The sequence below is a fragment of the Cornus florida genome, unplaced genomic scaffold (genome assembly GCF_030987335.1).
Source record: "Cornus florida cultivar Cherokee Brave unplaced genomic scaffold, ASM3098733v1 CherokeeBrave_3.0.0_Hap2_Chr02, whole genome shotgun sequence".
NCBI lineage: Eukaryota > Viridiplantae > Streptophyta > Magnoliopsida > Cornales > Cornaceae > Cornus > Cornus florida.
The window spans coordinates 66990944-67063032 of record NW_026775572.1 but is presented as its reverse complement, the minus strand read 5'-3'; the positions used below and the strand labels follow the sequence as shown (position 1 = coordinate 67063032).

The window sequence follows — 72089 nt, the reverse complement described above, 5'->3', positions numbered from 1 at the left end:
ATAAAATTTCAAGTCAAATGAACAATAAAATAAAACACACTTAAACAATATTAATTTAAACACACAATTAATCAATCAATTAATTTAAACAAATACAATAAACACAACTAGTCCAATAAGTACATAAGTCACTTAGATAATCAAAATTAAATTCCCATTTTATCCTTTTGAAAACTAGGGGTATTACACTTATTTGGCCTTAAGAGCAGCTTCTCTTCTGTGTTGAGTAGGGGCACCAATTCTCATCTCATAGGCTATGAGTGAGGCTTAAAGATTGATAGATCTTTATCTTCAAGAATGATGACCTTGGCATTAAATCTAAAAGTTAAATACCTCAGTATCTTCTTGTATTTTGATATCTTCACCAAGAGCCTTTACGTTGTTAATTATCTCATTTATTTTGAATAAGTAATCTACTATAGCTTCCCTTTCCTCCATCCTACAACTTTCATTTTGAACTTTCAGAAGTTGTATCTTGTTCTCTTTGAGTATATTGTTCCCTTCATGAGTAGCCTTAAGAGAATCCCATATTTCTTTAGTTGTCTTACAACTTTTAATCCTTATGAACTCTTGTTGTTTAAGAGCACAATAGATGACATGTTTTGCCCTTCAATCATTAGCTAAAGTAGTTATGTCATCTGCAGAAGGATTGATAGGATTGAGAACAACAATGCCAAACATCATAGGATTGAGGCATTAGAAAGGCTTCCATCCTAGTCTTCCAAGAATCATAGTTGAAGCCATCAAACTTTGGAGCCTTGTTGGTGACTCGACCTTTTTTCCATTGTAAGGATCAACTGCAGGCTTGTTAAAACCTTATAATACAGACCAAAGCTCTGATACCAATTGTTTGACCAAAAGAGGGGATGAATTGGTCAATTAAAAAACCTTCTTCAGCCCAACAAGATCAATGTTGATAAGCTGTAACTACCCAAATCCGATGGATCTGAATTGCTAACCGGATCCTTACCTGAACCTGAGGTTATGCGAGGATACTATGGTCATTTCCCATTAAATTAATACTTTGAGACCCAATAAGGGCAAAATAGTCATTTAAACATAATTATAATGGTATAATGGTATAAGATCCAAAAGGATAAAATGGTCATTTGCTAAAGTCATCCAGTGATTAGGATGAAGTCCGGGGGTAATATGGTTATTCTCGTGGTTAAAATATAATTAATGTATTTATTAGGCTATATAGTGAATAGTAATAACATTAAATGTGTAATTAAGGGTAAAAGAGGGAAATAAAACACAACCTTAAAAAAAGCAGGAATCGATCGATGTGTGAACACTACACATCGACTAGTTTAGGACAATTGGACGACGTGTGGACAATTCACGTCGACTGGTTTGGGTCATCCACAGTGAAATTGGGATACACGTCGACGTGAGGGAAGCTACACATCGACTGGTTGTCCCTAGACATGTAAGATTTCATTCTTTGAATTGTTCAACCAAATTGTACACAACCTCCCACAATACAATTACTAAACACACCATAATTACACTACTAAAATGCCACTAAAATACCATTGTATATATATATATATATATATATATATATACACACACACACACACACTTACGTTAAAATACCCCAAATAAATCCCTTCCTCATGTACACTCAAATAAAACCACATTAATATAATTTTAAGCTTAACGATTCACATATGTTGTGAAATACATAATATATCCACGTGTAAGCATTTAATAAAATTTAATTTAATTACATTCCCAAAATACACGAGATATGCCCAAAAGAATATAATTACAAATTTAGATCCTTACGGTTATAAATATAATGCTTTACAATTGAATTTACATAAACTACGCCTTAGTTACAAAATTAATGAAAAATGCTCCCGTCAACCTTAACTATGCATGTGAAGGTCCGTCATCTACTGCATCTCCATCATAACCTGGAAAATGATAAAGGAAGGGGTAAGTACGGAGGCTCAATAGGAGATCCTGAAGGCACCAACTTTGGACTCCCTTGAGCCACACATCACACATACGGGATAAATAGGAAACCGAGATCATCCTTGGGGTTTTTTTTATAACATTTAATCCAAAAATCAATAAACAAAATAGCATTTTGGCATGTCAATACAAATATGCATAAAATGTAATGCAATGCAATGCCCTACATTCTCTCAACGTTGGTCTCTACCGACCCTAACTTGGCCTACACCGGCTCTAGACTTAGTCTCTACTGACCCTAAACTCACATTTGAAAACCACTAACCGACTTTCCTTAGGTAAGATTGATAACTATCACTGGTTCCAAATCCGGCAACCATTTGGGGCGTAGTATCAACTTTTTCACGTCCAAACCCGGCACGCGCTCCCTCCAGGTCGAATTAGCTCCGTACTCGCAAAATCCAGTTCATTTTTATAAAAGTCATTTCAAAATCCTTTTCTCATTCTCATTTCCCGCCATATTATGCATATGCCTTATTTTAATAATTTACGGTCAATTTCGTCAAACCAACAACAATGGCCATACATAATACTTTCTACAATGAACATGGCATTCTTCTAGGAAATGAACACAAACACGATATCTCATTTCAATTAACCACAAGCATGCTTATTATAAAATCTCACAACATCATAGATCATGCTAGCATATGTAATTTAGACAATTTTGCACCAAGGCATGTTAAACACATATTTAGCATATAAATAAACACATTTTAATCCCAATCACTAGCATGCCTTTAATCATATCAATACATCATCATCTTCAATTACAATAAAATCATATAATCACATAACTTGACTTTAACATAGAATAAATAAGAAATCAAAAGAAAATTGCTCAACAAAAGGCAAAGCTTTAAAGCATTAGAAATCTCCACCTCAAGAAGTAAGACAAACAAACCCTTATGCTAAGCCCCAATTTTTAAAATCTCCCTTGCAATATTGGTCTCAAATGAAAGCTCTCCTCAAGCTCATCAACTTCATGTGAATAGACCACAATACCCTTGCCAACTCAGCTGTTTTGTCTTCTAGTATAATAGAAATTGCAGCTCATAATGTACAGGTTGTAATAACATTCTTATCCAAGACTTAATAATTAATAAATTCAATGTAGTGTATACACTCTCACTCTAACACCATAGCAACGTGTCACACACCTGAGCTTTAAGTAGAAAGACCAAAATGCCCTTATAACAGCCACTTGTCATTCTCAGCATCAAACAGTTGTTAAGACTGTATAAATCACAATGCAAGCTAAATCACAGTTGTTCAATGCTAATAAGTGCTCAAATGTGACGCATTTTAACACCTAAGTTAGGGTATTTTAGTCCATTCATCTATCTTACTTTTATGATTTAGTACTTATTTGTGTTTTTGCCTATTTTAGGTCAATAAAGTTCAAACAGACTAATAAGAGCCATTTAGCTCAATTTTGGAGCTAAGGAGCAAATCTGGAAAGAAGTCAAGAAAATTGCATCAGTGGATCTTCGATCGATCGAAGGAAGTCCCGATCAATCGAAGAGGGCTACAATCGATCGAAATCAAAGCGTTGCCAGCTCAGTAATTTGGATAAGGCCAAGAAGATATTTTCATGACATGTCAGCTTCGATCGATTGAAGCAAGTGTTCGATCAATTGAAATTCCCTTTGATCGATCAAACGAAGTGACTACCGATAGTGTGCTATCTAATTCCCAAGCACGCCCAGACTCTACCTACTTTGGTAGCTGCAAATTTCCACCAATCAGAGGCATTATTTCTGACTTGTTGCCTACTCAAAGAGGCTTGTAATAGATTAATTGATACAATTTTGAAGGAGTTCCTCTGGAATTGATTTTTTTTACCAATTATAGAAATAGTTTCTCTCTCTAGAACGAGGGTTTGGGAAGAAAGCAAGAAGGAATAAGATGTAATAATCCTAATTTTAAAAGGATAGTCTCGATATTATATTAAATGTTTTAATTGCATTTTTATTTATTTACTTGATTATTTGGCTATTTGATTACGTGTTTAATTGAATTGGTTAATTAAATGTTTTATTTGCTTAAATGTTTTATTTAACATGACTGATTAATTGAAAGTATGTGCTGATTGTTATTTGAATTAGTTGATTCAATAGATGTGTTTGTTTATTTGTATTTAATTGTAGATTAAATAATTAAATGTTTATTTTGTTTTATTTTATTTTATAGATATGGTTAGTAGTAATGGGCCAACCAATTGGGTCCCATAGACTATTCGGATAGAGGTTTAATGGGTATGGATAATTATCCATGGATAGTTTTATATGTGTATATATATATATTTATATTTATATAATAAGGATATACATAGATTATATACGTAACATATTTTTTAATTACCTTTTTAATATTTTAATATTATAAGGAAAGTAATTTATATATTAATATTATGGAAACATTAGTATTAATAAATAATCTGATATATATATTTTTATATTTTTATAATAAGGATATATATAAATTATATACATAACATTTTTTTAGTTACCCATGGATAGTTATATATATATATATATAAGAAAAGTAATTAATTAATTGATATTATTGTAACTTAGTATTAATAATCTGATGTATATATTTTATATATTTGTGTAATAAGGATATACATAGATTATGCATGTAATATATTTTTAGTTACATTTTTAATATTTTAATTTTATTATTTTCTTTTATTAAGTTGACTTGGATTAGGTTATTTTATTTAGCCTATAAATATAGGTTAGTAAAATGGGGTTAGAAATTAAATCACATAGTATATTTTTGAGGAAAAAAGGCAGAGAGTTTTGAGAGAGAAAGAATGAAGAAAAAGAAGGAAAAGAGGAAGAAGGAGGTTAGGATTTTTATCAAAATTCTTAAGGCAAGTTCTTTTCTTCTCTTCTCATTTGATTCAGATTATATACATGCTAGATTAGTTCCAGGATTATTTAATTAAATTAATTGAACCTAATTGCATGGTTAAAACTTAAATTTCAGTGTATGTATATACGTAATGGGTTTGTGTATATGCTTGGTAATTTGGACAAATTGATGCATGATGTATGTTTTACAATATTTAAATAATGTTTATGAACTGAGATGGAATTATTGGGACGTTCTGAGAGGTTGAACTGTTATTAAATCTGTTTTAATGATTTTAAATTGTTAAATTAGATTTATGGAGGATTTTAAAAATATGATTTAAGTGCACATGTTAAGTATGAAATTTAATTAATTTAAAAGGTTAAATTAATTAAACATGGTTGGATTAAATTATTTTAATCAATTATTTGGTTTTAAATAAATTTGATTAGATTGGGGAGTAGTACAATTATTTGAGATGCATGTTAATTTTTAGAATTGTTATATTTTGCTCAATTAATTACAAAGGAATATCTGTATGATTTAATGTTATGTATGGATTTATTTGATGTGATATAATAACTGTAGCATCATTTATGGATTGTATGCATTATATGCACCAGTATGGGATGGTAGCATATTAGGGACGGATTAACTAAAAACGTTAAGTCCTATTTATTCATGTATAACGGAATGGATTAACTAAAATGTTAAATCCTACATATTGTCATGTCAGGTCAACTGAATCAGTTGGATGACGTACCGGATATTTATTTTATAAGTTTGAGTCTCATGATCATGGTTAGGGTGCGTATATTGCCAGGGATGTATAACTAGATATAGTGTAGTTGTGTACCCTGGTAGGTACAGATACTCATGCCCATAATATGTGCATTTTGCATATTACCTAATATTCAAGTTGAGACAACCCTATAGTCTAGTGAGGTTCCTTTAATGTGTATCTATATATATACGGACTATGTAGTTATTGTTGGATTGACTAGGATGTATATGAGTTTCGAGTCTTTATTTGGGATGTAGTAGATTAGAACTTGTTAGTGGGTCTGACTCACCATTATTTTTCAGGTGTTCGTCAGTTCCAAGCTTAGGGATTGTTCCTGCTGAGCAGAGATGATCTATTCACTCCTCCGTCTTAACATATAATTTCCTTCTTTATGTCTTAGTTTTGGATTTTTAGTTTTTTAGTTGGATTCTGGATTAGGGGCCCACATGATGGATTCCCAAGTTGTAATTTTAATTAATTGCTGGTATTAAAGGATTTAGTTATTGGAGGTTTATTATGGGATTAATTATTAAATGATTTATTAATTAGTATTCTTTCAGCTTTATTTTTTATTCTTATTTCATTTTGTATTCCATATTTGTTAAATACTTTAATTATTTGATATTTCATCGGATTTGGGCTTGAGCCTGATCAATCCGTGCCTCAGAGTCGAGGGGTATCACAGAAGATGATGCCAATCTCCAAGTTAACCCTTGAGGGTTCCATGGCCACTACAATGAGTGGCTAAATCCTTATCTTAGGACTAGAGATAGCCCCTAAGTTTGCTTCCTAGACCTAGTCTTTTGTATATTTTTGGGGATTTTAGTTGTAACTGATATTTTGACTATGAAAAAATACAGATCTTGTTATTTTTATATGATTTGTATAGATTAATACTTTCAATTGATCATTTAATTCTATCCATATATCTATGTATGCTAGAATGAATGTTCATGTGTTTTTCTATAGATTTAATGAAATTAATGCAAGTCTATGTGTGTTAATGTTATAAATCTAGTGATGGTCAAGACATGGTACTTAATTGATTACTCTTGTGGTTTATTTAATGGTTCATACTTATTTCTTAATAGATTGTGCCACCTCCTTAGTTTAATTAGCTTAATTTTCATATCATTAGCTTAGTTGTAGTGTAATTGTTTTAATTTCTTAGATAGGTGGACAATCTATTCTTGTTGTTTGATGTTCCATACTTATGAATGCAAGAAGTACATTTCTCTAGATTTTTGTATGTGTACTAATTGTGGTTTAATTGAATGGTTATTAGTTTAATTTGATAGGTTGTTCAATTCACTAGATTGATTAGACAATCTATGTTTATTTGTCATCCGTGCTTAGTTTTCAATTGGTGTCACACACACGCACATTTTAGAACATGATTTTCTCCATTAATTTACAATTGCCAGTGTTTGATGAAGTGAAGCTTAGTGGTGAACTCTAAGCCCTAAGTCCTTTCTTTCATATTACTTTCTCTAATTTCTAGATTGTTACTTAATTGCATTGTTTTAATTGAACCATTAATTTAATTAATCGAACCAACTCCTCTTTTGATTATTCGACCTACTAATCCAACATTAATTCCAAAGTATCGTTCATTTCCCTTAGGACGATCCCTACTCACTCTTGCTATATTAATAGTTAGTAGTAGTAGTAACATTTTACAAATTTAAACTTGGCCACATTTCACATCACCATGATAAATCTATCTCATGTATTTCATTTTTATTCACCTTGTTCTGGTAATAAAAAAGTTAGAATTGCAGATGGAAAATATAATACCCCTAATTTTAAAAGGATAATCTCGATATTATTTTATATGTTTTAATTGCATTTTTATTTATTTGCTTGATTATTTGGCTATTTGATTACGTATTTAATTGAATTGGTTAATTAAATATTTTATTTGCTTAAATATTTTATTTGACTTAACTGATTAATTGAAAGTATGTGCTTGAATATTATTTGAACTAGTTGATTTAATTGATGCGTTTTTATTTTATTTTTTTTATTTTATGGATATGGTTAGTAGTAATGGACCAACCAATTGGGTCACATGGACTACTTGGATAGGAGGTTTAATGGGTAAGGATAGTTACCTATGGATAATTATATATATATATATATAAAGTAATTTATTAATTAATATTATGGTAACATTAGTATTAATAAATAATCTGATGTATATATTTTATATATTTATATAATAAGGATATACATAGCTTATATATGTAACATATTTTTAGTTACCTTTTTAATATTTTAATTTTATTATTTTCTTTATTAAGTTGACTTGGATTGGGAAAATGATTAGGGTTATTTTAGTTATCTATAAACACAAAACTATAGGGTTGTAAAAAGGGCTGAAAAATATATCAGGTAATATTTTAGAGAGAGAGAGTGGGAGAGAAAGAATGAGGAAGAGGAATGAAGAAGGAGGAGAAGAACCATTAGAGAAGAAGATCAAGGAAGTAGGAGTTTAACTTTCGATCCAAAAGTTTAAGGCAAGTTCTTGTTTTACACTTCTCCTTTTGATCTGTAAACTATATATTTCTAGTATAATTTTAGGGTTGTTTAAAGAACAATTAAAACTGAAATTTATAATTTAATTGATCTAGAATATAGGTTTTATAAATTATGTTCATGGTTGTTCTTGTTGTGTGAATTGATAAATTCATGAGTTAAATTTGATTTCTTTGTGGATTTTTACATGTTATAATGATGTAATTTCATGCTTGGGTGTTAATGGAACTTAGTAACATGCCTTAGAACCTTTAACAGTGAAGAACGGATTTACAATAGAATTTATGGGTTGAATCGCGTAATAGTGCTCAGTCCGTTATTATAGTGCTCGAGCCTTGGAAGCCAAGCTCGAGTCATGGGTGTAAAGCTCGAGCTATTGATGAAAAGCTCAAGCCATGGATAGAAAGTTCGAGCCATTAGGATAAAAGTTTGTGCCTTACCTGGGAAATTTTCGTAAACAGCGTTTTAATTAACCTTAATTGATTTTGATGGGTTCCGAACATTAAATAGGGACTAGGTATGAGTTTAAATAAATTCTAAATAGACTCAATTATAACAATGCATGCTATTTGAATTCTTTAAAGAATGAATGGATTTAATCTTTTTAATTTGTTCTAACAATTGAGATTAAATGTTTAGCATGAATTGTATTTGGAAAATACTTATTTGACTGTATAATAAAATATCAGCATATTTAATATTCAGTTTGTGTGGAATATATGATGTAGGAAGCTTAAATAAATTATAAGTCATTCATATTTGGTGATAGCATGATATTCTGTTATTATATTTATTTCTAGATTATTTAATGTGCTTCTTTAATTGTTACATAAACTACTAAATTGTATGGATGTAATGCAGCAGTATGGGATGGTGGCATTCTTGGGACGGATTAACTTTTCAGTTAAGTCCTACCTATTTTTGTATAAGGGAATGGATTAACTAAAATATTAAGTCCTACTTATATTCATATCAGGTCAACTGAACAAGTTGGATGACACATTATAGTTTACATTATATTGGATAGGATGGATGTTATATATATATATATATATATATATATATATATATATATATATATGCCATGATATGAGCTTGAGTCTCAGGATCAGTGGTTAGGGTGCGTATATTGCCAAGAATGTGTAACTAGATATAGTGTAGTTGTGTGCCCTAGTAGGTCTAGGTACTCATGCCCTCTATATATGCGTTTTGCATGTTGCCTACTATTCAGGTTGAGGCAACCCTTTAGTCTAGTGAAGTTCCTTTAGTATGTATATGTATTTATGGACTATGTAGTTATTGCATGGGTTAGCTATAGATGTGTAGTTTCTCCGGTCTCTATTTGGGTTATCGTAGAAAGAACTTGTTCGTGAGCCTGACCCACTATTATTTTTCAGGTATTCATCAGTTTCAGACATAGAGCTTGTTCGTGCTGAGTAAAGACAGTCCACATCATTCTTCCGATTCTATGTAGGATTATTCTTTATATTTTACTTTCGGATTATATTTCATTTCAGTTATTTTCAGTTGGGATATTATTAGGGGTCCACTAGATGGATTCCTGAATTGTAATGATATCAGAGGTTTTGGATATTTCATTTGGAGGATTAATTATTTATTAATTTAAGGATTTATCATTTAGTTTATTTCCACGTATTTATTTATTCTTAATTCATTTTGTATTCTGTATTCGCTTAAATACTTTAATTATTTGATATCCCTCATATCTATGCTCGAACTTGATCACCTGTGGCTCCAGAATCGAGGAGTATCACAGAAATTTTCATCTATTATAGGAAAAAGGCTCTATCTAAATTTCTGACAAAATTACCCTAAAATCTGTCCTTCATGTCCCTAATCTTGCTTGTAATCTCTTATCTGTGAGTCAACTCTCTAAAGATTCTAATCGTCATTTTACCTTTTTTTACTTTCCCTGTGATTTTCAGGACTTCAGCATGGGGATGATGATTGGTAGTGTTAGAATGGTGAACTGTCTTTACTATTTTGATGACAACTTCCTCTATAATAAACAAGCTCAAGGTTTTGGTACTAGTATTAGTTCTCTCCCTGTCCGTGAACAAATAATGATTTGGCATCTTAGACTAGGACATCCTAGTTTTTCTTATTTGAAGTATCTATTTCCTGTTCTATTTAAAAATGTGGATTGTTCATCTTTTCAATGTGAAAGTTGTCATTTATCAAAGAGCCATCGTACTACGTACAGTTTAAAACAATATTGTGCCTCAAAACCATTTTACTTAATTCATAGTAACGTTTAGGGTCTTTCAAAAATTACCACATCTTCTGAAAAATGGTTTGTAACTTTCATAGATAATCACACTTGGCTATATTGGGTATATTTAATGAATGATAAATCTAAAGTTGAAAATTTGTTCCAAAATTTTTATAATATGATTGAAAACCAATTTCAAACAAAAATAAGAATACTTCATTCTGATAATGGAAATGAGTATTTCAATCAATTTTTGGAAAATTTTTTAAAGGAAAAAGGGATTCAACATCAATCTACTTGTAGTGATACTCCTCAACAAAATGGTATTGCCGAGAGAAAAAATAGACATTTACTTGAAGTCGCTCGTGCCATTATGTTCTCAATGCATGTACCAAAATATCTATGGGGAGATGTTATTTTGACAGCATCTTATTTAATAAATAGAATGAATACTTGTATTTTAAAATATATTACACCTTTAGAGTGTTTCAAAAACTTCTTCCCTGAATGTCGAATTTTCTCTAATTTACCCTTGAAAATTTTTGGTTGCACTGTGTTTGTTCACATACCTAGTAAGCTTCGATCCAGACTTGATCCTAAGGCAAAAAAATGTGTGTTTATCGGTTATGTGCCAAATAAAAGGGGATACAAGTGTTATAATCCTAAAACAAAAAACATTTTTGTGAGTGTGGATGTATCTTTTATGGAAAGTCAACTTTACTTTAGACAAAACTGTCTTCAGGGGGAGATAGTGAATAATGAAGCTTAGTTTTGAGAAATAGTTGTTCCTCTGCCTAATACCTTAGTTATTCCTTTGCCTAATACCTTCTTTCCAGTATCTGTTCTTGATCCTTCCACCTCTAATAATCAAGACTCAGTGCTCCGTGTTTACACTAGAATGAGTACTCATCAAAAAAATAAAGACTTGCCTATAACTTTAGCACAAGACCAACCACTGTCTCCGAGCGATGGTCCATCTACTACTACAGGTAACTCTAATCCTTCTTTGTCAAATTCCACTTTTATTGTTTTTGATCTTAATGTACCTATAGCACTTAAAAAGGGAGTCCAAACCTGTACAGAACATCTTATTGATAAATATGTGTCTTACCATAGGCTTTCTAAGTCTTATAAAGCTTTTACCTCAAAAATCTCCGGCCTGTTTATCCCGAGAACCATTCAAGAAGCTTTAGATTATCCGGATTGGAAATTGGCAGTTTTGGAAGAGATGAATGCTTTGAAAAAGAATAGGACTTGGGAGATAGTTAACTTACCCAGGGAGAAGAAAATGGTAGGATGCAAATGGGTGTTTGTAATACCCCTAATTTTAATTGCATTTAACTATTTAGTTGATTTCTTGGCTAATTGTTTACTTGTTTAATTGATTTAATTATTTGTTTAAATGTATTAATTTAATTATTTGTTTAAATTGAATTATATGTGATGATGTGTATTTATTTAGGAATTTAATTGTTTTATTTTTATTTTTATTTTATTTATTTTATTTTTATATTTTTAAGGAATTGAATATGAATAGTAGTAATTGACCAATCAAATGGACTGACATGAACTACTTGGATAAAGGGTTTAATGGGTACGGATAATTGCCCATGTATATGTATATTTAATAAATAAATATATATATATATATATATATATATATATATATATATAAGGAAAATCCTTTAATAATAATCTGATATATATTTATATATTATATATAAAAAAAAGTACACATAAATTATACGTAACATATATTTAAGTTACCTTTTTAGTATTTAAATTTTATTTTATTTTATTTTAGTTTATCTTGGAATGGGAAAAGGATTAGGGTTATTTTAGTTGCATATAAATATATATAACTATAGAGTTGTGAAAGAGGTTAGAAAATATATCACGTACTATATTTTAGAGAGAGAAAGAAAGAAGAGGAAGAAAGAGAAAAAGGAAAAAGGAAATTAGGTTTTTTATCAAATCCCTAAAGGCAAGTATTAATTCTTCTCTTCTCCTTTGATTCATACTCTATGCATGCTAGATTAATTCTATGATTCTTTAAATAAATTAATTGAATCTAGTACATGAATTTATTTGAAAATTTCAGTTCATATTTTAGTATTGGATTTTAAATTTTTTTCCTTTTATGCCGAACTGTGCATTGTTTGATGGCCATGATTTGTAAGTTAATTTATTTTGTTTTTACTTGAATTAATATTAGCGTGAGTCACTATTGTGTATAAATGTAAAATAAAAAAAAAAATTATGTATGCATAAAGCATGCACACGAAACGAGGAGTTGAGTGTACTGAATTAGAGCATAAATTGATTCATGTGTATGAAGTCAAAATTGGACCTTAAAAGCAGTTTGGTGCATAAAGTATGAATTAAATTTGTTTGTTTATTTTTAGTTAGACAAAGGGCCATGAAGATTCATTGTAGAGATTTCGTAAAAATTGTGTCTAGAAGTGTTTCTTTCATGAATTGGGCACGCTGATTGAGGAACAAAGTAAAAAGTTAAAAAAACTTTACTAATGCATCAGTTTGATTATTTGTGAGTGAAATTTAGTTTTCTTTCAAAGGCATACACAGTTGGGTAGGAATGAATCTTGTGTATATGGAAAAATAATAATAATAATAATAAATCTGAATTAAATATTTATTTAATTTAAATAAATTCATTAAGAATTGAAATGCATGATTTAAGATTACATGCTAAGTGTGGAATTTAATTGATTTTAAAAGGATAAATTAATTAAATATTGTTGGATTAAATTATTTTAATCATTTATTTAGATTTAAATTAATTTAATCAGAACATGGAGATGTACAATTCTGTTGGTATGCATGTTAATTTCTTATGATGTAAATTAAATGTATATTATTTAGAATTGACATTTTTACTCAAGTAAATGCAAAGAATGTGTTTATGATTTATATCATATTTATTTGGATTATTAGATGTAAATATTATTTACATTATCCTTGGATTGGAAACTATTATTTGGATATGTTATGGATTAATGCACCATTATGGGATGGGGGCATATTAGGGACGGATTAAGTTACGAGTTAAGTCCTACCTATTTTTAATAAGGGAACGGATTAACCACAATGTTAAGTCCTACTTAGTCGTGTCAGGTCAACGGAATAGTTGGATGACATTTTATTAAAATAATAATTGGATAGTTTATTTTTTATAGTTGGATTAGGACGAATTTTTACATATATAATTATGCGCCACGATATGAGCTTGAGTCTTAGGATCAGTGGTTATGGTACGTATATTGCCAGGGATGTGTAGCTAGATATAATGTAGTTGTGTACCCTGGTAGGTCTAGGTACTCATGCCCACTATATGTGCGTTTTTGCATGTGCCTACTATTCAGGTTGAGACAACTCTATAGTCTAGTGAGGTTCCTTTAGTGTGCATATATCTATATATGGACTATTTAGTTATTGTTGAATTAATTAGGATGTGTATGTGTATCGGGTCTCTGTTTGGGATGTAATAGATTAGAACTTGTATGTGGGCCTGACCCACCATTATTTTTCAGGTGTTCGTCAGTTCCAGTCTTAGAGATTGTTCGTGCCGATAAGAGACAGTCATTCACTCTTCCGACTCTACGTAGGACTCTTCTATATGGTTTAGTTATTAGTTTTTTTTTTCAGTTCAGTTATGTCAGTTGGGATATTATTAGGGGTCCACATTATGGATTCCCGAGTTGTATTTTAATTAACTACTGGTATCAGAGGATTGAAGGATTCTATTATGGAATTTTTAATTAGTATTTATTTGAGAATATTTAAAATAGGGATTTATTATTTAGCTTGCTTCAGCTTATTATTTATTTATTTCTTTATTATTTTTTTTGTATTCAAATGCTTATTTAAATATTAATTGTTTGATATCCCTTGTATTCTGTGCTCGGACTTGATCACCTGTGACCCTAGAATCGAGGGGTATCACAGTGTTTACAATTAAATGTAGAGCTGATGGAAGTATAGAAAGGTACAAGGTACGTTTAGTGGCAAAAGGATTTACACAGACACGTGGCATTGATTACCAGGAGACTTTTGCTCCAGTCACAAAGATTATTTCAATCCGTGTCTTCCTATGCTTAACAGTTAGTCTTGACTGGCCATTACAACAGCTAGATGTAAAAAACGCATTCTTAAATGGGGATTTGGAAGAGGAAGTCTTTATGAGCCTACCACCGGGGTTTGAAAAATGTCTTGGTGAAGGGAAAGTGTGTAGACTAAAAAAATCCCTGTATGGCCTCAAACAATCTCCCAGAGCATGGTTTGAGCGATTTGGGAAAGCTGTAAAGGGCCACGGATATACACAAAGTCAGGCAAATCATATTATGTTCTATAAGCACTCAAAAGAAGGAAAGATTGCTATTTTGATTGTTTATATTGATGATATAATATTAACAGGTGATGATCATGTTGAGCTCAAAAGACTTAAGAGAGTTCTTGCTGATAACTTTAAGATCAAGGACTTAGGAGCCTTAAAGTATTTTCTTAGAATGGAGTTGGCCAGGTCTAAAAAGGGTATCGTCGTGTCTCAACGAAAATATATGCTGGATCTTCTCGGAGAGACAGGTCTACTCGGTTACAAGGCAGTAGAGACACTAATCGAACCTAATTTGAAGCTTTAATATGCTAAACCCGAAGATGTGAATAACAGGGAACAATTTCAAAGGTTGGTTGGTAGAATGATTTATCTGTCGCATACTCACCAAGATATAGCTTTTGCCGCGAGCATGGTAAGTCAATTTATACACTCACCAAGTCTAGAACACTTTGAGGCTATATACAGAATCCTAAGGTTCTTAAAGGGATCACCAGGGAAGGGCCTGCTGTTTGAAAAGCACGGTCACCTACAAATTGAAATATATACAGATGCAGACTCGGCTAGAAGTATAACCGATAGAAGGTCAACCTCTGGCTATTGTACTTTTGTTGGAGGAAACTTTGTTACTTGGCGTAATAAAAAACAAAATGTGGTGGCAAGAAGTGATGCTGAAGCCAAATTTAGATTAGTTGCCCACGGAATTTATAAGGTGTTGTGGGTTAAGAGAATCTTAGACGAACTGAAAATCTCAAGTCCCTCTTCGATAAAGGCATATATGATAACAAAGCAACAATCTCAATAACACATAATCCTGTTCTTCATGACAGAACCAAGCATGTTGAGGTAGATAAGCACTTTATCAGGGAAAAAATAAAGAACGGGCAGATTCGTATGATCTATATACCAACTGATGAACATATTGCAGATGTTCTTACGAAGGGGTCTGTCCAAGAAACAATTTGAGAAATTGACGAGGAAAGACATCTTCAAACCAGCTTAAAGGGGAGTGTTGGAAAGGAGAATATTCGGCTGAGATTTATTACTGATCTCTTGGGATTGCCTAGCTGTATTTTATGTTTAAATATAGGTCTAGTCAACTCTGTAAATAAGAAAAATTAGTTGTATAGTTATTATGTTCCTTTTTTAATGCCTTGTATAGCCTATAAGTAGTGTACGTATATATCATTCTCAGTATCAATGAAATACCATTTCACTAAAACAATTCTCTCATAATTCCTTGTTGTCTAGACTTTCATTGTATATTATGTTTGCTCCAATATCCTACGAGATTGAATTAAAAAGCCATGCTTTTACAAGATTATTGCATCGCCCCCACTGTTAGAGTTCTGTGGTGGAAGTCTCCGGTAGCTATTTGATGGTGCCATTGCCAAAGCCTTCTTTGTTCTTGATGTTGAGAGCCATGAGCATGGCACGGCTCCATGTGCTGTAATTTTCTTCATTCAGCGGTTGTGTGACGAGTACAAGCCTAGGTTGATCGGAATGATGAAGCTAAAGAGGATCATTTGGATTATCAAACTTGCTGGCCTCAAGCTTGGCAGAGTTTTGAGTTTCGCCCATTCCTGCCATGTGTATCGGCTAGAAAAAGGTAGGCAATTTCTTGTGTGTGAGGAGAAAAAAATTCAGGAGCGTGGTTGCTCTGTTACCATGAAAAATGAATGAATTTCACTGTATTTGTTCATTAATAATATGCGAATATATATACAATACAATAACTAATTTAGATCCTAAATTATAGCATATACACTATAAATGCCTATTTACGAACCAAGAAGCAATCCCAGATTTTGTGCACTTGTTGACTTTACATTCCTTAACACGGTGGTGGTGTCCAAGAATTTAATTTATTGAAATGAATTTTCATTCCATCGAAATAGTCATTCTTACTCTAAAATGTCATACCAAATAAATGAATTATTGGAATGAGCATTCCATTCTATTCCTCTCTTACGCGCCAAACTAGGTCTATATATAAATAATGCCAAACTTCTAAAATTGGAAAACTCTACTTTGCCCCTCTAGAGACCATAACCTTCTGGGACGCATTATTGTTGGTTTGGCTCACAGGACTCCAGTCTCTAATTTGCTAAGATTCATGCAAGTGAGTATATATATTAATTAGGGGTGGCAATTTAAGCTCGAACCTATTAAATCGCCCAAATTCGCCCACTAAAATTAAATTATTTGGGCACCCAAATTGAAGTGAGTGGATAACAAGGGTAAAAAGTAAGTACACATACAATTCAATGGTCAATAATAAATTAAGAGTGGGTACCCATCTTAATCCACTCAAACAAAACCCTCTTTTCTTTCTCATACATTTCTCTCTCTTCCATCTCATACGTTTTTTTGCCTCTCTACTTCTCTTTTATATTTTTTCACTTTTTTTTTTTTTTTTTCTCTCCTCCCTTTTTTTTTTTTTTTTTCTCTCCCTCTTCCCTCTCCTCCCTGTTTCTTTTCTTTTATTTTTTTTGCTAGCGTTCTCTCACCTCGTTGTTTCTTTTCTTCTGCTTTTTCTTTCATTCTATTTCCTCGCTGGTTCTTTTCTTCTTCTTTTTTCCCATGTGATAACTCTCTCTCTTCACTCTTCCTTCAAATTTTATTTTACTGTATAAAATAAATGACCAACAATTAATTAAAACTCTTGCTCAAATTTTCTTTTTTTAAATATATGTGATTAATATTGTTGAATAAGTTGTATAGTGACTTTTCCCAAAGGAAAAAAAGGGGGAAAAAAAATTGTAATGCTTGAAATCAAAAAATTAATGTAAGAATAGATTATTAATTTTTTTTTTTTAGCCATAGATGGTAGGAAAGTAAAAAATTTTGCAAAAAAAAAAAAGAAAAAGGATTAACTCGTTTTGACCGGCCCATTTGAGCCCTTACCCATTTATTGGGTTGAAAATGGGTTACTGATCTATTCATACCCAACCCATTCCAAACTCATCCAATTGCAACCCATAATATTAATATATTATGAAAGAAGATCCCCAAATAAATAAATAAAACCTAGTAGTGGCTCATTAACATTCTTATTATACATAAATTGGAATACCAAATGGGTAAGAATTTTGAATAGGAATATATATGGAATGATATGAATTTTTTTTTTTTTTTTTTTTTTTTTTTTTTTTTTTTTCACAAGGCAAGAAATGTTAGAAGTTAGATTAGTAGAGACAGAGAGTGAAAGTCTGACACTCCAAAAGTCACCGAGGTACTAACCCAGACTAATGAAGCATCGGCATGGAATGATGTGAATAGGGAGCGGGAACACGATTTGGTACTTTACAAATGTAGAGAAAAAAGAAATTGTGATCTTTGATTGAAAAAAAGCTAAAAAGAATGTTATACCAAATGTAGAGTTAAAATTGTTTCCAATTCTAATTAACACTTTTTATTCCTTATTATCATCATTTTCATAACGAGTATGGGATTGCTTCTCTATTACTTAAAATCCATTTGTGTTTGGTAAACATTAAAAATGTTTTTAATAATTATAAAATTTAGCTCTGTATAACTTTTAAATGAAGCCTAGAATTTGGAACTTTCAAAACTGTGTTATGTGTAGAGGTCGAATATTTTAGGTAATTCTTTTTCATTAGACAATTTTATTTTTATTTTTTTATTTTTATAAAGAAAATTATACTCCCGTCTTAATAAAGTTCATATTATCAAATAAAGGATGACATCCTATTAAAAGATACTATTATAAAATTAGCAATAGAAGTGTTTTAAAAAAAATTGTTATCAAATTAATTAATAAAATAATTTAATTGTAAAAAAATACTTATTATAATGTAACACCAAACACTTAATATATTTAAGTAATTTTTTTATAGCTCTACTGATAAAAAAAATTCTCTTTTAATTCCAACAACAGTCCCAAACAGACTGTCAATCATATTGTGTACGAAGAACTAACCAATGTAGAACGAGTACCTTACGTGTACCTTGAATTTTAGGTAACGATTTTAATTTAATTTTGATTTTAGTATTGGTAAGGTCCCAACGTGGACCTTATATATATTTACCCACATTCCCTATATACATCTTCCAAATTTTGTGTTTAAGTGTGAACACAAAGTAAGCCACGCATATTCTTTGCGGTCTTAATTGTTCATTCTAATCCCTTTAATTAAACAAGGATGCTATAAAACTCCGAAATTTGGTAAAGTAAACAAAGGTAATGATGATCTCTTATTTATTGGTGAGTAAGAAATTGTAAAAAATATAATTAACAAAATATATATAGCAATCACATCTAACAATCTTTCTTGCATGAGGAATTTTTTATTCACTGATAAGTAAGAGATCATTTTTTATTCTCTATTAAATTTGCATAACCTTACTTTTAATTTTTTAATTGTTAAAATAAATTTTAAGTAGAAAATTTTAAAACAATTTAACTAATTTTTTTTTCATGAATATATTGCATGAAAAAGAAGGTATTTTTTATGTAAGTAATTTATTAAATTTTCATGAATATATTGGATGAAAAAGAAGATATTTTTATGGTAAAAAAAAGTTTAAACGGAGTATAATAAGTTTTATTATAAATAGTATAGTTTAATTATAAGTTTATCATATTAGAAATATTATAACAAATCTATTTTTTTCCCATTTTTATGATAAATTGATACTAATAATAAAATTAAAGTAATTGGTATAAACCAACGGGCCAGTGGCCTAGAGGTACCAGACTCTTACTTTCCAAAGGGATGTAAGGGGTTTGTGTGTGAGTACCAACGAAAAAAAAAAGAAAAAAAAAAAGAGGTAAATGGTATAATTAATATTTAGATAAGAGAAAAAGATAATAAAAATAATTTAATAAGAATGACAAATTTAATGAGAAAGGGTAAAATAGTCTTTTTGTAATGAGTTTGTCGTCCTTAATTGTAATAAATCAATAGTTGATGAGGTTATTTACATAAAGGCAATAGTTTTGGAGGGATTTTTTGCACTTTATCCTTCTTCTTTTTTATTTTTTAATTGAGATTAATTTTTCATTCAAAAGAAGGGAAATGATAAATACACACCTTTTTTATAAATATAAATGTATTTTTTTTCTTTAAACTATATATGATATAAATATTCTTTATACTAGATTCTCATGTCATTTCATACTAAAATTAGAGCGCATTTATAAAAGAAAATTCCCGTGGTATCAAGCAATTAAAGCATTCCATAATTTATTCATCATCGATTAGATACAATCCTCCATCCCACATGTACGGGGCAATTATGATATCACCTCCTTAAAAAGAATAATTTCATATTAAAATTAGAGTGGGTGTATAAAATAAAGGAGTGTATTATCACTTTCCTAACAAGAATTAATATTTTATATATATAGATTAGTAGGACTCATCCTTGATAATGTTAGAATTACAAACAAAAAAAATTCTAAGCAAAGGAAAAGAGGCGCTGAGAATTCCAAAATAAGGCTGAATAAAATGGAAAGAAAATTTAAAAAATAAAAAATAAAAAATAAAAATCCAAGACCGCCTTTTTTCTCTCTTAAGAAAGAGGGATCTTCTGAGGATTTTGTTAGTATAAATAACTAATCAACAAACCAACTTAGTTCCTTAAATACCTCTATATCTATATGATATATCTCTATTTACATGCACATCCTATATTCATTACACCATTCCTCCTCATTCTTCGTCTCTCTTTTCATACAAATAACAAGTCCATGTCCAAGGAAAAAAAAAAAAAAAACACGCGCAATGGCGGATGACTGGGATTTATGCGCGGTTTTGAAGAGTTTCTCCAATACTCAAGCCACGAACAACAACTACAATTATACCGAAGAAGATCGCCGCCCTATACCACCAGCCTTCCCTTCCTTCATTTCTCAACAAAATTATTTGCTTCCGAACAATATTGCTAGTTTTGAAGAATTACAAGAAGCATGCAACTCTTTTGTACCATTTTCACAACCCATAAACCCTAATATCATAAACCCTAATATCACTCCCACTCCCTGCTCATCGGCAAACGTTTCCAATATTCCTCCACAACCTCCTCCGAAGAAACCAAGGCCGTACTATTACCGGAGGAAGAAGAGTCTGCCAAGTAAGGTGGTGGAGGTGGTGGCTGAGGATCTGTTGGCGGTGGATCCGTGGTGCTGGCGGAAATATGGGCAGAAGCCCATCAAAGGCTCACCCCATCCTCGAAGCTACTATAAATGCAGCAGTGACACCACCAAGTGTCCGGCAAGGAAACATGTGGAACGGAGCCAAACCGATCCTAGCGTTTTCGTGGTGTCCTACGAGGGTGAGCACACGCACTCTCTTCCGACTCATCGGAACCCTCTCTCCGGCAGTACCCGAATCAATAAATGGGAGTCGGGTACGGATACGGATACGAGTTCTTCTCCGCCCATTATTCCTGCGTCGGCGCCAACATCAAGCGCAACAACTCTAGCTCCATGGCCTGAATCCGGGAAAAAAGTTTGTGAAGATGATCAAGAAGTGGTAATGATTTCAAACTTGGCTGTGGGGCCGACAGAAGATATTTATATGGGTATTCGAGAATTGGGTGGTGGTGGATATTAGGGTTTGTTTTAATTTAGATGAACAGCATGCAATCGTTTATTTTTTAGTAAGGATGTTTTTCCATCTTTTGGATATTAGGTCCTTTAAACTTTCGTTTTAATGTTTGTTTTCATTTTATGTCAAGTGAGTGATTTACTAGAGTGTTTCATTTATTAGCTAGGAGATATTTTTTCTATACACTAGATAATATATACTTCATAATGATAATTAATTGAATAGGTAGGCTAAGATTTACTGCCGATAATAAGACTTTACAATTAACTTTTTCACCACCCAAATCTCGAATATATATATATTTTGTGTGACCAGTAACTTCTCTACATAGATCAATCCACTAGATTGAAAACTGAAAAGAGACCTTATATTTTACAACCATAACATTTATTATATTAAGTAAATATTAAAATTCTTTTAGGTTATGTTGTAGTTTTGAAATTAGTAGAATTTGAGAAAAAATTAATTCAATTTTTTGAATTATTTTTCTCTAATTTTACTAATTCTAATTTCAAAATTCTAATTTCATGAAACTGAATATAATCTACGTTATCCATATAAAAACGCATATAAAACCTTTCGAGTTAATCCAATTCATATATATATATATATATATATGAAATTCAAGAAAATTAACGAGACACTAATCAACCAGATTCTCAATCCATATAAGCAATTCATGTTCAGGTTAAAGTGATTACATGAAAAGCTTTTATGAATTTTTTTAATGAACAGGGCCGACTGATTTAGATTCATCCAAAGATCCACCAGACCACTTGCAATAGAGAAATTATTGTATGAACCAAGTCCACCATCTCATTTGGCCGAGTTGGTGGACTACACCACCTAATTCTAGACACATGTAATAAAAAAATTATTTATATAGTCAATTTATCACTTCAGCTTTGCAACATCTCTTCCTTCACACAACTTTAATCTCTCTCCTCTTTCTCTCTCTCTACAATTTCGCATCAATATACCAACCAAACCTACCTCTTCAGAGATGGTGCTTCAGCCATAGTAGTCTTTTAATGAAGGAAAGCGAAATTGAGGATTCTCTGCTTTCTCCACTTTCTGCACAGAAAATACTTTCTATTATTTGTAGCATTCACTCAAACATCATCCTCTCCCTCTCTATCATCATCCCACCCTACCATTCTCAAAAAAATGAAGCAGATCCTCTTTCATACCCAAATCAACTAAATGTTCAATGGGTTATTGATTGGGGTTTTCATGGTGTGTTAATTGAGGGATGCACATGTGGTGGCTGGTGGAGGTCAATTTCTGGCCGTCAATTGTAATAGTTATGATATATATATATATATATATATAACATGGGTTGTCAATTTACAAAACAAAATTAAATTCATGTAAGGAGGAGTGGGCTTCAGCAATTGATTGAAGGCCAAAACACCGCCATCACTCTCACCGATGATTGTAAAAATTTAAGAAAAGCATACTCACTGTCACTCATGGTAATCAAACCTAGATTAAAATTTTTTTAGGGAGAGGAATATAAACAAAAATAAATAAATAAATAAATAATTAAAATTAATAGGGCAATCTGGGATTTCATTGTGGGAAGAGCTTGAGGATCACAACATCCCCAAATGGGACTCTCCATCACCGGCGGTATAGGTGCAAAATTCTGCTCAACCAATAACAATTGAGAAAAATAATACAACACACTCAAGAATAAATAAGAACAGTGTATAGATAAGCGTAGAATTGCTTGGGATCCTTTTATTGGAGGTCTGGGCCTCTATTTATATACAAAAGTTAGAAGAATTATGGTAGGACTCACGTTGCTTGTCCTCTAATTCTTTCCATATATTTCTTTACAAACGAAATTCTTTCCTCTTTATAATTCTTCCCTTACCGGATTTGCCTTACACAGAACTTACTTCCTTTGATGAATCCTTTTCCTTGTAGGACCGGCTCCTTCTTTAAATGGATTTAGGCCGCATCTAACTTGGTACACATGACTGCTGGTGTCTTGATTCGAGCTATAGTAAAGCTGGTAGTTGATGAGATGGGCTTTGACCTTTATCGAAGATAAAGTTTTATTTATGATGACGTGGATTGCTCTTATTGGAGGGAGATTTTTCTCTCCATACTTTGCCCCCAATTCTCTCTTTAATTGGATTACGGCTCCTATTAAAAGGGGAATTGAAGTTGCACGGTTGTCTTTTTTACCAAAAGACGTTTCGAAGATTGCCCATTGCCATTCTACCTTAAGAGATTCTATAAGGGTTACTTTTGCTCTCACTACGTTTCTTGCATTCTTCACTCCGTCGTCCTATCAGGTTAGTTCTTCATCTTTTTCTCTTCGATCTTGTATTATGAGTACTTCGACTACTCCTGAACGTTTAGTTATCGTAAATTCTAAGTCCACTCCCTCGTCTTCCCCTAATCTCATTAGGGTTCCCCCACCTAGGGTTTCGAACTTTCTTAAACCTGTAAGTGACTCAGCTAATCAGCCAGGTGCTTCCCTGATCCAAGCTGAAACATCCACCTCTGGGTCGGACAATATCCTCACTAAGGAAGAAAGGAATGCAATTCTATCTATTCGACACATCCCCGTTCTCTATTGAATCCGTAATGGAAGAATTCGAGATTCCCGCGGGGATAGAAATTGCAGAGTACCCCAAAGGCGCTGATTTTTGCGCCGGCGAGGGCGTCGGAGAAGACGAGTTGCTCCTCTTTGTTGGGCATCTCAACACTCTTAGGTTCCCCCTTCATCCCTTCTATCATTTAGTCTTCAACAAATTGGGGATTGCACCCTTGCAAGTAAACCCTAACTTCCTTCGAGTAATCTCAGCACTCCTCATTCGCCGGTGGCAGGAGAGTCTTGACCTGACTCTGGCTGACTTGCTGATTACTTATTCTATTTCTAAGCATGGAACCGAACCTTGTCGTTTCTTTTTCACTTCCCCCTTGCACCAAAGGATATGTACAGACCATCCTACTTCTGAGAAGAAGTGGAAAGAGAGGATGATAATTGTTAAAGGGAGATGGGCCGTGCCCCAATTAAGCAAACTCCCAATCCCTCGCAAATTCGGGAAGTTAGGTATAGAACATCCCCAATTTCTTCATGAAGAGTGCTCGGGCTATTTCCCATGTCGAGTCTTATTATTTCGATATATTTACGAGTTTCTTGGTATTTTTTCAGCAACATTTCCTTCTTCGGTTGCCAAGAAGGGCTTTCCTTCCTGGAAAAGCAGGTCTGGAGTAACCCTCCCTCGATCGAGAGCTTACTCACTTCTGCGAGTCTTAAAGCAGTTGCTTCCAGAGCTGTAGCCGCTGATCTCATGGACCTCTCACTTGCATCATTTGACAGCTTCCCCATGACTGAGGAAGAAAAACAGAGGGCAGAAGCCTTGAAGAGGAAAGCTGTAGAGAATGCTCCATTGACTATACTGCGTACAATGAGCAGGAAAAGGAGATTGACGAAGTCCCTTTGAACAAAAGGGCAAGGCTGAATTCCTCTTCAACAGTGAAATCCAAGGGTGCTTCCAACCCAAAAAGCAAAGGGAAGAAAACCGAAGAGGTTAACCCTGAGGATGAGGTCAGCGCTTACGTCCTTGCCGAGGCTGGAGCACCTTGGACTCCTTCCTTCTCGAGGGCTGACAAGTCCATCCTCCATGTTGGTGATTCTATGATCACTGACCCATCTGCAACACTGGCCGTTACTCGGGGAATGTGGCTCCCCAAGGATGAAGAAATTATCGGCAGAATGGGGTTGGAACAGCTACTCCCATCTGCCCCTATTCGAGCCATAGAAGTTTGCTCCGTCCTTCATTTCCATTGTCATAATTGCCTTACACACTTTCTTACATTGTTATTATCTCATAATGCAGGGCTTGTATCATACTATGGCCCTCTGTGCTACTGCTGAGGCTCAGTCTCTTTTCCTTAAGAAGCTGGAGAAAGACTTCAGTAATTCTGAGAAGAAGGCATCCCATGCCTTTGCCAATGCGCAAATTGCATACGAGGCTCGGGATGTTTACAAGAAGCATTTGGCTGCTTCTGATGCCAAAGTTGAGTCGCTGGAGGCTGAAGTCCAGCGTTTGAATGATGCCCTTAGCACCTGCATCATTGCAGGGAGGCAGATGTAAGGTCGTTACACCAGTTTGGTGGGCCTTCAGGTCCGACTTCAATCAGGGTTCAGGGGAGAAGACTATAGATCCCGAGGCTTTTGATGCCCATATGGGAGCGTCTTTCCCTTATGATGAGGGTCCAAAAGCTTAGGAAGCTGAAGTTCTTTTTGCCGAGATGGTGAAAGCTCATCCTGAGGTCCATTTAGCTCCAAGTGTCTCCACTCTTGCAACTGGTCCATCAAATCCTCCATCTGCAAGTCCAGCTATGGTAGATGCTTTTGAATCTACCCGTTTGATCCAAAGAGGAAGTAGGATCGAGTAATTTTTTATTTATTTATTGGTAATGAAACAACATTGGGAATGAATGATATATCCACGTTTCTTAAGCTGTGTCATTTTTATTCTGCTTCGACTGAGTATGCTTGTATTGCACACACTTTGTTAGATAAGATTATTTTTAAGGAAAGTACCCTGCCTGAGAGTTCCTTATCTGTTCTATTCTGAAGCAAAATAAATAAGATGTGAAGAAGAGATCTCCTCTAATGGCTTATCTGATAATAGAGGATTGGTTTTTTCCTTTGGTGATTTAACCATTAAGGGAACCCTTCTTAAAATAGATTTGTGTGAAGCAAGTATATTTATACTTGTTTCTTCTTATAGTTTTTTGATGTGGGACAATCTCGTGGCTTATATTACCGAACTTAGAATCAGTGAATATAAGCGTAAGAGTAAGGTTTGCCGAGACGGACACTAGGGGTCCTAGGCGAATAAATTATTCCCCGGACACTTAGTGTCCGAGGCGAATAAATTACTCCCTGGCACTGAGCCTGAGGGGAGGTTTGTTTGCCAAGCCGGACACTTAGAATCCGAGGCGAATAAATTACTCCCCGGCGCTGAGCCTGAGGGGAGGTTTATTTGCCGAGCCGGACACTTAGGGTCCGAGGCGAATAAATTACTCCCCGGCGCTGAGCCTGAGGGGAGGTTTGTTTACCGAGCCTGACACTTAGGGTCCGAAGCGAGTAAATTACTCCCCGGCGCTGAGCCTGAGGGGAGGTTTGCCGAGCCGGACACTTAGGGTCTGAGGCGAATAAATTACTCCCCGGCGCTAAGCCTGATGGGAGGTTTGCCGAGCCGAACACTTAGGGTCCGAGGCGAGTAAATTACTCCCCGGCGCTGAGCCTGAGGGGAGGTTTGTTTGCTGAGCCGGACACTTAGGGTCCGAGGCGAATAAATTACTCCCCGGCGCTGAGCCTGAGGGGAGGTTGGTTTGCCGAGCCGGACACTTAGGGTCCGAGGCGAATAAATTATTCCCCGGCGCTGAGCCTGAGGGGAGGTTGGTTTATTATTTTTCTCAAACAACTTATTAGGAGGCCGAGGATTCAAAAATGATAAGAGGCCAAGAAAGCGAGTAACAGTGGCTGTGAAGTTTCCTATTTGTTGACTTTGGAGACTTTCCTCCTCCATTGATACTCCCTTCTTGGCAACCAAATGTAGTGGACTACGCATATATTAACCGCATTTCTTATCTATTTCTATCCGATGTGGGACATAGACTAAATTTTGTCAAAAAGGTCGGTGTAAGGAATGCCTCTGGTATTGAGCTTGACAACCTTTAATACCAGTGGATCCTCCTTACACCGCAATCAACTATTTGAATATTCCCATATATAACAGAATGTAGCACATACTTTTTTGTCGATGTGGGATAGAAAGTTTTAACCATAGGCCATAACTCATGTTTTTTCTTAAAAATTATTGTGACGAATGCTTTTTAACAGCTTGCTTCTAACATTGCTTTGCATAAAAATTGCATAGTGTGACTTGGCATGCATAAAAATTGCATAATCATAGAGTAGTATGAAATAAAAATTGCATAATGCGACGCATGCATAAAAGTTGCATAATCATAGAGTAGTATGGCCCCCATTTTTATGGAAAGAAATAAATGGAGTAAAATTGTACTAAATATGATAGAAGCAAAATAAAGAAAAGTTTGGCTGACTGTGGATATACTCAGCCTTATTTGTGAAGAATTTGTAGCAAAATTGACAAACTTATCTAATGAAAATACCTTTTAAGGTGTATTGGATTCCAAGGACGCGCAATGGGACGTCCGTCAGCTTCGGCCAAACGATATGCTCCTTTCCCCACTACTTCGGTAACCCTGTAGGGTCCAGTCCAATTAGGTTCCAGTTTCTTTACATGAGCTGTCTCTTGCTTCAAAACCCAATCGCCTACCGCAAAGCTCCTGAATCTGACATGTTTGTTATAACTGTTGCTCAGCTGTTGCTGATATGAAGCAAGCCTAATTGCTGCAACATCCCTTTTTTCGTCCAGGAGATCGAGACTATGTTCAAGCTGCTGACTATTGTTTCCTTCAAGCAATAAGAATGTCCGAAGGGTTGGAACTGCCGCTTCGGTTGGGATCACAGCTTCAGATCCATAAGCCATGGCAAAGGGACTCTCTCTCGTAGGCCGCCGTGGTGTGGTTCGGTACGCCCAAAGCACCTGAGAGAGATTCTCGTACCATTTTGTTTTGAATTTCTCCAATTTCTTCTTTAAACAACTGAAAATTGTCCGATTAGTTATTTCAGCATGTCCATTCCCTTGTGGATGACTAACTGCAGCTAACTTTTGTACAATTCCATGCTCAGCAAAGAATTTTCTTGTACTTCTATTATCGAGGTTCTTACCATTGTCCATCATAATGACTTTTGGAACCCCAAACCGGCAAATGATGTTGTTCCAAAGGAAAATTTTTACCTGCTCATGGGTCACACTTGAATAGGCCTCGGCTTCTACCCATTTAGTGAAATAATCTGTAGCCAGTAGCACGTACTCCTTTTGTTCCACAGTCTTAGGTAACGGGCCCACCATATCAATCCCCCATTGTGCGAATGGCCATGGATTTGCCATTGCGTGCAAATCTTCGGCAGGTTGATGCTTCATGGGACCATGACGTTGACATTTGTCACACCTCCGTGTATACTCTTCTGCATTCCGGGACAAGTACGGCCAGAAGTAACCTTGAGTCAGGACTTTATACGCGAGGGATCTGCCCCCAGAGTGGTTACCACAATCTCCGTCATGGATTTGTCTCAACACCACAAGAGCCTCAGTAGGGCTTAAACATTTCAGGTAAGGACCTAAAAATGACTTTCGGTATAACTGATTGTTAATGATGGCATATTTAGCTGCGGTGATACGGAGCTTCCGTGCTTCGGACTTCTGGTCTGGAAGAACTCCATGCTTAAGGTAAGCTTCCAATGGATCAATCCAGCATGGTTCTCGAGGAATAACTGGAACCACCATTACTTCCTGCGGAGGATTAATGCTGGGCTCGTCCAGAACGTCAATCGGCACAATCCGAATCAAATCCTCATTTGAAGATGACGCTGATGTGGCCAATTGATCTGCTTCGGCATTCTCAACACAAGGTACCTGATAGAATTTGATCTGATCGAATCCCCGTGCAATGTTCTCTACAGCTTCTTTATATGCTTTCATTCTTTCCTCTTTGGGATGGTACTGACCTGTCACTTGATTTATAATAAGTTGTGAGTCACTAAAAACCTTTAAGCAACGTACCTGGAGACTGCTAGCCAATCGAAGACCAGCAAGTAATACCTCGTACTCGGCTTCATTGTTAGTAGCTGGGAACTTCAAACAGATAGATTGCTCCAGCTTGGTGCCTTCGGGTGTTGACATTACAACGCCTACTCCTGCACTTGCTTGATTCGAGGAACCATCAACTCGAAGTTCCCACTGTAGTTCAAGGTGTGCCGGCTCTTTGGGAGTATCTTCATACTCGAGAAGAAAGTCCGCTACGGCTTGTCCTTTGTGCGACACCTTTGGCTTATAAGTTATATCGAACGAACTAAGCTCGATAGCCCACTTGGTAATTCTCCCAGATAAATCGGGCTTAGAGAGTATACCCCGTATAGGATAGTTAGTGAGTACCACAATGCTATGAGATTCATAATAATGCCGAAGCTTCCTCGTGACGTAGATCAAAGCTAAGATGACTTTTTCTGCTTTACTATATCGCGTCTCCGCATCTGTCATGGTCTTACTTGTGTAGAAGACTGGATATTGCCTCTTTCCTTCCTTTCTAATCAATGCTGCACTTGTCGATGTATTAGAAATTGCCAAATACATAATAAGAACCTCCCCGGGTTTTGGAGCGGATAGAATTGGTGGTTCAGCCATGTAACCTTTCAACCGACTGAGGGTCTCCTGCTGCTGGGGTCCCCATATATCTTTATTCTTGGATCGTATAGCATCGAAGAATGGTTTGGACTTATCTGACAATCGGGATATAAACCGGCTGAGTGCTGCGATCCGACCAGTAAGAACCTGCAAAGGATTATTAATTTATATTTGATTTAGGATCTTTTAGTAATAAAATAAACAAATTCATATAATATTTAATAAAGAAATTTAACAATATAATGATTTCCAATATAGACTACCTTACATAAAATAACACTACACACTTTTTTTTTTAGTTAAAGGTAAGCTTAAATTAAGAAAAAATAGAATGTACAAGAACAGCCCAAAGGCACAACCAGCACAAGGCGGCCAGACAAACCGAGATCATACAACAACCCACCAACTTCAACAAGTAAAAACGCCCACATGAACAACCTAATCAAATATACTAAACTCACAAAAGATACACTGAACTAACTAATCAGTAAAACACCATGTTTGTCCTCTTGCAAAAGAACAGCCTTGTTAAAAACAACTGTAATAAGCTCTCATGTGATCCAACCATTCTGAGATGACTACCATCCCTTAGTGTCAAAGATGCAAGCTTAGTTCGAACATAACTTTTGATGAGGCAAATGATGTGATGAGGGGAAGAAGCTTTGTTCCTAAAGGCCCTTACATTCCTCTCCAATCAGATATAGTAAATTGCAGCATTGAAGAGCAGTTTGTGGATGAAAAAAAATTTTGAGGACCATGAGGCAGAACATCACTTGATTAGATCCCCCCAGTTGTCCGGTAAAATATAGAATACAGCTACATGTTGTATAAACAAACCAAATATGAGCACTGAAGCTGCAATTAAAGAAAATGTGAGCCAAAGATTCATTATCAACAAGGCAGAGGAAGCATCTATTAACATAATAACATTATACACTTCATCCACAATAATGATCCTATTACTAGTCATTTAAGAAATAGTTTAATTGTATTATAGTCATTTAAAAAAATTAAATAAGTCGTAATTTGTTAAAAATAAAACATCTAACAATTATATATTTCGAAAGTTATACTGTCACGAACAACCCCATCTTATTGTCATCGTCAATGTTCCTATCATGTGATGTTCATCGCTATTATTTCCATCTTCATCAAGCACTAAATCCAAATTCTCATCGTAGCATTGAAATTTCTCTTCAACAATAGTTATTCACCTTATAAAATTATGAATCGCTGTGGATGTGATCGTAAAGTTTGCACAGAGAAAAGTAAAGAAGAAATATCTTTGTATCAATTCTATTATAATGTCGAAAATACAATGAAATATATACATAATATATAATATAAGAAGCCCTAAACTAATAATCTCTAAACTAATAAACTAAGCAAATGACAATACTACCCACAACAATAAAAATAAATCATACCTGTGATACCCCCTAATTTCGGAACACGGGTTGATCAGGTCCGCGCACAAAATTAGGGAAATATCAAAACAATTATAGTATTTAAATAAGCACAGATTACAAAATGAAATAAAGAATAAAATAAAACGCTGAAGAAACTAATAAATAGTAAATCCCTTAATAACTTCCAAACGGTTACAACTCGGGAATCCTGTAACTCAAGGACCCCTTAACCAAAATCCATAATCCAGAAGTTCATTATTAAATACTAATAACAAAAGAAGAAATAATAATATCCTACTTTTAAATAAACTAAAAGAGTGAGTAAGTCCTCCAGCTGCAGATCCTCAACCTTAAGACTTGAACTTCTAATAACTTGAAAAATAAATCGTGGGTTAAACCCTACGAGCAAGCTCTCTCTACCAAGCCTCTGAAAATCAATAAACAAACCATCTCTGCCAAAACCATCCCTCATAAAGCTTGAATTATAATATACGATGCTACAAATATATATAAATACTTATATATACAATATAATAATCATATCTGTTACTAGGTTCCTTAAATTGTCGAAACCATTCACCAATGATTAATCATCAGTCATACCTAGACCAATCCCCAAGTTATAATGTTCTCATAAAGTAAACTCCATGCATCTTAATTCCTTCCTAAACAGTAACTTAATCATTAAAGTAATAAATTACAATTTAAGGAATAATCCAATAAATCCAAAACCTAGTAATACGGTTAATTGTTTAAATTACATGACCAAAATTTGAGCTTTGACAAATCATCCATGTCTTCACCAATATTATTTTATTAATATAAAATAATACATTAACATGTGCGTACTAGATTATTCTAATCATAATCCAACTTATACAAACAATAACCTTAGATGAAAGTTTAATCATCTAAGCACATAACAGTTTAATTATGCAATGACAAATCAACCATGCCATTTATAAATATATCTATTTATATACTAGCAATTCTACCATGCTTTCTTAAGTATATTTACTTACACCATTAATTAGCAACTCAACCATGCTTCCCATATATGAAATTTATTCATATCTAATAAGGCAGTATATTTAAGCCTTTGGCAACTCATCCATGCCGACAATTCAACCATGTACCAACCTTAAACTTAACAAGAAGTTAGTCTGTACGTAGACATCTTATGCATCTTACACGCATCACATTAATTTAATAATCAGTCAATCCAGATACTCTTAAATAATATATATATATATATATATATATATCAATCTACATATATATATATATATATATATATATATATAATCATATATTAATTAATCCATACGTTACATATATATAACAAATATATATACACACACTTCCTTCCAACCAAATTATTAGTTAATTCTAATCACGCCAAATAGATGCAATTAAATATCGTAATAACATCCTACAACCCTCAAACATCTAAAATACATCATCTAATGATTAATTTCAAAATTAACCAGTTTGAAATCAATCCTGGAACATCACCGGAGCCTACAGTGACTTTTCGGAACCTCAACCAGTGCCACACGCGCCCACACGCGCCACCCTACTCTCCTTCACACCTTGCTCGCGCCACCACGCGCTCAGTCTCCCTGGCAGGCGCGTCCACGCGCCTGCACGCGCCCTCTACACTCTCGGCGCGTGTTGGCAGCCCTTCATTGGTTGTCCTCCGTGTTTTGGTGAGCCGCGATGTAACGGATCAGCTCCCATCCATCAACCACATCTAAGCCATTACATACCGCATGTGTATAACCTTATGATGTACCGCATCACACTAGATCAATCCAACTAATTTAAATTAATCATATGGTCTAGATTAATGAGTGTACCTTTCTCCTACGCACATGACCGCAATGGATAAAACCCCTATTGATTCGCAAACTACACTGTCGCCTCCAGTGAATGTTACAACTAACATATATATATATATATATATATATATATATATATATATATGTGATAATTTGCCCAGAAAAATATTAAAACAAATCTAATAAATTTCTGAAAAATATAAAACCAGTTTAGAAAATTCCAAAAAAATATATAAAGTTCCCCCAAAATTCTATAAATCCTAATTAACCATTTTGGTTCATAGATCAATATATAGTTGATTTTAATCCATTTAATAATTAAGCATGCTAAACATAATTAAATCAACCTTTAAAAAAAAAATACAGAAAATAAAATTTGATTATTATAACCTCACATACAAAACTAAATTTTCATAACAATACATATATACATTCACATGTTTAAATTTATTACATTCACATGTTTAAATCTATCACTTTGCAAAGAATAAGCATGTTCCATCTAATCCGATTAATAAATTATTTTTAATCAACAAGATAAGAAATAATTTTGATACTCAAGGTGATAAGTTTATGAATTCTAAGAGAGAAGTAGAGAAGAACTCGCATGTCTCTTCTAAATCCGGCCTCCTCTTTTTCTGATCCGCCTTCCTCTTTATGAGCCCTTTTTTCCTCTCTCTCTGACTCCCTTATTTTTCTAACGTAAAAAAAAACTCCTAACCCTAAAGTCTTATTTGTCTATTTATACACATCAAAACTAAATCATTTTCCCATTATGATTAACATATAAAATAAATAATATTTATCTTCTAAATAATATATATACACATATATTTTAATATAAATATGTATATTACCTTCCATATATAATCATTAGTTAAATAAATTATATATTCCTATATATATAAATTTGCAAAGATAATGATTAAATATCTTCACAACCATAGGCCTTTAATAACTAACCCAACAAGGCTTTCTTCAAGCCCAATACCACATCCGTTGGTCCAACTTCCCTTAAACCCAATCCAAATAATTTAAATACATAAAATAATTAAATAAATAATACGCACAAGCTTAAACGCACACAAATCAAATAAACAATTCACTCATTAGTATTTCACAACTCAAACACCATACAAATTTAACAAATAAAATTACAAAATATAATTCAATTAAAACAAGACAGTATATCTACACACTTAATTAAATAAAACAAATCACAATTTATCTACGTACTTAATTAAATAAAACGAATCATTAAAAAAATAAATAAAAATAACAGCACTTAAATTAAAAAAAAAAATAATAATAATATTAGTAATTACTTCCAATTAATAAATCCTTTAAAATATTGGGGTATTACAATACCCACAACAATAAAAATAAATCTTACTTTAATACCCCCCTCAACTCACGAAGTGACAGTGTGAAACATCGAGAGTTTGATAAGAAGAAAATGAAAACATAAAATAGAGCGGGACTTTATAAAGAAGTCAACCAACTGTAAAGAAACAAATGGTAGATAAATGGTGCCAAGCTGAAGGTGTTGACACATGAAATGAATGACAATCTCGATGTGCTTAGTGCGTTCATGAAAAAACATAAGTACATGAAATCTGAATAGCACTACTGTTATCATAGTATATAGAAGTTAGAGCAACAAAAGAAACACCTAAATCAACAAGCAACCACCATAGCCAAATTATTTCTGTTGTAGTTGCAACCATGGCACGATACTCAACTTCAGTAGAAGAACGAGCAATAACTATTTGCTTTTTGCTTTATTTTCCAGGAAATTAGAGAATCATCAAGAAAAATATAAAATCCAGTGGTGGACTTATGATCTGTTGGATCTCTAGCCCAATCAGCATCAGAAAAAGCACGAAGATCCAAGGATGATGTCGAAGAAAACAACTAACTTTGGTGCAACATCCCTCTAAGCTAATGCAAGATACGTACGAAGAACTACAGCCTAGTGAACAATAGTAGGAAACAATACAAACTAGCTGACAATATGAACAACATAGGTAAGATCAGATCGAGTGACAGTGAGATATACTAAACTACCAACTATAGTTCAATATAAGCTAGGATGAGCCAAAGGGACACCATCCATAGCGAATATTATGATCAATGAGAGTCTTAATTGTCCAAGTATCAGTAAGATAAGCTATATGAATAACATTTAATGTATACTTAGATTGAGAGAAAAGATAATCTTTGGGAGAATGAGCTCCTTTAATGTCGAGAAAATAACATAAAGGACCAATATTCTTTATCTCAAACTACTGTTGTAATCGAGGCTTTGAGAGAGCAATGCTTGCCAATTGCGTCGTCACTCATCAAAATCATGTCATTAACACACAAAAGAAGAAGAATACATCCAGTGCAAGTGAAACAATGAAAAAAAGCAGAATCGTGATCATTAGAACAAAAACCCAAAATATCTTTTTGAGTCTGCTCACCTTACCAAGACTATGAGAAAGACCACGAGGACAAGTTATATAAACTTCTTCATTCAAGTCCCCATTCAAAAAAGCATTTTTAACATCAATCTGAGACAAATTCCACTAATGAACAACAACAATAACAATCAATGTGTGAACTATCATAATTTTGGCTACAAAAGCAAAGGTCTTATCATAGTCAATACCATATTCTTGTGTAGAACCTCTTGCAACCAGACGTGCTTTATATCGTTCAACATAGCCATCAGACTTTGTCTTGATTTTATAGACCCGCCTACATCTAATTGTACATTTATCATAGGGTAACAACACCAAGTATCATGTGCCAGTCTTATGCAATACAAAAATCTTTTCATCCATTGCATGTTGCCAAAGAGGATTAAGAACAATCTCCTTATAGGAGGTGGGCATAGAAAGAGAATGAATATGTGCCAAAAAAGAATAGAAAGTAGTATAATAATAAGAATTAGAAAAATCAAAACGATTGAGACATGCACTTATGAATACGCTGAGGACAGCGAGGAGGGGCACGATCCATATTATCAGAAACTAATTGAGAGTCTGCCAAGAGAGATGAAAGAGATGTACCTGCAAAATAAACTGTTTTATTCATGCGAGTGTAAGTGTGAATAATAGGAGGAGGGACAATAGAAGAAGATGTCGGTGCAGAAGAAGATGAAACATCATAAAGAGGTAGAACATCAATAAAAGACGTACTGAAAATGTCATCTGGAAAGGGAATCATCAATATAGATAAGATCAGACTGACTCAAAGTAGTAGAGCTTGAGGAGATAGAAAAGAAAGGAATATGCTAAAGAAACACCAACATGGAATGAACCTCTGAACCAGCCATTTGCACTAGAAAAACAGCAACACAAAGCCTTGTCTATAATCTTCAAATACACACTCGCACTATATGGATTACTGAGATGATTTAGCTTACAAATTAGTCTCACAACTCAGTAAAAGTTCATTGTTCTTAGTGTCTCGAGTGCTTATTGTAATACCCCTACTTTTAAAAGGATAGTCTCGACATTTTTAATTATTGTTTTATTGCATGTTATTTGATTATTTGACATTTTAAATTGCTAATTTGCTTAGTTACTTAATTGTTTTAATTGTGGTGATTAATTGACTTAGTTGTATTATTTGTTTTATTTACTTGAATTCATTGTTTTAATTGTTTTATGGTAATTGTGTTATTTATTTTATTTAAATGAATTGATTGGTTTATTTGAATAAATTAGTTTTATTAATTATTAATTTATTATTAGGGTTTTATGTTTAGGGTTTTACGGGTTAGTCGACTTAGGGATAGGTTTAGTATTTTCTTTTATTTTCTTTTCCTGCTCTAAGTAAGATTAGACTTAGGGTTTATACGAGTATATATATATTAGTATTGGTCTGCCAAGGGTTTTGGAGAACCCTATTCATGTACTGGAGGCAGAGAGAAATAGAGGAGTTGAGAATAGTAGGAATTGCCAACAGTTTAGGAAGACGACGGTGCAAGGTTTCAGACTGAGACCTAAAGGCAAGTTATATTCCTAACTCTCTTCCTTTGACTCGTATTCTTTACATGCCAAACACAATTCCAGGAATAAATAAACGTTAATTTAATCTGGTTCTCATGTTAGGTTTAATTATAACAGTATGTCTTTACATGAATTGGTGTTTGCTTGTTTTTAAATTTTCTTGCATAATTCATGTTTTAATTGATGTCGATTAATGAATAAGAATTTAATTGGTCCTGGAACACACTGGAACCTAGTTCAGGCACCTAGGAACCTTAGGAATGGAGGATAGATGAGCGGAAAGTCGCCGGACTGGAAGGAGATAAAGGAACAGGAGGAGAGCCGGCCCCTTTTTGAAGGGAGCAGGCTCCCCTAAGCAAAGAGCAGGCTCCCTCAAGGAGGGAGCCTGCTCTAGGAGTCTTGGAGGCGGCTCCCCCTTGTGAAGAGCCAGCTCCATGAAGTAGGGAGGCGGCTCCCTCAAATTTTTATTTTTTTTTAGCTTTTCAATGACTTGTTTAGCTACGGTGCTTGGATTTTTAAGTTTTCAGATTCAATCAGAAGCTATACTGGGGCTTTTCAGAGATGTCCTAAGCTTTATTAAAACTCTCGGGAGCCTTGTTAATGCATAATTAATCACTCTGTATTATAGCTTGAACAATATAAAATTCTTACACAAATTGGTATACTATTTTAGATGTGAAGGATTAAAATTGTTCACCATTATTTTTGCAATTTTTCGAGAATGATTTATGGTTAATCATGTTACAGTGTTATATAATAAGCATGTGAATTTATATATTCTATTATGCTTACTTGGAATGAATTGATGTTTGCATGTATGATCTATATTATCAATTATTAGACTTTGCGGAGTAGTATCAAATAAGGCTGTTAATTTACACAATTTTATCATATTTTGTATGGAACAATTGATGTTTATATTTAATATTTTTATTATCAATTGTTGGATTTATGGATTAGTTGGTATTTAGACTCATTGTCTGTATTATCAACTGCTGGATGTTAGATCGTATGCACCGGTATGGGACGGTGGCATACTAGGGATGGATTAGCTCAAGACGCTAAGTCCTACCTATTCTGGAATAAAGGAACAGATTATGAGAATAAAATCCTACTTATATGTAAGTCAGTGCAGCTGAACAAGCTGAATGGCTAACTGGATTTATGATGGATGGATATGATAGGACTTTAAATATATATTTATGATACCGCGATATGAGCTTGAGTCTCAGAATTGATGGTTAGGGAGCGTATGTGCAGTAGGATGCGTAGCTGGCTATATTGGTTGAGGTATACCCTGTTAGGCTTAGGTATCCATGCCCACTCAGGTGCGTTTTGCATGTTGCCTTCTATTCAGGCTGAGACCCTCTTCATAGTCTAGTGAGAGTCCCGTAGTGTGGATATATACATATATACGGATTATATAGCTATTATTGAGTTGTTTAGGATGTACATGCATATCGAGTCTCTGTTTGGATTGTAGTAGGATAGAACTTGTTCGTGGGCCTAACCCACTTCTACTTTGTTCAGGTGTACGTCAGTTCCAGACTTAGAGCTTGTTCGTGCTGAGCAGAGACAGTCACTCATTCTTTCGACGACGTAGGATCCCTCTTCATAATTTAGTACTGGATTTCTTTTAGTTATTTTCGTTTCAGTTTGGGATATTATTAGGGGTCCACTGATGGATTCCCAAGTTGTTATCTTGGAGGTTTTGGATTGGCAAATTATTATTCATATTTATTTCTAATGGTTTTGGGATTATTGGATTTTAAGTATTTAATTTTAAAGAATTATATTTTAGAATTCTTTCAACTTTTAATTATTTATTTCTTATTTCATTTTGAAAAATCTGTATTCATTTAAATATTAATTGTTTGATATTTCCTCGGGTTTGGGCTTGGGCCTGATCAACCCATGTCTCAGAGTTAAGGGGTATCACAGTTGGTATCAGAGCACTCCAGGTTCAAGTGTCTCTAGGGTTATATCGTATAAGACTTCCGCGTAGCGTTTTCTTTTGATTAGAGCTTAAGTTTAAGATTCATTGTATTCCTTTACAGTTCAGTTTAAATCACTCTGATGTCTGTCTTTCCGTGTTAACAGATGGTTAATGCTAGAAGAGGACAGAACATGCAAGGAAATAGGAAGCAAAGGAGAGTGGCACGTAGGCAGCAAAAACGCCTACAACGTCAGCAAATGGAAGAAGAGCAGCAATTGCCAAGGTTCCAGGATGATGATGGTCTGTTTCAAGAAGAGCAGGAGGGAGTTCAACAAGCTCATGATCAGGTCAGAGATCCAGAGTATCCTCCTCATATCAATAACCTCATTACTCGGGCTATAGAAGCAGGGGTAACGGCTGCATTACGGAATCAGCCACAGGTTCAGCAGGCACCTATACTAGAACCAGTGGTTCAGGTTGATACTTAGGAAAAGGCTAGGAGTTCTTTCACAAAGGGGAGCCCACCAGAGTTCTCAGGCTCCACTGATGCGAAAGCAAATCATCAGTGGAAACAGGTCATCGAGCGACATCTTCGTCTGGTTCATTGCACGGAGGTTCAGAAGTAGATGCTTGCTATCTTCAAGCTAATTGGAGATGCACTACAGCAATGGGAGTCAGTTACCACCGTAGAAAGAGAGGATGTCATTGACTTATGATCAGTTCAGTGCACGTTTTGATGAGAAGTACTTTCCTTATGCAGCTAGGGTAGCTATGAAAACTGAGTTTCTTAATCTGCAGCAAGGAAACATGACAGTGATAGAGTATGAGCAGCAGTTCATGCGCTTATCTCTTTTTACTCCAGATGAGGTGGATACAGAGGAGAAGAAGCACAATAGTTTCGTTAAGGGACTTATGTGGTCTATCAAGCGAGCTATTATAGGTAGTCCAGCCTATACTACTTATGCTCAAGTGGTGGACTCCGCTCTACAGCAGTATCAGTTGACCGTGGACTTCAGACAAGCACAGGGTGACAAAGACTCTGCTAATCAGTCAGCTGAGAAAGGGAATGGTAATGGACACCGACAGAATGACAAGGGCAGATTCCAGGGACAACTGTCTTGGAAGAAGCACAACGGTGGTTCTGATGCTCACAGGGATGGGGCACCTATTCAATGACAGCAGAATGGGGGACCACAGGCAGGACAGGGTCAGCCACAAGCTAACCGACAGATGAGGCCATTTGGTACTTTCCAGGGTAGTTGTTACACTTATGGAGAGTATAGTCATACTTCCAGGCAGTGTCCTAAAGTAGGACAGGGACAGCATGTGCATCAGGGGCAGAGGGCGCCAGTACCTTTACCCGCTCCACAGATTGCACAGATTCAGGGACAAACATATCCAGTTTTACCAGCACCACCACAGCCTCAGGGACAGGCACCACAGTAGTTGCATTATGGCAAGGTGTACAACCCCATGCCATAGGACGTTCAAGCACCTCAGGCTGTTGAGGGTATTCATGGTTCAAAAGGTCGTGTTTTATTTGATATGGGTGTTACACACTCATTTGTAGCTAGGTCTTTTGTTGTTTTATCTGAGATAACGACGTGGGTATGCAATAGACCCCAAGATATTTCAACACCATTGGGCAATACTGCCATTTTACATGAGAGTGATGGGCCTGTGACACTAGATAGTGGTAGACTCAAATTTCTAGCCAATCTATTGGTCCTGGACATGCACACTTATGACGTGATACTTGGGATGGATTGGTTATCTCACTACCATGCCTAAGTTAATTGTTATGATATGTCTGTTGTTTTCACCATACCTGGTCAGGATATGTACGTCGTCGCTGTGTCACGTTCTAACGGGGTTATTAGCACATATTTGTTTCATATAGAGGAGGAAACGGAGGAAGGGACTACTGTATCTTTGGATAGCATACCAATTGTACGGGATTTTCTGGATATATTTCAGGAGATTTCAGAGTTGTCACCTAGTCGCGAGATCGACTTTGTGATTGACTTGGCTCCAAGCACTACGCCTATTGCTAGGGCACCTTACAGGATGGCACCAGTGGAGATGCGAGAGCTGAGGGATTAGATTCAGTAATTACTCAGCCAGGGCTTTATTCGTAGGAGTACTTCACCCTGAGGAGCACCAGTATTGTTTGTGAAGAAGAAGGATGGTTTACTTCGCCTGTGTATAAATTACAGGGAGTTGGACAAGGTTACTATTTGCAATAAGTACCCGTTACCCAGGATTGATGATCTTTTTGATTAGTTGAAGGGAGCTACCTACTTTTCTAAGATTGATCTGCGTTCTGGATATCATCAACTTCAGGTTAGGGTGCAAGATGTTCAGAGGACAGCGTTTCTCACAAGATATAGGTCTTATAAGTTTCGTGTCATGCCTTTCGGACTGACTAATGCACCAGAAGTTTTCACGGACTTAATGAACAGAGTCTTCAGGGCTTATTTAGATCAGTTTGTCATTGTCTTCATAGATGACATTTTGATTTATTCAAAGTCAGAGGACGATCATGTAAGACATCTTTGTATAGTGTTGTAGACGCTTCGTGAACACCAATTATATGCCAAATTCGAGAAATGTGAATTTTAGCAGCGGAAAGTGAAGTTTCTGGGTCACATGGTGTCAGAAAGGGGAATAGCGATAGATCCGGCCAAGGTTTCGACAATGGTAGAGTGGGGACAGCCTACTTCACCTACCGAGATTTGGAGTTTCCTCGGATTGGCGGGATATTATCGTGGGTTCATTCAAGGGTTCTCGAAGATAGTGGGACCACTCACACACCTAACTAAAAATGGTGTACGGTTCGTGTGGGATGAACACTGTCAGAAAGCTTTTGATGATCTAAAGCGCAAGTTGACTTCTGCACCGATTCTATCTACTCCACAGAGCTGGATTGAGTATCTTATTTACACAGATGCTTCTTAGTAAGGTCTTGGGTGTGTTTTGATGCAGGAGGAGCGACCGATTTCATATGGATCTCGGAAGCTTAAGTCTCATGAGCTTAATTATCCAACACATGATTTGGAGTTGGCAGTGGTGGTCTTTGCCTTACGCATTTGGAGGCATTATCTGCTGGGGGAGTCCTTCAGATTATTTAATGATCACAAGAATCTACAATATTTGTTCACTCAGCGGAAGCTGAATATTAGACAGCGCAGATAGTTAAAGTTTGCAAAAGACTATCATTTCTCAATACAGTACCATCCTGGGAAAGCGAATGTGGTGGCAGATGCACTCAGTTGCTGACCCACTGCTAGTCTTTCTGTTTTATTCAGCATTGAGTGAAATGCTTTGAAGACGGTGGATGAGTTGTCAGATGCTTTCATAGCTTCTATGGTAGTTACACCTTCTATTATTCACAAAGTTTTGAAGGCACAACTCACGGATCAGCAGTGCATGGACAAAGTTGCAGAGATGGCTTTAGGACTGATGGAGGATTGAGGTACAAAGGGCGATTAATAGTATCTTCTGCTGACGATTTGAGGAAGGACGTGATGATTGAGACTCATCATTCTGAGTTTTCTATTCATCCAAGAGGAGACAAGATGTATCAGGATATAAAGCAGCAGTTTTGGTGGGCAGGTATAAAGAAAGACATTGATATTTTTGTCTCTCGATGTAGTACTTGTTAGATGGTCAAGATTGATCATCAAAGGCCGCCATGAGCTCTACAGCCACTACCTATCCCAAAGTGGAAGTGGGAGAGCATTTCTATGGATTTTGTGGAGGGATTGCCTAATTCTTTTAAGGATTACAATTCCATTTGTGTCATCGTTGATAGATTAACTAAATCAGCTCATTTCTTGTCTATTCGCATTGACTTCACATCGGAGCAGTTGGCAAGACTTTACATTACGGAGATTGTGAAGTTGCATGGCATTCTGTTGTCTATTATATCGGATAGGGGTTCAAGCTTTGTGTCAGGATCCTGGAAGAGTTTTCAGCAGGGTTTGGGTACAGAATTATATCTTAGTACTGCTTATCATCCTCAGACTAATGGACAGACTGAGAGGGTTAATCAGATCATGGAGGACATGCTTCGTTCTTGTGTTCTTGATTTTAAGGGCCACTGGGAGAATTATTTGCCACTTGTGGAGTTCGCATATAATAATAGTTTCCAGAAGACTATTGGTATGGCACCATTTGAGGCATTGTACGGCCGACCGTGTCGATCTCCTATTTTTTGGATAGAGGTGGGTGAGAGCCGATTTCTGGGTCCTGAATTCATTAAGGATACTTCTTAGAAGATCGCTCTTATTCGGGATCGCTGCGTACTGCCAATAGTAGGCAGAAGAGTTATGTCGATCATCGTACTCGTGCTTTAGAGTTTCAGGTTGGGGATCAGGTTTTACTCAAAGTGTCTCCTATGAAAGGAGTAATACGATTTGGGAAGAAAGGGAAATTGTTACCGCGGTTTCTCGGTCCATTCATGATTACGGATCGAGTTGGAGCTGTAGCTTATCGGTTGGCACTTCCGAATAATTTAGATCATGTGCACAATGTGTTTCATGTTTCAATGTTGCGAAAATTTCTGCGAGATGAGGATTGGTATCAATATATCGATGTTAGGGAGATTGAGTTGCAGCCGGATGCAACCTATTTGGAGCCACCGTGTCGTATTGTTGACCGTCGGGATCAGATTATTCGAACTAAAGTTATCCCTTTAGTGCGTGTTCAGTGGAGTCATCATAATGAGGCTGAGTCTACTTGGGAATGGGAGGATGTCATTTGCTCGCAGTTTCTTGAAATATTAAAAGAAGGTAAGAGCGAATTCCGAGGACGGAATTCTTTTTGTTAGGGGGGAAGAATGTAATACCCCTACTTTTAAAAGAATAGTCTCGGCATTTTTAATTATTGTTTTATTGCATGTTATTTGATTATTTGGCATTTTAAATTGCTAATTTGCTTAGTTGTTTAATTGTTTTAATTGTGGTGATTTAATTGACTTAGTTGTATTATTTATTTTATTTACTTAAATTCATTGTTTTACTTGTTTCATGGTAATTGTGTTATTTATTTTATTTAAATGAATTGATTGGTTTATTTGATTAAATTAGTTTTATTAATTATTAATTTATTATTAGGGTTTTATGTTTAGGGTTTTACGGGTTAGCCGACTTAGGGATAGGTTTAGTATTTTGTTTTCTTTTCTTTTCTTTTCTTTTCCTGCTCTAAGTATGACTAGACTTAGGGTTTAGACAAGTATATATATACTAGTATTGGTCTGCCAAGGGTTTTGGAGAACCCTATTCACGTACTAGAGGCAGAGAGAAACAGAGGAGTCGAGAACAATAGGAATTGAGATGACGGTGCAAGGTTTCAAACTGAGACCTAAAGGCAAGTTCTATTCCTAACAATTTCCCTTTGACTCATGTTCTTTATATGCCTAACACAATTCCAGGAATAAATAAATGTTAATTCAATCTGGTTCGCATGTTCGGTTCAATTATAACAGTATGTCTTTACATGAATTGGTGTTTGCTTGTTTTTAAATTTTCTTGCATAATTCATGTTTTAATTGATGTCGATTAATGAATAAAGAATTTAATTGTCTTGGAACACACTGGAACCTAGTTCAGACACCTAGGAACCTTAGGAAAGGAGGACAAATGAGTGGAAAGTAGCCGGACTGGAAGGAGATGAAGGAACAGGAGGAAAGCCGGCTCCCTTTTGAATGGAGCAGGCTCTCCTAAGCAAAGAGCAAGCTCCCTCAAGGAGGGAGCTGACTCTGGAGGGTTGGAGGCAAGGGGGGCCGGCTTCATGAAGTAGGGAGGCTGCTCCCTCTTTGAGGGAACAGGCTCCCTCGAATTTTTATTTTTTTTTTTAACTTTTCAGCGACTTGTTTTGCTACGGTGCTTGGATTTTTAAGTTTTCAGATTCAATCAGAAGCTATACTGGGGGTTTTCAGAGATGTCCTAAGATTTATTAAAACTCCCGAGGGCCTTGTTAATGCATAATGTGATACCCCTCGAATCCGAGACACGGGTTGATCAAGCACAGACCCAAACCCGAGGGAATGTCAAACAATTAATACTTTAATGAACACAGAATACAAATTTAATTAAGAAATAAAATTTAAGATGAAAGAAACTAAATATAAATCCTTTAAAAATTGAATACTGAAAATCTGACAATCCAAAACTCCATAAGTTTAACAACTCGGGAATCCATCTCTAGTGGACCCCTAATAAAAATCCAAACTGAAATAAAACAACTCAAAGAACATCCTGATATAAGTTATGGAGAGAAATCCTACGCCATCGGTAGAGTGAGTAGAAACCTCTGCTCAGCACGAACACGTCTAAGTCTGGAACTGTCGTGTACCTAAAAAATAGAAGTGGGTCAGGCCCACGCGCAAGTTCTATACTACAACAATCCAAACAGAGGCCCGATACGCATGTACACCCTAAACAATTCAACAATAGCTAATAGTCCGTAAATATATATATAGTCACACTAAAGGACTCTCACTGGACTACAGGCCGATCTCAACCTGAATAGAGGTAACATGCTAAAACACACACGAAGTGGGCATGTGTACCTAAACCTAAACAGGGTACACCTCCAACCATCGTATCCAGCTATGCATCCCAATACATATACGCTCCCTAACCATCGATCCTGAGACTCAAGCTTATATCGTGGTACCATAACAATATATTTAAAATTCATCATGCATCCTAGTAGTGCCGCTCAACTAATTATTGCCATGACACTATAATTTAATAGGACTTAACTTTTGGTTAATCCATTCCTAAATCCAGAGTAGGTAGGTTTTGGTATTTTGAATCCAAACCGTCCCTAGTATGCCACCGTCCCATACCGGTGCATACTCCAACCATCCAGCAATTGATAATACAAACGACAAAAGTAATTATCAACTAAATCCATACATCCAATAATTGATACCAACAGTAGTAATGTAAGCATCAACAAGTAGAGTAAAAGTATATACATAAACATGCTCAGTACATGCAGTTGTATAAAATCCGGTATACTATTAAGTTTAAATCTTAATAGCGTTTAACAGCCAGCAGTTGATATTACAGATATTAAAGTAAATATCAACTAAGTTCATAACTCCAACAATTGATACTAACTGTAATCATGAAAACATCAAAAACAGAATTACAATCTGCATATAGACATATTTAATCTATAGTGTTTCCCCAAAATTCGGTAATGCTAAGTTGGTTTAACTCTTAATATTATTCAACACCAACTCATTCAGAACAGTTACAATTCAGATACATGATCATGATATATAGTTAAACATGTTACAATTATATCATTCGTCTCAGAAGATTACTAATTCAGAGAGAGTTAAACATTACTAGCTTTCCAATTTTTAAACACAGTGAAACTGTCTGATTAATTCCTTACGGTCCAAACTATTCTAAGCATATAGACTCAATTAACACCATATCTGGAGCCTTAATCTAACCATATACATCAACTAGACCTTTCATATTAAATCCTGAACTCAACTGGAAACTCCAGAACAACCACTGCATGCAAAAACTGACTGGAAACGAAGAAAAAAAAAAAAAAAACTCAGCAAGGAGACGTCTCCAAAAAGTGGAGCCGGCTCCCACACTTGGGAGCCTCCTCCACATCAAAGGGAGCCGGCTCTCTCCAAGGGAGAGCCGACTCTCTCATTCTCTGCCTCTTCTCTTCGTCTTCCTTCTTCTACGGACGCCTTCTGCAACTTCTCTGTCCTATGCTATGGTTCCCAGAAGTTGTAACTCCATCCCAGTAGCTTCCCAGTCCATGTTTAAGTCTTTAATACATTCCACACATAGGTTTAAACAGATAATTAAACAAGTAAATAACATGTTTTAACAGGTTTTGCAAGCAAGCACACATACTGTGATAATCCAAGTTTTAGTATAAACAGATAACGTTTTTATTGATTAAACCAATCCTAGAATTATTTAGGAATGCAAAGAACACGAAGCCTAAGGGAGAGAGTAAGGATAGAACTTGCCTTACACCGACATCCGTCTCAATTCTCCGACGAATCCTTTGTTTGTTCTCTGTTCTTTCCTAGCCGTCTCCAAAACCTCTCTCAACCTTACTATGTCATAATTTAATTCTAAAACCCTAGGCAGACAACTTAGGTGTGTATTTATAGGCCACCCTAATCCTAGACTCTCTCTTAAACCCTAATTTGATTTACTCGGGTCATAGAGAAAACTAGGTTATATTCAATGTCGGTTGCCTATGAAAACTGTAAACCCAATGAAAAGCTATCCACAGTCACGTTGAAAAGTAATTAACGAATTAACTTAAACTAAATCAAGTCCATTTAAACAATTAAATTAAACAGTTAAACCGGTAACTTTAAGTAAATTAATTCCATTAAAACAACCAAAATAATTAACTATAATTAACTTAATTAAATCAGAACAATTCGATAAGTAAATTCAATTAAATAACAACAATGAACACCATTAAATAATAACCACAATTAAAGCAGCAAAATGACCCATATGCACGACAATCACTAAAACTGCAAATTAAGTAATAAATTAAATACCATGACTATCCTTTTGAAATTAGGGATATTACAAAAAATTACACATAATTACACATTATTATAGCTTGAACAGTATAAAATTCTTACACAAATTGGTATACTATTTTAGATGTAAATGATTAAAATTGTTCAACATTATTTTAGCAATTTTTTTAGAATAATTTTATGGTTAATCATGTTCCAGTGTTATATAATAAGCATGTGAATTTATATATTCTATTATACTTACTTGGAATGAATTGATATTTACATGTATGATCTGTATTATCAATTATTGGACTTTGTGGAGTAGTATCAAATAAGCCTGTTAATTTACACAATTTTATCATGTTTTGTATGGAATAATTGATGTTTATATTTAATATTTTTATTATCAATTGTTAGATTTATGGATTAGTTGGTATTTACATTCACTGTCTGTATTATCAACTGCTAGATGTTGGATTGTATGCACCGGTATGGGACGGTGGCATACTAGGGATGAATTAGCTCAAGAGGCTAAGTCCTACCTATTCTGGAATAAGGGAACGGATTATAAGAATAAAATCATACTTATATGTAAGTCAGTGCAGCTGAACAAGCTGAACGACTAATTGGATTTATGATGGATGGATAGGATAGGACTTTAAATAAATATTTATGATACCGCGATATGAGCTTGAGTCTCAGAGTCGATGGTTAGGGAGCGTATATGCAGTAGGATGCGTAGCTGGCTATATTAGTTGAGGTATACCCTGTTAGGCTTAGGTATCCATGCCCACTCAGATGCATTTTGCATGTTGCCTTCTATTCAGGTTGAGACCCTCTTCATAGTCTAGTGAGAGTCCCGTAGTGTGGATATATACATATATACGAATTATATAGCTATTGTTGAGTTGTTTAGGATGTACATGTGTATTGAGTCTCTGTTTGGATTATAATAGGATATAATTTGTTCGTGGGTCTGACCCACTTCTATTTTGTTCAAGTGTACGTCAGTTCCAGGCTTAGAGCTTATTCGTGCTGAGCAGAGACGGTCACTCATTCTTCCAACGACGTAGGATCCCTCCTCATGATTTAGTACTGGATTTCTTTTAGTTATTTTCGTTTCAGTTTGGGATATTATTAGGGGTCCACTGGATGGATTCCCGAATTGTTCTCTTGGAGGTTTTGGATTGGAAAATTATTATTCATATTTATTTCTGATGGTTTTGGGATTTTTGGATTTTAAGTATTTAATTTTAAAGGATTATACTTTAGAATTCTTTCAGCTTTTAATTATTTATTTCTTATTTCATTTTGAAATCTGTGTTCATTTAAATACTAATTGTTTGATATTCTCTCGGGTTTGAGCTTGGGTCTGATCAACCCATGTCTCGGAGTTGAGGGGTATCACACTTGTCACAATGTAGCTCAAGGGTCCTCACTTGCAAGGCATAAGATGCTTAATGCTATTACAGTATATATATAGGTGACATTGGTTTGTATTCCTACCATAAAGAGGAAATCCACATGGAACCATCAACCAATCATTGGCTCAGGAATATTCTAACATTCCCTTAGTGAAATGATCACAATGCCCCTGGTATAGCTCACTATTTTGTCCACTAATGAGCATGTTATTTGATAACTTGTATATATGTATAAACCAGCAATATATATCAAGCTTAACCACTCAGCAATGCATAACAAGCCTCATTTTCTCACAGTAGGACCACATGACACGTGTCACACATTTGTTCATCATTGGTAAAGACTAAAATACCCCTGTAAGGGATACTTGTCAATATATACATAATTTTGTAGTTGCAGCTGTGAACACTTGATCAAACTATAATTATGAGCAGTGCAATACAATGTATTATCCCAAACAAATGTAAAATGATATGATACATGATTAAAATGACCTAATTGTCCTTATGAACCTTTGAAGCCCAATTACACCTTCTGAACCTAAGACTAAAACCTTAGAAGGCTTGTAAAATGAACCTCTAGTAGAATGTACCTTCCTCAAGCAATTTGAATTGATATCTCAAGAGTGTAAAAGGACCATATTATCCTTATAAGTCACTGTAATACATTAAGCACTCCAGAATTACTTAAGGTCAACTGAAATGGGCATGTGACAATATTTTGATATTTAAAGGACAAACTCTAATTCAAAAGTTGGATCAACACCTTACAGTTGTGATCTATTGCCTCTAAATTAATTGGTCGACATCTTCACCAACTCTCATCCTCCAAGCCAATTTTGTGATCTTGTCTCCAAATTCCAGTTAGTTTCATATAATCCAACTTGAATTTGAAGGGGATTATTAGAAATATTGGAATACATAAAACCTGGTGCACATTAGCTACACTATTTCATATCCTACCTTAGTAGCCTGCTACACAATAGCTCATAGTCTTAGCTTACTATTGTATATATACTTGATGCCCATTCCCACTCCTTAATGTATAGCCTTGGGCTCAAAGTTCTGTCTATCTATATACAGGCCTCATGTATATTCTGTTTATATAAGGGTAAATTACACTCAGACTCCCTAAGATTAGGTCATTTTGACCTATATGAAGATTTTGGTTTCGCTTTCACTTACACCTCAATTTGCGTTTTGGGATCTGACACATGTAAATTAACCCTTTTACATACCCTTAATTTTTTAATAAAATTTAATACAAAAAATCTATAATTCTAAAAGACAAAACTACCCCTCTTTGCATTTAACACGCACCAAATGACATCATACACATAACACCCAACACCCCTCTCTGCATCTAACCCACACCGCTCTCTCCGAACCAAACACAAACCTAGCCGCCGCGATCGAATACATATGAAGACGCACGAAGACGCACATAATATCAAGCTCTTTAGAGGCTAAGCCAAGGTATTAGAAGGATTACGCAAAGGTATTCACATCCTCAAAATCACTGGAGTCTAACTTGCTGCCGTGATTGAATCAGCCACAGTTCCCTTCGATTGATCTACCAACCTTCTTTTAGCATCTTTCACCCTGAGTTTACTCTGTTGCATCTATTAATTCTCTCTCGTGTGTCGTGATCTTCTTTTGGATTTTGTCATATATATTAGTTTTGACAACTCATGCGAATGTTAGAACTATTTTTTACTAGGCTTAATTTTGTGATCACGAGGCTTAATAGTGATTATGTGCTCATTGTTATTGTGGCAAATTGGAAGTTATCTGAAAATATATTTAATTTTTTGTCTTCCTGATTTCCCTGTCACTAAACTCAATTTTCAAACAGTATTTTTTGGTAGTTGAGCCCTTCTTAAACCACTTGCATTTATGTGCTTGAGTTGATATTCAAGTTGTTACTTTGTCCTTGAATGTCTCCTTTTACCATTCCTTTATTCTAATTTTTTTTTTCTTTTTATTTGCTGGATAGCTTTTCATTGAAGTCCATTTTTAGATATGTATGTCAGTATATTTGATTTAGATCATTAGAATGTTTTAACAATATGCATAATGCATACTTTTTTATCACGTGTGATTCAGTAGTCATTCTAAGAGCTTGTATTTTCCTTTAAACTATTGTGTTAGATATTTGTATTATATGATTGCAATTAGTCTCTTTTCTTTTTCTTTTTTTTCTCTATCAATTTATACTCTGATTTAATTGGTTCCTTTTCGATTTCTGTCTGAAATCCATCAATTACTGTGTTAATTTATTTATATATGGATTCTTAGTTTAAGTTTTAACTTACACTTTTACAATATTTCATTTCATTTCTGTGTGTCTACATTTCATTTGAAATTTCTGCTTGTTCATGTTTTGGTTCAATTGTTTCTGCATACTGTACCCAACTTTTGGGAGAAAAAAAATTACGTGTCTTGTCTGCATTTCATTTCACAAAAAGATCAAAAAGGAATAGAGCAGTAATAATAGCAACACAAGGCTATGAGGTATTAAATTCATTCAATAAAGATTTCTTCATTTCAATTTTCTTTTTCTATTATTTTTTTTCCAGATTTCTAATGCATTGTATGTCATTTATATTTTTGGTTTCATTTCAGGCTTCATGTTGCACCAGGAAGTAGGACCTAAACACCATTGAGATGTAATGAATTTGACGGCATTTTCTATTTGTGGAAGTTATTTAGTACTTTTAAGTTTGGTATTTGGTATTTATGATATTTTGTACTTTAAGTTGGGAATGTATTGATGTATTTTGAGACTTTATGTTGGGAATGTATTGATATATTTTGAGACTTTAAGTTGCTGTCGAAGGTTTTAAAAATTGGATTGTGATATATATAGAGGTTTAAAAATTGGATTGTATCAAGTTTTGATTTAGAGGTTTAAAAAAAAAATTACAATTGTTTTACAGGTTTTCAATTTAAATTAAAATTTGTTGACCAATTGCTTTACAGGATTGTAACAGCTGTTTTAAAGAGTTTTTTTCAAAAATATAATAATAATAACGGATTGTGCAAGATGCAAACAATCACACGAAATACGCAAGCAATGCTATTATGATTATCCAAGCTGCTTTACACGCTAATATGCAAGCAAATAAGAAAGAAACAAGAGTGTTAAATAGCAAAGATCATTATCAGGGAAAAAAAAAAAAAAAAAATAGCAAAGGCAACGGTGCTGCTTCTAAGGTCACTTAGGGGTATTTTTGTCATGAAAAAATTAAAATATACTTTTTTAAGTCAATAGATAGTTAAAAGGGTAAAATAATCGTTGTATATTAAGAATTCTGTCGTCACTACAAATTAACATTTAAGGTATAAGTATTTTAAATATGAATAAAAATTAAAACCAAAACCAGACCTAACCTTAATCTGAGTGTAATTTACCCATTTATACCATCAATACAATACTGATCAAAACTATTATTTTCTGTGTGTAAAAGTCTTCAAACTTTATTTTGCTTAACTTTTGAATGATGTGGAGGTTGGGAAATAAAGGTGTCTGACCTTCTAACTATACTTTGAATGGTTGTTGTGGGAACCTTAGTTAGCTTGCATATTTCAAATGTTATTTATATTAATATAAAGTGTCAAAACCGTACGCTGCCACATGTAATATTTTTTTATTAACTTTGCTTTATTTGCAACCTTTCTAATCATCTTGCAAAATTTAGTTTTTGCCGTGGGTCAAAATCATCTTCATTGCACTTACATTTACATTTTACTTTGAAAGTTTTATCATTTTTAGTGGTTAATATCACGCTTTATAATGACAAAATTTCTGTCAGGTCTTACTATGTTGACCTGATTTGTGAAGGTGTTACGAATACTTTGAAGTGAATTAATCTCATTCGTAAATAAGGATGAATGTTATATCGATTTAAGAATATTTTATTAAATAGTTAAATCAAATACGGCTCATTTAATAATTATATCAAAAACTCTCAATACTAACATGACCTGTTTATTAATAACCTGTTCAATGGCCTATTTAAAAAAAAAAAATTATATTATTTAAATTATTAATAATACTCAATAAAAATATAAATACTAGAAACATAAAAATTTTAATCAACCACATTACTAAATAGTCTCTAGTTTATAAAAGATTAAATTATAAGACACAAGTATATAGTAATTTTGGAACTTAAATAAAAATTTATTTATGACACATATAATTAAACGTATATAAACGAGTTATACGGATTAAATCTCTCAACCCAGACACAACACAATTAACTAAACGGATTAATCATATTGTGTTGGCGAGTCGTGTCAAATTTTGCCACCCTTCTCCGTAAAGTGTGTAGATATCTCTTTTGTAAAAAATAAAAATCAATGAACAAAATTTTCAATAAATAAGGGACCTTGTATAGTGAAATGTCCGTCAATGTAAACTCACCAATGAAGTACAAAATTAAGTAGTAGAGCATTTGTAAGTTTAGGTAACATTACCACATTTTTTATTGCAAGTTGTTAGAGTTTGAATATGCTCAATGTTTACTGGTTAGTGAAATGGAACAAACATTGTTACAAGGCATCGTTCTCCAAATTTTTTTTTATATTATTTTTAATGAAATTGTAAATTGATTCTCGTACTAGGAAACAAAGAAGGAGTCGCTTTACCTTAAATAAATAAAAATATAATAATAATAATTTTGAATTTATTTAGTTTATATTTTTAAATAGTTCTAACGAACTCAAAATTATAAAATTAAGATAGAACATATTCAATCTTTAAGGACATATTTGGAACACGTTTTGTTTTTACGTTTTTGTTTTAACCCGAATTATTGTTTTGAATAACAATAAAAAACATGTTCAGTAACATTCACTTGTTGTGAAATTTTTATAAACAAAAACATGAAAAATGTGAGTTTAGAAAATATAATGGTTAATTTTAAAATGACATTTAAGAATTTTTTAATTTATTATTATTATTTTTTTACTATTTAGTGCTACAATACTTGTTGTTACCGTACTAAAATATGTAAAAAAATCATATTGATGTTTCGATTTTTTACCAAATATATATTTTTTTACTATTTACACTCACTACAACAGTACCAGTATCAGATAAATAATAATAAAAAAACTTATACCAAATCGTCCAAATTAACTAAACAATTTTTTAAATATTTAGTTCTCTTAAAATATAACACTATCTTTAAAAAAAAAAAAATGAAGCAAACAAAGTTATTATTACTCCGTAATATTTATATTTATATATATATATATTAATCTTTTACGGTAATTTATTTTAAACCCTTAGATGAGTGGTGTAAATTATAAACATGTGTTTCTTTATTTATCTTACATTTCCAAAAGCCCAAATAAATTAAGAAGGCTGAATCGCCGAATGCTCAAAGTCCCCTAACCCATCGAGGGACATCGCAGGCTCTTTCTCTCTCTTCAATCTCTCTCTTTCTCTCTCTACCCAGTTCGTCCTTCTTCTTAATCTATACCAGATACCCATATTCTAGTTTCACTTTTTGACAAGGTATATTCTTTGCTTTCACTGCAATTTGGTCTAATGATTGTTCTATTTTCTTATCTTTCTGAGCTTATCCGTGGATGTGATTTTGCCCAACTGAAGTATATTGAAGAGCGTTATTTTTCTTTTAAAGGCTTTTATTTTGATTTTTCTTAGTTTTAACTATTATTTGGATGGTTAGTTTGTCTTTGAGTGCGTGTTTCAGTCACTTTAATTGAGTTTTTATGTTAATTGAGTTTTTTTTTTCGAATAATTTCATGTAGGGCAGGGCAAGAATCCATGTAAATTGTCCAACCCAGTGGCATACTGATGATGCATGCAATATATATTATATATATGTGTATATATATATTTTTTAAATTTTATGTTCTTTACCTTTTTATTTCTAAAAGCCCTTATCTGATTCATGGTCTGCCCTAGTTGATTTTTTTTATTTACCTTTTTTTTTGTGCTCTAAACTAGCAACTAAGGTTCATCTTTGGCATTTTAGAATTATTTTTAATCAAAATTTCTATATAACCTGAATACTACATGTGCTTGTTGTCTGAAGTAATGAATATTTATATAATTAAGTTGGTATCAAGTTAGGCTGGGTGGTGTAAGGGGATTTTTCTACCCAGATGGTATAAGGCACACTTGGGCGGTTGATATAGTTTGTTGCCATTGTTTATATTTGGTTTATTATTTTCTACCCTCTTTTCAATGATTTTACTAGCTTTACCTTACAACTCATATGTCAGTCGAGTTTTTATGATGTTGAAGCCATTTGCCATGGCCGGTGTATATGAAAAATTGATATTTTTTTCCAAAGCTTGTATGTCCGGAATTTATTGATTATGTGACTTTTATTTATCTTGATCTTTGCTAATTCATACGCATAATATCATTTTAATATGAGAATTGGATGGTTAGATAATAAAAGAATTCGTATCAACTTATGTGGGAGATCCATCTTAGTTAATGGCCTGATGAACCCATTGTGTTGTTAATGCAAGTATATTCTTTGTTTCGTTATTGCTCTTTCTTGACCCTTGTGCTTATTTCTCTTTGCTTTAGTACAGTGTGTATTTGTAAGCTCTTCATTTTGTTGGATAGGAGATTAATAATTGGGTGTTGATCATGCAACTTTCTTTTTGACTTTTGCACTATTACTACAATTTTATAGGTTTACTTGTACTTGATTTATGCAAGTTGGATGCTTAGCTTTTGGGTCTTGAAAGTTACATTCTCGGACCTGTTTTTCACAATTTCATGCCATTTAATTGCTGTTTAATTTATTTCATCACTGAATGCAGATCACTTGAAGGCAGTCATGGCTAGGGCTCTGGTTCAGTCTCATATTCTTTCTGTACATGCTGGTGAAAGGAATAGTCAATTAAAGGGATATGGAAAACCAACAACAACAACAACAACAAGCCATTTCCCAACTTCTTGGGGTCAGCTATCTGGAAAACCAAAAAGGAGTGTTAAAATGATGCTTAGTTTACAAATGCCTGCACTGAGGATAAGGAGTTTCTCAGGATTGCGAGGATCCAATGCTTTAGATACTATGCTAAGACCTGGCCAGGATTTCCATTCCAAGGTGGCAGCTGTAACCACAATCAGGCGAGGAAGGGCTAATCGAATTGCACCGAAAGCAATGTTTGAGCGATTCACTGAAAAAGCAATAAAAGTTATTATGCTTGCACAAGAAGAGGCAAGACGACTTGGTCATAATTTTGTTGGCACAGAGCAGATTTTGTTGGGTCTTATTGGTGAAGGCACTGGCATTGCTGCTAAGGTTCTCAAATCCATGGGAATCAATTTGAAAGATGCACGCGTGGAAGTGGAGAAGATCATTGGAAGGGGAAGTGGATTTGTTGCTGTGGAGATTCCATTTACTCCTCGTGCAAAGCGTGTTCTTGAACTCTCACTAGAGGAGGCCAGACAGCTTGGTAAATTCTTCTTTTTCTTCAGTGCGTTAGCTTTAAAAAAACTTGTAGGTTTGAAGATATTGAGAAAGCCTTTGCTCCAATAATGTTTGTGACTGCTTGCGCCAAGAACATTCTGTTCTGGCTTCTCATTTGTGGAAACATCAGTAATACAGTTACTTTAGTTATTAAATGCTCAGTTCTGAACAACAACACATACACACATTTATATATTTAACTAGTATTGAAATGATTCTGGAAGATAATTAGTTAACCATATTGCTAAATGTTTCAGGCCATAATTATATTGGATCTGAGCATTTGCTGCTGGGATTGCTTCGTGAGGGTGAAGGTGTGGCAGCCCGTGTCCTTGAGAACTTAGGTGCTGATCCAAGTAACATTCGCACACAGGTAAGCAGTACAAATTTATAAGTTGTGCCAAGCCAATTAATTTTCTTTTGGAATTCCCTTTATTTTTACTCCAAAATTGTAATTTGCTAAAGTAGAATCCTCATTGGGGCAAGTAGGTTATTCGAATGGTAGGAGAGAATGCAGACAACACTGTTGGTGTTGGTGTTGGAGGCGGATCCTCTGGCAACAAGATGCCAACACTGGAAGAGTATGGCACTAATTTGACAAAGCTGGCAGAGGAGGTATTTTGCAAATAAAGTTTACTGTTCTGACAGTATGAATAATTTTGCTCTTCAGCTGGTTTCTTAAGCTGGTTCTCTTGCATTTTTAGGGTAAACTGGATCCTGTTGTTGGAAGGCAACAGCAAATCGAACGCGTGACTCAAATTTTGGGTCGGCGGACAAAAAATAACCCCTGCCTTATTGGAGAGCCTGGTGTTGGAAAAACTGCCATTGCAGAAGGCCTTGCTCAACGAATTGCGACTGGTGATGTTCCCGAAACAATTGAGGGGAAGAAGGTGAGTATAATATAAAGCAGATGTTAAAAACACAACTACGGCATAAACTGATTTGCTAGTATAAAGTTATAAACTGTGCATGAATTTGTCTAGGAATCAAACTTATAAATCTTTGTATTTTGAAAATTGAGGACTACTTATCAAAAAAAAAATGAACACTACATCTTCCAGGTTTTATCTGAAAATTATATTTCGGATCTAGTGTTCAAGTGATATAAAATCACATCATGTTATATCACTTCATGTCTTGATGTTTCATACACAAGCTGCTTCTCTCTCTCTCTCTCTCTCTCTCTCTCTCTCTCTTTTAATATATATATTTTCTCTCTCTTTCATCTAGTTATTTGTTGATAAGCATCTGCTGCTTCTACACATAGATTAACTGATTAAGCAATATTATGTCACAAAAAAGAGCTATCCTCATTTTCTTGGGATTTTGCGTCAGAGTTTAGTGCAGGTATGTTAGGGAATTTTGTTTTTCCTAGACTTTCTTATCACCTATAATGTACCGATGTCATCTTGACACAACACGATACCACATGGTTGTGGGTGTGAGATATGTGTCTGACTCACGTACCCTAATTGGACACTTGGATCCTCTATTCTTGACGATGGAAGAAGGAAAACTCAAATGTGATAGCAAAGAAGGGTTATCTACATCTGAGAGAGATGTCTCTCCCTTTTATTTCCACCATATTCCTTTAAAATTCGATTATTATATGAGTACATTAGTATTGTTGAAGGATTTAATATTAAAGTTACACTCTATCTAACAGTTTAAGCTTCTGGAGTTGATGGTGGTTAACATGGTGTCATAGCCAAAAAGTCTCGAGTTCAAACCTCACCGTCACCCTAATTAAGATTGAAAAAACACGTGTTGAACCAAAAAGAAGGCCACATGTGAGTGGGCGTGTTGAAGGATTTAAATATTGAAGTTACACCCTCTCTAACAGCTTAAACTTTTGGAGTAAATGGTGCTTAACAAGTATCATTTGTTATGCATTTATGTAGCTTAATATGTTTTCGAGTGTGAAAGAGTTTCCACATGCCCGTATCTGGTTTTTGGACACATTTCAAGTTGAGTCCTTTGGGATGCATTTCAAGCTGAGCCATGTATCCTAAGATTTGGAATTTAGGGGGGGTTCTGACTTTTAAACACATTCATATCCGATGCATGTACACGTCTCCAGGTAACATAGAAGGGAAGTAAGCAAAAAAGTTTTCTTGAGTTATATGAGAATATCTGGAGTTTATGTGTTCAATTTCAATATTCATTTTGAAATAGTGTAATATAAGGCATTAAACATGATGTTTGTCAGAGAACCAGTTGAAGAGCATAGTCTTCAAGCCTTGTGGAGAATTTAGGGGAAATGGCATGAAGTGATTGAAAGTTTTTAGTTACAGTGGAAAGTGTGAGGAAATTTAAGCATAAAAATATGGTTCATCTATTAATTGGATGTACAAGCTGTGTGCATGCTTGAAAGGGAAAATGGAAAAGTCAAAGCATGTGAAACAAAATTTGGTTTTAGTTTTCCTTTGCTTGGCATGTATGACTATCATCTTTTTATCATTAGCTCTCTCTTTTGTTGGGTTTTGGGTAGATATTGTACATCTTTAGAGGAGACTTGATTTTGTGGGTTCCTTGGGTCCTTAGGGTCCCTTGTGGCCTTTGTGTTGTTCTTGGGACGCGCTCCCCTTTTGAACGCTTTCTAATACATTTTTACTTATAAAAAAATATATATGACTATCACATCAGAGTTTTAATGTACAGATCAATCTAAGTAATCTATATGAAATTGGAGCTGATCTCATTGCAGCAGATGCGGAGCTTATAGTTTCTACTATTGACAATTCAGGAGATGGATAAAATGTTTTTTTTTTTTTTTTTGGCACATCTTCAATAAGATGACCAAGTGAAGAAGTCCTTCTTATTCGACACATTCATCTTCTAGGTGAATGGTTATTTGAATTCACTGAAACTTGATTGTTTCGTTTATCAGTAAGTGCATTTTTGATCTTAAATAGAAAGCAGTCTTATTTGTGTTCCTTTATTTGCTATGAAGATCAGATTTATTATTGTGGACATGCTCACATGGGACTGTTGCAGGGACGGACCAGAAAATTACATGAGAGGGGGCGATAGTGGGATTTTTTTAGTAATTTCAGTGGGGGCAATAGTGGGATTTGTAGGTATATATATCAAAATGAAGAAATTAGTAGGGTATAATCCTAAAATAAAAAATAAAATAAATTGTCCGTGCCTGGACTGTTGGGTAGTGCTACTGTGACCCCACTTACCCCATTCCCCATTCCCTCCTGAGCTGTCATATGTGAAGTAAATACTGGCCTTGCTTCTTACTGGATTTTTTATGCATGGACCTGTGTAATATGCTATATGAGTGTACAGCACTTACACAAATTTTCAGTTGCTCAAAAGAAGTCCTTAATTGTATATGAATGTCACAATGAGTTGGTGCAGCTATCCTCGCTGAGTTCCATATGGCTCCGTTGGTGCTGGAAGCTCAAACCATCCATTTCTTAATTCCTGCATCAAAAATTTGGCTGACATGTTTTTCATTTCAAATTGTAGAATCCATTTTATTGCACCAGGACTATGAGTTATGAATTCTGGTTATGTTACACTGTAGAACTAATTACGTTGACTTCTTGATGCTCATGTCTTGAGAATTTTTGGTTTAAAATAAAACAACAACTCTATGGTGTGCACAAAATTGAAAATGGCATGCATCTCAATGTTTGAATGATTCTCATCAGTTGTATGGAATGATATTGTTGTTCCTTTTTTTTTAAAAAGAAGTGGAATTTACTTGTATGCTATACAGGTTATAACTCTGGATATGGGTCTTCTTGTTGCTGGCACAAAATATCGTGGAGAGTTTGAGGAAAGATTGAAGAAGCTGATGGAGGAAATCAAGCAAAGTGATGAAATAATACTATTTATTGATGAGGTGCACACACTAATTGGAGCAGGAGCAGCAGAGGGGGCAATTGATGCTGCTAACATTTTGAAACCTGCTCTTGCAAGAGGTGAACTGCAAGTAAGTTAGAATCAGCTAGCTTCTTCTTCGCCTTTGTTCTATTTTTATTTTAGTTCTGGCTATGTTCTGTGTATTGGAATTTGACATGTTACAGACATTATACCTCACTTTTCTGTTTTGAAGAAGTGTTTAGGTTTTTGTCCAAATAAAAATTTGGGTTCAAATCGATAATTGGAAATAAACACTAATTAATTTTCTTTTTAGCGTTATTTTGTTCTTAATATATTAATAAAGTCTCCCATCCCAGAATCCATGGCATGTGTCCAGGAGTGTGAGAAGAGTAAATCACGTTTCCAAAAATTGGAGAAAAAATTTCATATCACTGGAGATGTGCAGAAGTGTCAATGGAGGACACGATGGTTAATTTTGGATGTTATAGTTTAATATATGATTGAAATGATTTTATGAGTGGTAAATAAAAAAATCATTGAACTATTGATTCTGGATGTATTTTAGTGCTTACTTAAACTGTCAGTTCTAATCATATATCCGTACAAGTTTTTATCAGTAGTCATACATTTTATGCTTTTTTTTTAAAAAAAAAAAATTGGGATAAGTTGTGTTGATGCTTATTGTTATATTAATTTATGAAAAAATACTTACTTTTATGTTTTATCTCATTGATGCAGTGTATTGGCGCAACAACACTTGATGAATACAGAAAGCACATTGAGAAAGACCCCGCTTTAGAGAGGCGTTTCCAACCGGTTAAAGTGCCTGAACCCACTGTTGATGAAACTATTCTGATTCTGAAAGGGCTGCGAGAACGATATGAGATCCACCACAAGCTTCGATATACAGATGAAGCTTTAGTTTCTGCTGCACAATTGTCGTACCAGTACATCAGGTATGTGGTTCCTGTGATAACTGGTTTTGAATTTGGCACCTGCATTTTGTATGTACGCGCGATGTTACTGACAAATGGTAGGTTGGTTCAAGAAATGGATATTTTTCTAATAAAAATTAGTCAACTATAAGCAAACCTAGTAAAGTATGGTTATTTGTGCTCATAGCATCAAAATCTCTCGCTTTCTTTCTAATGGAAAAATACCATGTCAGAATTGGAGAAAATTGAATCATGGGAGGATAAGTTCGCTGGAGAATAATTTAAGTAATGATGCAATCAATTTAAGAAAGAAAATGGTTGGAAGTAATGCTCTTTGTAAGCAAAACAGTGCACTATTGGAACTAGCACCCTTAATAAGCGTATGATATACTCCATCTCTGAAGTTTATACTTTTTAACTATTTGAGGTGCTTTTGATATATCTCTCTCTGGTTTATTTTTTTCCACTTTTCTTTTTTCCTGGTTAATTTTGGATCTGGATTAACTGATGCCGGATATGTGGGATCTATCATTACAAGCGTTGGCTAATTAGAATATGAAATGTCATACTTATTTCTTGATAATTATAGTTCTTCATAATATTTATAAATATATATTCACTGAAGTTTAGATTTACGAGGATGGATTTACCCTTTTTGATAAGTAAAGTACTGTAAAAGCATGCTCAACCGGGGAGCGCATCCCAAAAAGAACTAACACGTGCCAAATAGGGACCCTAAACTCTCAACTTATCCACAATCTCCTATCGATTTACATTTTCTCCCTTGAAGCCAAAGAAATAAAAGTCAAGAATAGAGAACTTAAGACCAATAGGAGTCTCCTCTCCCTCAAAAAACCTCCTATCTCTCCCTCCACAAAACCCACTATAAACACAAAGGTGTTACCCTCCAGGCATCTCGGGCTTGTGACCCCGCTACAACCTCTTCAAGCCTCGAGCAAGCACATTGTAGAAAGAGGCATGAAAACCTCCTATTTCTCTCCCTCCACAAAATCCACCATAAACACGAAGTGTTACCCTCCATGCATCTCGGGCTTGAGACCCCGCTACAACCTCTCCAAGCCTCGAGCAAGCACATTGTAGAAAGAGGCATGACGCAGTGAACCCCGATCATACCCAAGAGTATGGACCAGCTATCCCGAGCCACTGGACAGTGCAGAAGTAGTTGGTTCACCGACTCATTCATCACATGCAACACCAGTTCACAATAATCTGTCTGCTCCTGCTTAGGTTGTCAATCGTCTATATTCACCCCAGAACTGCTGTCCAAACAGAAAAAGTCATCTTAAGGGGAGCCTTGGTCAGCCAAACTGCCTTCCAAGGGAAGAAATGCCCCCGAACAATCAACAACCTCCTATAGGAGAGCACCTTGAATCTCTCATGAGAGAAGGCCATCCAGAACCGCTCGTCGATCCCGCTCCCTCCATCCTCTGGCGGTAAATCAATGTCAGAAGCTTGGAGATATCCTCCATCTCCCAAACCTGAAAGTGCCGCTCAAACACTACATTTGAAGTAGTCCTTCTGCCATCAAGCCGATAACAGTCGGTGACCAAGATCTGCCTGTCCAGTTCAATCCAAAGCCAAGACCCCAAAATGTTGTGAATTAACTTTACCAGATTTGATAACTAATTTTAGTTGAACTTGGAAACTTTCTCACATACTCTCTTAATTAAATACTTTCCTAAGCCTCAATTACAACTACTTGGGGTTCTTATCAAAAAAAAAATTACAACTACTTGGGGTTGTGTATTAGCTTGCTTTAAGTAAGAGTAATGCTCTGAAGAGGTCCCTTTCATGAGAAGAGCCATGAGCTCTCCCTATTTAAAGATTGGATAAAACAATTTTTTGAGATGTGTGAAAAGTCAAATCAATTATTTAATGCATCTAAGTTAAAAAAATAGGACAGCTCATGGATCTTCCCATGAGAGGGACCTCTTAGGAGCGTGTACTAGCTTGCTTTAAGTAAGAGTAATGCTCTTAAGAGGTCCCTCTCATGGGAAGACCCATGAGCTCTCCTATTTTTTTTAACTTGGATGCATTAAATAATTTATTTGACTTTTTACAGCTCAAAAAATTGTTTCATCCAATGGTTAAATAGGGAGAGCTCATGGCTCTTCTCATGAGAGGGACCTCTTAAGAGCATTACTCTATTAAGGAATACAGATGGTACATCATTGTTTTAACATATAAACTAAAGGAAATATGCACTTGATACTAACAGGATTTTAATAAATACAGAAGGTAATCAAGTAGTTTTACATTCTAAACTAGTGAAATTATACACTCAAAACTTGCAGGATCTTACTACATATTGAAGACAATCAACTAGTTTTACATTTTAACTGGTGTTAAAGGGAAACTTAACCGAAGACTATGAGATTCAACATATAGAGCACTATTTCTCATTATATTTTAGTCTTCTTGTTTGAGTTAGGGAAGACTGGGAAATAGGAAAGGAAAACAAGAAGCCTCTTTAGAATCCAGTGGACATCATAGGGGATTTGCTTGGTATCCTTATGAAGTTAAAAAGGCACTACAATATGAGACAGCGACTTGGTTTCGGGGATTTAGTAGAATTAAAATCTGTTGGGAGAATCTCATTGGAGTGATTTTAGCCTATGAAAGAAATTTATTGGAGTGATTTACGGGATTGATTTTAGGAATCCTTCATCAGTGTATTTTCCATATTTATCACTTGTGTTCTTTCATCTATATAAATAGAGGTGCTCATTGTAAACAATCAGAGAAGATAATAAGAGTTCTCACGACAAAAACTAACACCGCACAAGCACACAAATGAGAGATTCTCTATACCAACTTCTCGTCAAGAAATTTAGCTTTAGATACATGCATAAGTGTGGGCTTCCAATTTTTGCAGTGTATATTTGTATCTGCATAATGTGTTCTTATTTTTGGTACCCTATTTATATCCAGTTATGCATTTAACGGGTTTTTTTCTATTCAGTGATCGTTTTCTGCCTGATAAAGCAATTGACTTGATTGATGAAGCTGGTTCTCGGGTCCGACTTCGTCATGCACAGGTAAGCTCATAGTCAAGTGTTGCTACCTTCCTCTTTTTTCTTTTTTTGTTATTTTTTTGACTAGCTAGGCTGCATTCCCTTTCTTTCCAGCTCCCGGAAGAAGCCAGAGAGCTTGAGAAAGAGCTCAGGCAAATCACCAAAGAGAAGAATGAGGCTGTTCGTAGCCAGGACTTTGAAAAGGTAATTGTCATATTGTGTTACATTTTGTCAGTCACTTTGTCTTGTACTGCCTACCTATTACGAGGATGAACCGAATAAATGATGCAGTTATAGTCAATATCTAAATCATAATAGAGTTGTGTATTAAGCAAGTGTTCAGTTAAATTAAACACTATGGAGTTTTCAGTAAACACTTTATGCCTGCATCTAAGTCTTTTAGATACTGAATTTTACCAATTCTTTTACCATTTTTAAATGTGAGCTTATGGTGCTATAATTTTTGAACAGGCTGGGGAGTTACGTGATAGAGAAATGGACCTTAAAGCACAGATTTCGACGCTTGTGGACAAAGGTAAAGAGATGAGCAAGGCAGAAACTGAGGCAGGGGATGCAGGTCCTGTTGTGACAGAGGTGGACATTCAGCACATTGTTTCTTCTTGGACCGGCATACCTGTCGAAAAAGTGTCAACTGATGAATCTGACCGCCTCCTCAAGATGGAAGAGACCCTACACAAGCGTGTTATTGGCCAGGATGAAGCTGTCAAAGCCATCAGCCGTGCTATCCGTCGTGCCCGTGTTGGACTAAAGAATCCCAATCGACCCATTGCTAGCTTCATCTTTTCTGGTCCAACTGGCGTTGGGAAGTCAGAACTGGCAAAAGCACTAGCTACCTACTACTTTGGCTCTGAAGAAGCCATGATCCGGCTGGATATGAGCGAGTTCATGGAGAGACACACCGTCTCCAAGCTCATTGGTTCACCTCCTGGCTACGTAGGTTACACTGAAGGTGGCCAGCTTACTGAGGCTGTTCGGCGACGTCCTTACACTGTTGTACTCTTTGATGAGATTGAGAAGGCTCACCCTGACGTCTTCAATATGATGCTTCAGATTCTTGAGGATGGAAGGTTGACGGATAGCAAAGGCAGAACCGTGGACTTCAAGAATACTCTTCTGATTATGACATCGAATGTTGGAAGTAGTGTGATTGAAAAGGGAGGACGCCGAATTGGTTTTGATCTTGATTATGATGAGAAGGATAGCAGTTACAACCGAATCAAGAGCCTGGTGACAGAGGAACTGAAGCAATACTTCAGACCAGAGTTCCTAAACAGGTTGGATGAGATGATTGTGTTCCGGCAGCTGACGAAGCTGGAGGTGAAGGATATAGCAGATATAATGCTTAAGGAGGTTTTCGAGAGGCTGAAAACCAAGGATATAGAGCTTCAGGTAACGGAGAGGTTCAGAGATAGGGTCGTGGACGAAGGATACAACCCAAGTTATGGGGCAAGGCCCTTAAGAAGAGCCATAATGAGACTCTTGGAGGACAGCATGGCAGAGAAGATGCTTTCAAGAGAGATCAAAGAAGGTGATTCAGTTATTGTTGATGTCGATTCTGATGGTAATGTGACTGTTCTCAACGGTAGCAGTGGAGCCCCTGAGTCACTACCAGAGCCAATTCCTGTGTAGATCAAACATTTTGACCTTTGCTCTGTCGTTGTCTGTACTGCAGCTTTTCTTTCAAATTGGTTATGTTTATTCTTGAAACGGCTGGCTGGCAGTAGGCAGAATCTGCTTCATTAATTTATAGCGAGTTTTAAGGCTGTACTATTACGCTATTACGCTACGATTGCATGTATAGTTTATATCAGATGGTAGAATTTTGTTTAGTGTTTTGGTTTATAGAGTGATCCTAACAAGATGACATGTTTGGTGTTGGTTTTACAGAGTGATCCTAATAAGAGGACATGTTTATTAGGTTGAAGGTTTTCTTAGTCATAATCTGGTTTCCTTATTATGTTTATGTTTTGTTTTCTTGCAATCTTCCTGAGTGGTTTTGCAGTTACTGGTTTTGGCCATTGTAGTTGGTTTTTCTTAGTCCATCCTCCTGACTAAGGAATGCCAAATGTCAGTGTTTTTCTTTACGTTTTACGGTACAAGTTTTCACCTACCTTTGTTTGAAAAATTATGTTGATTCTTGTCAGGTTTGGTAGGCCAAGACCATTTTAGCTAGACACAAGTCGTTTAAGAAGAGAGTTCCAAAATGTTTTTCGAATTTATTGAGCCGTATGAGATTGAATGCAAGATTTTGGTTGAACCACCAAATTAGGTGGCGAATGAGGGCTCTAGAACTTCAAAATCTAGCTAGATTCTGGACGATGTTGAGCATAGCTAGTTAGTAGGACTGGATGGTTTGGAACCCGAAGGGCACGTGGCACTGCTGACTGTATGTTGGTCCGGAATGTGACCAAAATTATCTTGAGTGCACACAACCATCCTTTGGACCCCCACCCATCAGGCAACTCACTTGGTATGGACTAAGTCACACAATCCTTCTTAACAGGTTTCGCTCTCACGTTTCGCGCGCGCTCTAAAATTAAATTCTCACTATTTATGACTTAATTCTGCTGTTCTCACGTTTCGGCTCTAACTCCCGCTTTATGTGACTTAGGGTATGGAGTGCTCCAACCATTCCCAAACAGTACTTTATTGTTTGGCTTGCAGTACACAATCGACTCTCAACCCTTGATAGAAGCTCAAGAGTTTATCAACATATCGTGTTGCTCAGGAATGGAATTTGCGTGCCTCACATCTCCGTCCTCCTCCACGGCCACCAGACCTTGATGAGTATGAGCAACTGCTAGAACAACGTCATGAACCACCATGAGAGTTCTTCATGGTTGCAACAATCGTCAACTACCACTGACACCATGTAATTTGGTTTTGAATTTTAGCTGAATCTGCCTATTAAACTGCTACTGGACCCTAACACTTGGGCTTTAATCTTTTGTCTATGTTGGAGCCCACTATCCATTATTGTATTTCCAATAGTTTTAATTTTTGGGTAAATAGGTAAGCATTCACTCATTACAGTTGGTATCAAAGGTAAGACCCAATCCTTGATCCAGTATCACGCCAAACGCCATACCTGAAAGCATCTGGGTGAGCCCACCCGGGAGGCAAGGTGGCCCAACCAGAATGAAGATTCGTGTGAAGAAGAATGTTACAAGGGATATTTGTCCTACATTGGATCTGGATGAGAAGTGAAATAAATATGAATGGGTGAATATGCAGCACTACCCAATAACTTGCTTTGTTTAAACTTTTAAATAAATGGGCAAACGCCCACCCGCTATAATTAGTCTTTAGGGCCTAAGAATCTTCCTAATTTGTTTTCCCTACTTGGTAATTGGGCTCGATCTAGCCCAAACACTTGTAAATGCTTCTCATCTATACAATTTGCTTGATTTTTTGCGAAAAAAAAAATTATAATAAGTAATACTTTTTTTTAACTAGATTTGATTTCTTTAAAAGAAATAATAAAAAAGTTCATTGAATTTTGAAGGGCCTATATCATTTGCAAATCACCTTTAATAACCATAAATGGGTGCCAATAAATCTTTTTTTTTTTTTTTTTTCCTTCAAAATTTGGGGTGGCCAACCTTGGTTTTTCAATGCAAAATCACCATTAATCACCATAAATAGCTACTATTAATAGAGTTCTGGCAAAGCGGGGGAATAAGTGCAGTATCAAAAATTAAAATTTGAAAAATTCTAAAAAAATTTAAAATAAAATTAAATAAGTTGTAAAAATGTATTTTTTTGAGATTCTGTCTGTAAAGTTCTTTTTCCCATGCATGTCTATAGATGACACGAGAAGAAAAAATGGAGAGGAGAACAATTTATAACTAATAAATGAGCTCTTTAATTAACATTATTATTTTTGTCTCTCTTGAAATGCGAAAAATTATTAGATGATTTTGGTTCATTTGACAAATGGTGGACCAATTCAATACAGACCGTTGTTGAGATTTATTTATAACATATTAATACATTTTTGTGGGATTATTTTTTTAATGAGAGTCTGAATTGAATTAATCTACCAAGTGTCAATGGACCAGATGTCAAATAATTAACACTATTTTTTACTAAATTTGAACTTTTAAAAGAACCGAGTAAATTGATGCATTGGTGATTGGACTTTGACGGGCCACAAGTAATTTATTTTGCAGACCACATTTTATTAACAATCATAAATAGATGACATTAATAGGATTTTTAAAATTTTGGCGGGGCAAACTTTTGATTTTCTATATATATATATATATATATATATATATATATATATATATTAATATATATAGCCATTTCATATAAATAATTTTTTTTTTCTTTCAAAACCCTATTAATGGTGCCTACTTATGGTAATAAATATATATATATATATATATATATATATATATATATATTTAAATGTACTATAAAGTTCCTCTCTTGGAGTACGTACTAGGGACAGAGTTTTTCATATGCATGGCTATTAATATATATGCATGCGATCCAGTAATTGAAAAGGTGAATTAATTACAATATAAATGAGAATCAGATTTTTTTAACATTATATTGGTGCTGGATTGCCTTATAAAGACAGTGTAAAATTCGAGTAGAACAAGGGCGAGAAAAAACCTACAATAGTTGTTGCAGAGAGTTAACAAACAATATGGAGAATTCGTCATCCAAGTTGGCCTTCTTAGTTGTGTTGTTTCTGGCATTAGGTAATCTTTCTATTTATCTCTTCGTTTGGTTAGATTGAAAATATGATGAAATGTGCAAAGAAAATAAAGTGAAGAGAAAGAAAATAAAATAGAAATTTAAAATAAAAAGGGTTTTCTTTCAAGTGAAAATATATTTTTGCTTGTGTGGGAAAAGTTTTGAAGGAAAATAGGCAGTTGCTGCAACCCTAATTTTCTCTGATGTTTCCTTTTCATCCTATTCAAATTCTAAAAAAAAAAATTATATATATATATATATTTGAAAGGTAAAGCAAATAATTCACGCACTCTGCCTCCAACGAGGCTCAAACTCAAGACATCCTTTTAAAATATTTGGGTCTATTTTTTTCTTATCGAACCAAATGAACCCTACACATGATTTCTTTATCTTTTTACTATATTATTATTATTATTATTATTGGGCTAGTACCAATTACATTTTTTTTTACTATAAAGTTACTTTTTTATTATTACATTTCTTTAATTTAATGTGTTGAATATTAATGTTAAATACAGGTTCGGCTTTGGTAGCTGAGGCAAGAGTGCAAAATCTGAAGAATATTGCAGCTGATGATAATAGCATAGGAGTGAAAAGAACCCTACCAAGATGCATGGAGGACTGGCAATGCGTTCTTATTTGCGACAAATGTTACCTCTATCATTGTGATCTTAAGACTCACACATGCGTTTGTTGTTAGATTAAGAAAAGTGAAGTGAAAGAAAAGAAAATAAGAACTTCAAATAAAAAGGGTTGTTTTTACGTGAAAATAACTTTTCTTCCCTTTATATATATATATATGAAGGGAGAATTTCTAAATAAAAAAAGAATGACTTTATATTTATTGAAAGAGTGTTGTATTCTTTTATGGAGTTCCTCCATCCATCCAAATTTGTTTTAAATTCATGTTTGATTTTGATACAGGTCAGATTCCTTTTAGTTTCTTCTAAGCTTTCATTCAATGATTGTAAATCTTTAATTGATATGATGACTTGCAAAATTAATCACTGAACCAGTAGAGTCTATCTCACGCAACTAAAAGAAAAAATGGTGGAAATTCAGGGTTCCTTGAACAATAATTCAATCGACTGGTTCGATTGTTGTATCAATTGATAAAACATAGAAAATAAATGTATGAGTAATTCAATTAAGGTTCGAGCCATAGCTCAATTGACGGACAATCATTTTTAATTGAGGCTCTATTTCTTTGGAAGTAAAATATTTTTTTATTTTTTAGTATTTGGTTGTAGTAAAATATTTATAAAGAAAAAAATATTAAAACTTAATAAAAATAACTTATCAATCAATTTTTAGTAAGTTATTTTACAAGTTCCGTCCGATAGACTCAACCTCAACCTAAACCTCTGTCAAACACCGAATGAGTAAAAAAAGAAAAATCTTTTCCGAATAAAATATTTTACGTCGAAACAAACGCAACCTGAGTTCTATCACTTACTTTCTCCGTCTCTTACACCTCTGCCCTCTAACCATGATCATCTTCACTTCTTACACCTCCACCCTCCTACGGCCCTACCACTACCCCCTCTTCACCAACCACCATATTTATAGACGCATATACCTTGGTAAGATTATGAACCCAAACTCATATGTATAAATCTAATTTGAGCAAGAACCAATATATCTAAGCAAAATACACTTGTATATCAAAATATATATATAAAATCACGCATTGTTCTTCGATTTTTTAAAAATATTTTTCAATTAGTTTTCATCATGCACGTTGATTTATTTTGAAGGCTAATTAATATTTCAAAAACAAAAAAGGCTAAACTAGCTATTTAAAAGAATGGACAAATACCGTCTTTATTAGTTTTAAGTGACTGCCAACTATGCCTTCAAACGCCAACATTTTAAGAATCCAGTTTTGTTATGAAATGACCATTTTAATCCTAACCTCATATTATGACCATTTTGACTCTTGAACTCACTTTTGCACCCATGCGTGTCATCCATTCTTAGTATTGATGTATGAGAGTGTCTTGAGTTCATTTAGCTGATCTTACCATGCTATTTGACCCTTTTACCCTTTGTACCTCAGCTTCTGCATTCATCTTCCACTTCTATTTCGTGACTTCTTGGAAGGTTACTTTGCTGTTTTAAAGGTAGTGTCTATTTCTAGAGACCTCATTTCTTTTCTTACTTCCGCGTTTCGGACTGGTTATCAGGTCAGTTTAACGGTTACTCGCTGACGCTCCGAGTTATAGAAATTCGGGCCGTCACAGTTTCCTTTGATGTGGCAAAGGGACCTATCGAGGCCCAATTACGCAACTATAATAATGTCGTATTTGATGAGGCATATGTCCTTGATGAGACAAAGGTACCCTAAAGTAATGAGATCTCAATGAAATATGAAAGAGATGAAATAGAAATAAATTTGTTATCGACAACATATATTCTCATATGTAGTTTCTCTTGATATATATGATAAAGATTCGGAATCTCAAAACATAAAAAAATCTTGATGTAGAAATGATTGGCCAAAATTTATGCAATACCCCTAATTTAAAAGGATAGACCTGAAATTTATTTAATTGTTTAAGTTGTGTTTTTATTTATTTAATGGTGAATTTGTTTTGATTTAATTGTGAATTAATTGTAAATTGTTTGATTTTTTTTAATTGAATTTTAACTTATTTAATTGTTTATTTGAATTGCTTGTTACTTGTTTAATTGTGTGTTTAAGTTACATGACTTGTTTAATTGTTTTATTAAATTAAATTGTTCGATTTGTTTGCATTATGTTTTCTTTAATAGAATTTATTGTTTTCCTATAATTGAATTGATTATTAAATGTTTTAATTAATTATTAGTTATGAAAATATAATTAGGGTTTTTGTTTTTAGAAGTCACGTATGTAGCCGACGCATGTTTTAATTAAGTTTTCTCTGGGCTGATTAGGATTCTGTTAGGGCTTGAATTAATTTAGGTTTTGTATAACTCTATAAATAAAATAATAAAGTTAGGCCTAGGGTTTTAGAACCCTATTCATGTCTGTAGAGGTAAAGAAAGAACAGATGAGGGATTTCAGTAGGAATCGCCGGAACTTTCGAAGACGACGTAGAGATTTTGAACAAAAGTCTCAAAGGCAAGTTCTAATCCTAGCTCTTTTCCTTTGGCTCATATTCTTTGCACGTCTAATACAACTTCAGGGGTAGATGAAACACTAAAAATTGAACTGGTTCGCATGTTTGTATGTTTTTCTAGCAGTATGTGTTTTATGAACTGTTATTTGCTTATTTTAATTTTCTTGCTTATCCCATGGTTTAATAGATG

The 72089-nt window shown here is 34.6% G+C and overlaps 3 protein-coding genes across 3 annotated transcripts; 2 read left to right on the top strand and 1 right to left on the bottom strand.

Annotated features, from left to right (window-relative positions):
- Positions 1 to 20504: 20504 nt before the first annotated feature.
- On the top strand, positions 20505 to 21335 carry LOC132296364 (probable WRKY transcription factor 27). Its single transcript, XM_059794575.1, has one exon. The coding sequence runs from the start codon at positions 20505 to 20507 to the stop codon at positions 21333 to 21335; it is 831 nt and encodes a 276-aa protein (XP_059650558.1).
- A 4174-nt stretch (positions 21336 to 25509) lies between these two features.
- LOC132296363 (uncharacterized) lies at positions 25510 to 36210 on the bottom strand. Its single transcript, XM_059794574.1, has 7 exons — positions 36204 to 36210; positions 35864 to 36085; positions 35542 to 35636; positions 35354 to 35458; positions 28193 to 29785; positions 27689 to 27937; positions 25510 to 25680 (listed from the first exon to the last, which is right to left on the bottom strand). The coding sequence occupies exons 1-7, from the start codon at positions 36208 to 36210 to the stop codon at positions 25510 to 25512; spliced, it is 2442 nt and encodes an 813-aa protein (XP_059650557.1).
- Positions 36211 to 54156: 17946 nt separating this feature from the next.
- LOC132295219 (ATP-dependent Clp protease ATP-binding subunit ClpA homolog CD4B, chloroplastic-like) lies at positions 54157 to 66012 on the top strand. Its single transcript, XM_059793386.1, has 10 exons — positions 54157 to 54315; positions 55605 to 56243; positions 56515 to 56630; positions 56747 to 56872; positions 56962 to 57147; positions 59991 to 60206; positions 60836 to 61053; positions 64016 to 64091; positions 64182 to 64271; positions 64539 to 66012. The coding sequence occupies exons 2-10, from the start codon at positions 55622 to 55624 to the stop codon at positions 65715 to 65717; spliced, it is 2829 nt and encodes a 942-aa protein (XP_059649369.1). The 5' UTR covers positions 54157 to 54315; positions 55605 to 55621; the 3' UTR covers positions 65718 to 66012.
- Positions 66013 to 72089: the final 6077 nt, after the last annotated feature.

Bases quoted from the DNA above. Each gene is read 5' to 3' on its own strand.
- LOC132296364 (XM_059794575.1), top strand. From the start codon at position 20,505: ATGGCGGATGACTGGGATTTATGCGCGGTTTTGAAGAGTTTCTCCAAT.
- LOC132296363 (XM_059794574.1), bottom strand. The intron at 35,637-35,863 runs GTATTCATAAGT...ATGTACAATTAG, and splicing joins CCCTCCTCGCTGTCCTCAGC to ATGTAGGCGGGTCTATAAAA. The intron at 35,459-35,541 runs GTATTGACTATG...GTTGTTCATTAG, and splicing joins AGGTTCTACACAAGAATATG to TGGAATTTGTCTCAGATTGA.
- LOC132295219 (XM_059793386.1), top strand. From the start codon at position 55,622: ATGGCTAGGGCTCTGGTTCAGTCTCATATTCTTTCTGTACATGCTGGT. The intron at 56,631-56,746 runs GTAAGCAGTACA...TGGGGCAAGTAG, and splicing joins CAAGTAACATTCGCACACAG to GTTATTCGAATGGTAGGAGA. The intron at 57,148-59,990 runs GTGAGTATAATA...TATGCTATACAG, and splicing joins AAACAATTGAGGGGAAGAAG to GTTATAACTCTGGATATGGG.